This window comes from Budorcas taxicolor, chromosome 13 (genome assembly GCF_023091745.1).
Source record: "Budorcas taxicolor isolate Tak-1 chromosome 13, Takin1.1, whole genome shotgun sequence".
Classification (NCBI taxonomy): domain Eukaryota; kingdom Metazoa; phylum Chordata; class Mammalia; order Artiodactyla; family Bovidae; genus Budorcas; species Budorcas taxicolor.
This window is the reverse complement of record NC_068922.1, coordinates 62,469,311-62,541,227: the sequence shown is the minus strand read 5'-3', so window position 1 is coordinate 62,541,227 and position 71,917 is coordinate 62,469,311. Positions and strand designations below refer to the sequence as shown.

Genomic DNA, 71,917 nt, shown 5'->3' with positions numbered 1-71,917 from the left:
TGTTTTTTTTTGGTGGATTTATTGCCTCTTGTTTCTTATCCTGCTGTCTTTTTGTGTGTGTGGGTTTTGGTAACTTTTTGTTTCAGTATGCTTTCAATTCTTTTTGTGTTCTTCTATGTAATAGCTACAGAGCTTTGTCTTGTGGTTGTTGTTCAATGGCTCAGTTGTGTCTGACTCTTTGCCCAGAAGGACAGGGAAGCCTGGTGTGCTGCAGAATTCTATAACTGGTGAAGTACAAGCTGTCCCTCAGAAACAAAGAAGGGATGAAGACTTTTCTGAACAAGAAAAAGCTGAGAGAGTTCATTCTTTGTTTGACAGTTCATAGATCTCCATTTCTTGAGGGTCATTTATTGGGCTTCCTTAGTTTCCTCTGGTGGTACCATAGTTCACTTATGTTGTGTGATCCTTCATTCCTTACACTGGAATCTGTACATTTGAATAATCAGGCTCCTCTTCCAGATTTACAGGTCTGCTCTGGCAGAGACAGTTTTTCAACAGTCAGCTCAGCTTTGTTTTCTGAGTGTGTCTGCTGGTGATGTACTTGGCCAGAAGGAACCTGCTATTTCAGTCTATTTGGGGATGAGGCAATGGTTTGAGTTCTGAGAATGAGGATAGGGGTGTGCCTCTGCCTGAAGACATTTGGATCCAACTGCTGGCTTGAGTTCCTACTTAGGTGAGGCTGTAGAAGGAGCTCTGCAGTGGCCTGGATTCTCTGGCCAGACTTACTAGACGTTCAGGGACGTGATGTTATATGCAGTACAATATGCTGCAGGACCGGACCCACAACCTTTAGAATTTATTCTTTGAAAGCTTGAGTATGCTGAATTCCATGCCATGAAGCCATCAGTTTTCCTCTGCAAACAAGCAAAGTTGCTGACTGTGCTGTCTTCAAGGGCTACAGTACTTAGGACTGTTGAATGGGCTACACAGCTTCCCACGTGCTCTGGTTAAGTTCTGTAGTTGAACAGGCTACAGGCTGCACTCAGCAATTAGCTTTCCTGTCCCAGCACAGTGGGGGAAGTTGCTCTAATGCTGATAAAGCTTTCTTTTTATTGTTTTAATTGAAACCAACTCACACCCCACGTTTCCTGGGTGAGCAGTCACTAGCTTTGCTTTGCGAACTATGGGCTCTGCCTGCCTTTTTCTTCTTTTGTGCTTGGTAAACACAGTTTCCAATGGTTGCCACCAGCCCTTCTGGTCAGATGGAACCACAAGACATTCTTCTCAGGGGATGGAGCTGGGACTCCTCTCCCTGACTGTGCATGGACCAGCTGAGCCCAAAGGCCAGCAAAACTTCTTGTTTGAAGATGTGAACAGGCAGACTTGCTTCCCACCAAGTTCCCTGCTCAGTGTGTACCCCAAGTTTGGTTCTGCAAATGGGCGAAGCCACTGGTTGTGATTAACTTGATGGCTGCAGGTATGAACTTGGTCTGCCAAGATCCACATGTTGGTTGTTGCAAGCCCCTCCTTCCTGCTCTGCCATTGTCAGTATCCCAGTGGTGAGCCCTCATAGGTTCCCTGGCAGTCCCCATGTTGTGTGATCATAATCGGGGCATCCCACAAATTGATCACAATGCCAAAGGTGCTCTGATTGTCCCCAGTGTTCTCTTTTCTCCCTGGAGGCTCAGAGGAAGCCTCTCTATATGGTGCTGTGCTGGCCTAGAGGAGGGACATGTGGAGCTGCTTCTTACCTTTTTAAGATGGTGTCCTGGTTTTCTGTGTTGCGAGGGATGCTTCAGTTTCACCGTTGTATTCTAGGATCTTCTCTGTGGTGTTTTGTTCTTAAATAATTATTAGCTGTTCTTACAAGGGGAGCAAAGTCAGGAAGGATCTTAGTCTCCATCTTGGTCACAGCAGTCCCTTACTTTTTCTATCATCTCTGCCCCACCAGCTTGTGAGGTCCTTGAGGGCTGGCACCTCCTTCTTCTAAGAAGCCCCATTACCAAGCAAAGGACGAGATGCAATACAGTCACTAACTGGTGTTGAATGGGTGAATGCACTTCTTTTTGACTGTACACAGTGAGACAGTATTCTCAGGACAGTTGAGTGGGTGGTGAACAGCAAAATGCTGGCAAGAAGATTCCTTGTACCCTGAAAATGAAGGAAGAGTTGGGATGCCCAAGGAGGAGGGATGAGGGGCTGGGAAGCTGTGATTGCTTCTATTTCTGGGATGATATGCACAGACCAGCCTGAAACTCAGTTAGCCACAGAGTGTACTAACTGCCCCACACAATGCAAGCACCCTCTGTGTGCCTCTTGTACCCAGGCCCTGCAGGGTTTGAAGAGCTGGATCACTCAGCAATGTGCTGGGCCCTGGCCAGCTTCTTCTTACCCAATGTTACAGCATAACAGAGGAGCCTGAGACTGGCATTAGCACCCAGAGTGGCTGTGTAGGGGCTGTGAGTGTGGCCTTGGCAGGTTGAGGGCTTTTCTCCTCAGCTGTGGGCCACTCTGAGCCAGTTGCTTCTCTGCTCTGGATGCTAATGCCTTGCTCAGTGCACATGGGGTGCATCAATACCCCTGCTTGCCCGAACCCTCTCCAAATCCTGCAGAATCTGGGTTTGAGGGACATACAAAGGGCAAGGAAGTTGGCACCCTCGGAAGTTATCTGAGGTCCAGGTAAGTTTGTCAAGGTCACCCCATAGTTTAGTGAACTACAAGAAAACACAGACAAGTAAAATAAAATTAGGAAAAAAAATGCATGAATAAAAAAATTAGGAAAACAATGCATGAATAAAAAAATTAGGAAAACAATGCATGAACAATGCACGAATGCCAAGAAATAGCATTCATAAAAAAAGCAAACAGAAATCTTACATTGAAACTACAATGATTGAAATGAAGAACTAAATGGAATATTTCGAAAGTATTAATAGACTTGACCACAGAAGAAAGAATTAGCACCCTGGAGGATAGGACATTAGAAATTAGCTAGTCAGAAGAGCAGAAACAAAAAGACTAAAGAAAGCCTATAGGAATTATGGGACAGGATGAAAAGAAATAATATTCATTATGAGAATTCCAGAATGAGAAAAGGATAGAAAGTGTAATTAAATCAATGATGGCTAAACACATCCCAAACCTGGGGAAAAATGTACATCCAGATCCATGAGGTCCAAAAACCCCCAAATAGATTGAATCTGAATAAGTCTGCACCAAGGCACATTATTAGTATCTTCTAAACAGTCAAAGAAAAAGAAAGAATTTTAAGAGCAGCAAAAGAAAAAAGGGGAGTTGCATACAAGGGGACCCTGTATGATGATTGGTGGATTTCTCAATGGAAACTGCTCTGATCAGCAGAGAATGGGATGAGATATTCAAAATACTGAAAGAAAATAACTATCAACCAAGAATTCTATAGCTGGTGAAGCACAAGCAGTCCCTCAGAAACAAAGAAGAGATAAAGATTTTTCTGCAGAATCAGAAAAGAGTTCATCACCATGAGACCTCCCTTATAAGAAATGCTAAAGGAAGTTCCTGATGAACTATGGATGGCAGTTCGTGACATTGTACAGGAGACAGGAATCAAGACCATCCCCAAGAAAAAGAAATGCAAAAAAGCAAAATGGCTGTCTGAGGAGGTCTTACAAATAGCTGTGAAAAGAAGAGAAGCAAAAAGCAAAGGAGAAAAGAAAGATATATCTATTTGAATGCAGAATTCCAAAGAATAGCAAGGAGAGATAAGAAAGCCTTCCTCAGCAATCAATGCAAAGAAATAGAGGAAAACAACAGAATGGGAAAGACTAGAGATCTCTTCAAGAAAATTAGAGATACCAAGGGAACATTTCATGCAAAGGTGGGCTCGATAAAGGACAGAAATGGTATGGACATAACAGTGAAAGTGAAGTCGCTCAGTCGTGTCCGACTCTTTGCGACCCCATGGACTGTAGCCTGCCAGGCTCCTCTGTCCATGGGATTCTCCAGGCAAGAGTACTGGAGTGGGTTGCCATTTCCTTCTCCAGGACCTAACAGAAGCAGAAGATATTAAGAAGAGGTGGCAAGAATACACAGAAGAACTGTACATAAAAGATCTTCACAACCCAGATAATCATGATGGTGTGATCACTCATACTCACCTAGAGCCAGACATCCTGGAATGTGAAGTCAAGTGGGCCTTAGGAAGCATCACTATGAACAAAGCTAGTGGAGGTGATGGAATTCCAGTTGAGCTATTTCAAATCCTCAAAGATGATGCTATGAAAGGGCTGCACTCAACATGCCAGCAAATTTGGAAAACTCAGCAGTGGCCACAGGACTGGAAAAGATCAGTTTTCATTCCAATCCCAAAGAAAGGCAATGCCAAAGAATGCTCAAATTACTGCACAGTTGCACTCATCTCATACACTAGTAAAGTAATGCTCAAAATTCTCCAAGCCAGGCTTCAGCAATACTTGAACCATGAACTTCCAGATGTTCAAGCTGGTTTTAGAAAAGGCAGAGGAACCAGAAATCAAATTGCCAACATCTGCTGGATCATGGAAAAAGCAAGAGAGTTCCAGAAAAACATCTATTTCTGCTTTATTGACTATACCAAAGCTTTTGACTGTGTGGATCACAATAAACTGTGTGAAATTCTGGAAGAGATGGGAATAACAGACCACCTGACCTGCCTCTTGAGAAGCCTGTATGTAGGTCAGGAAGCAACAGATAGAACTGGACATGGACAACAGACTGGTTCCAAATAGGAAAAGGAGTATGTGAAGACTGTATATTGTCACCCTGCTTATTTAACTTATATGCAGAGTACATCATGAGAAACGCTGGGCTGAGGAAGCACAAGCTGGAATCAAGACTGCCAGGAGAAATATCAATAACCTCAGATATGCATATGACACCACCCTTATAGCAGAAAGCAAAGAGGAACTAAAGAGCCTCTTGATGAAAGTGAAAGAGGAGAGTGAAAAAGTTGGCTTAAAGCTCAACATTCAGAAAATGAAGATCATGGCATCTGGTCCCATCACTTCATGGGAAATAGATGGAGAAACAGTGGAAACAGTGGCTGACTATTTTTGGGGCTCCAAAATCACTGCTGATGGTAATTGCAGCCATGAAATTAAAAGATGCTTACTCCTTGGAAGAAAAGTTATGACTAAGCTAGACAGCATATTAAAAAGAAGAGACATTACTTTGCCAACAAAGGTCCATCTAGTCAAGGCTATGGTTTTTCTAGTAGTCATGTATGGATGTGAGAGTTGGACTATAAAGAAAGCTGAGCGCAGAAGAATTGATGCTTTTGAACTGTGGTGCGGGTGAAGACTCTTGAGAGTCCCTTGGACTGCAAGGAGATTCAACCATTCCATCCTAAAGGAGATCAGTCCTGGGTGTTCTTTGGAAGGACTGATTTTGAAGCTGAAACTCCAATACTTTGGCCACCTGATGTGAAGAGCTGACTCATTTGAAAAGACCCTGGTTCTGGAAAAGATTGAGGGCAGGAGGAGAAGGGGATGACAGAGGATGAGATGGTTGGATGGCATCACCAACTCAATGGACAGGAGTTTGGGTAGACTCCGGCAGTTGGTGATGGACAGGGAGGCCTGGTGTGTTGCGGTTCATGGGATCACAAAGAGTTGGACACGACTGAGCAACTGAACTGAGCTGAAAGGAAGTTTTTTGAGTGGAAGTAAAGTTAGGCTAATTAATAGCATAAGAACATTAAAAATAGCATATATGTCAGTGATAGTGGTATTTTATAGTCATAGTTAGATTCTAAAAAGGCAATATTGGTGCATAACTCACACAACTGTAATTAAAAGTTAAAAAAGAAGGCAGAAAGATAAGCATAACTGTAATAATTTGTTACTAGTTTTACAATATGAAAACATGTAAGTTATAAAAATAGTAACCTAAAATGTGAGGAAAGGAGAAGAAAAGCATAAAATTTATTAATCCTACTGACGCTGAGTTGTGATCAGTGTAAAATAGGACGTTTCAAGCATAAAATATTTTATGTTATCCTTATGGTAACTACAAGAGGAAGCACTGTAGTTATTCCATGAAAGAACACGGGAAGAATTCAAAACATACTGCAACCAAAAGACACCAAAACACACGCAGAAAAGATAGCAGGATAAGAAATAAGGAAAATTGGATCTATGGAGGAGCAGAAAACAATTCACATGATGGGGATAGTAAGTTCTTTCCAATCAGTAATTGCTTTCAATGTAAATGGCTCAAATTCTCCAATTAAAATACTTAGAATGGCTAAATAAATAAATAAACAAATCCAACAATACATTTCCCAGGGAATGGATCAAGATGGTGGAAGATATGGACAAATTCTTACCTTTTCCCACAAATTCATCAAAATACATCTACATGTGGAACAGTTCTTGCAGAAAATCTACTGATCTCTGGGGGAAGACCTCAGAGTTCAAAAAGGAGAAGAAAATCTCTATATATCTGGGTAGGACAAAGCAAAAAAGAAAAAGAAAGAGAGAGAAAGTAGTGGGGATGCAACATGTGCCCACTGGAGGGAGCTGTGAAAGAGGAGAGGTTTCCACACATTGGGAAGTCCCATCATTGGCAGGGAGATCAGCCAGGACAGCGTGGGAGCCTTAAAGCCTCAGAGCAGAACACAGCCACTGGTTTCTGGAGGGCCAGTTGGAGAGAGACCTGCACAGGTGGTTGGCGTTGCTGCCAGACTGTTGGGGTCCTTTGATGGAACGGAACCTGGTGGTCCGGAGTCGATGATAAGAAAGTGAAAGAGAGAGCTGGAGGGAGGGAGAGAGAGAGAGAGAGAAAGAAGGAAAGACATGGAGACCCAAGCTCTGATGGAGCAAAGGTATTTTATTAGCAGAAATGCAGGCTTATATATCGTTAGTAAGATGATTACTCAGCTATTACACAGGATGAAATTTTATCAATAGCCACAATATGGATAGTCTAATACATACAAAGTCGCTGATGCTGAAAAGAGTCACTGAAGGGAGTTACTGAAAGGAATCCAAGCAGATACCTTTTCTCATGATCTCAGTCCTGAGAGCTGCGTGCCGCTCTACTCATACTCGGAATAGGAACTGATAAGGAACAGAGAATTTATGAGAAATAACATGTAGGAATCTTCCTGTTAAACATTCCCTGACATCAGATTCCCCAGCCTGAGATACTCATCTGTCAGAGTGAGCGAGGGCTAGCTGCTGAGATTTGGGCTTCAGAAGTCAGCTTGGAGAATGGGCATAGGTTAGTTACATGGAGACAGGCTGAGGGGACAAGGGGGAGGGGTGGTTCTTCACAACCGAGGGAGTACAGGAAGAAGCCTGGGCCTGAATGAGGCGAGGCACCATTGTTGGGAGGCCCATGAGGAGGGCGGTGGGGTTGCCTTAGGAGCTTCTTTCTCCATGAGTGCGTGCTCTCAGGCAGCAGGGCACCAGGCACATGAATTCCAGGGGTAGGTGCAAGCCACTGCTTCCATCTCAGTCTCCAGAGGTGGGTGTGGACTGCTGATGCCATGAGGGTCGCACGATTGGGCACCAGCTACGGCCCCCACCTCCCCAGGCACTCACCCTGTCAAGGGAATAATGGCCAACATGCACTGAGGAAAGAGACAGCAAGCATCCAGCACCCGAACAGGCCTCGGACCAAGGGAAATAAGGCTACCCAAGCTACACAGGGACACTCCCATATATAAACAGCATGGGAGTGTATAGAAACATATTCAAAGTCTTGCAACCTAGAATACTCTACCCAATAAGATTACCATTTAGAATAAGAGAGAAATAAATTTCTCAGAAAAGCAAAAACTAAAAGAACACAGCAATACTAAACCTATCCTAAAAGAAATATTGAAAGATCTTCTCAAATTAGAAAAGAAGCAAGAAGGTACAGGAGGTAGGAAATCAAAATTGGAAGTTAAAATACTTTAAAGAGCCTGTATACAGATCTCCCCACAGCCCTCCCTGCCCCCCCCCCCCCCCACCAAAAGAAACTATTTGTGAATGTGAAGAATAAACTAAGCCCAAAGGTAAGAGAAGAAAGAATCTAATAAAGATCAACTGGAGTAAAGGAAATAGTGAAGAGAAAAATTATAGAAAATATTAACCAAACTGGTAGTTGGTTCTTTGAAAAGGTAAATGAAATTGATAAACTCTTAACTAGACTAATCAGGAAAAAAGAGAAATGAAACAAATGAACAAAATTATGAATGAAAAAGGAGACATTCCAAGAGATTCTATAGAAATTCAAAGAATCCTATGAAGCTACTATGAACAACTATAATGTTAACAAACCAGAAAACTAAAAGAAATGGAAAAATTCTTAGAAACATACAATTTGCCATGATTGAATCAGGGAAGGATAGAAAATGTGAGTAAACTGATTACTAGTAAGGAGATTGAATCAGCAATGAAAACTCTCCCAACTAAGAGCCCAGAGCCATATGATCCAGCAATTCTGTCAATACTTCTGCAAATACTTCCAAAAGAAATGAAATCACTGACTCAGAAAGATCTCTGCACCCCTATGTTTATAGCAGGGTCCTTGGAAACACTTAATATTTTAATAATGGATGAATGGTTAAAGAAATTATGATATATATAAATATGTATTATATATACACACACAGAGTATTATTCAGCCATTAAAAATGATGAAGTCCTACTATTTGTGACTACATGGCTGGGTCTTAAAGGCATTATCCTAAATGAAATAAGTTAGAAAAAGACCTATACTATGTGATATCATTTATAACTGGAAACTAAAAACAAAATACCAAACTGATAGAAAGAGAAATCAGATGTGTGATTACCAGAGGTGGAGAGTAGGAGGAGAGGGAATTGGAAGAAGATGGTCAAAAATACAAACTTGCAATTCTGAACATATGAATACTGGGGATGTAATGTACAACATGATGACTAAAGCTAACAGTGATGCATGATACACAGGAATGTTGTTGAGAGCAAATCCTAGGAGTTCTCATCACAATGAAAAAATGTCTTTCTTTTTTTCTGAATTTTTTATTGTACCTATATGAGAAGATGAATGTTAGCTGAACCTATTGTCATAATCATTTCATAATACACAGAAATCAAACTGTTGCCTTCAACTTATACAGTGAAGTGAAGTCGCTCAGTCATGTCTGACTCTGCAACCCCGTGGACTGTAGCCTACCAGGCTCCTCAGTCCATAGGATTTTCCAGGCAAGGGTACTGGAGTGGGTTGCCATTTCCTTCTCCAGGGGATCTTCCTGACCCAGGGATCGAACCTGGGTCTTCCATGTTGCAGACAGACGCTTTACCATCTGAGCCACCAGAATGTATACAGTGATGAATGTCAATTATTTCTCACAAAAAATGGGAAAAAAGATTATTAACATGTGTCAACCATTATTATGAGCGCTTACACTTCCTGAACCCTCTGTCTGTATGGGACAATGATGCCAAGGTAGCTTGGGTAGAATTAGCAGCTGGAAAACATGCTTTTAGTTGGGGAAACATCGAGGAGTGGTCCCCACTTACCAGGAGACAGCTCCTGAGCAGAGTGGTAGGGCTGAGGATTGAAACAGATGGAGGGAGAGAAGGAATGATGTTCCAGGTGGTGGAACAGCCTGGACAAAGGCTCAGCGCTGACCCAAGTGGGCTACTGCTCAAGAGAAGCCCTGAACTGTGAGACCTCCTTGTGCACTTTTGTGGGAATTGGGATGTCACAAAATACAGACTGAGAGAAAAACTCTCATCCCTTTGCTATGGCCAGCAGGGAAGGAACCAGCTCCGGAGAAGGTCGACTTCCAATAGAACCCAGCTTTACTTGCGACCAGCTGTGTGGTCCGGGGTAAGTCACTTCACCTCTCTGAGAGTTGCCACACCTCCTCCAAGAACCATTCACTGCATCACTCAGTAGAATTCAGAATTGAGTGAGATACAGTGTATAAAGATTGAATATGGGATTTCTCAAAACAGTCTGACAGTAATTCCAGTGTGTCGAGGCTGATATTCATCTTGTGCTCACTAGGTCTCAGACTATGTTTAAGCATTTTCCACACATTGACTCATTCAATCGTGCAACAGGGAGGTTTTACTGTTAAGCCCACTGGGGAGGTGAGAGATGTGTGGTTCTAGTAAGTTGCCTGAGATCACATAGCTAGCAATGGGCAGAGGCCAGGTGAAGCTCAGCTCTGTCCTACCTCTCACCTCACACTGTGTCAGGAGCCCCAGCACAGACTGAACTGAAGTCCTTAGCTCAGGAGAGCTGGTCCAAGGCCCCCTAGCTGTCCCAGGGGCTCAAGGGCCCCCTGGGGTGACTTGACCTCGTGAGGCAGCCTTCAGACAGAAGGCCCTGGAGTGAAGCAGCCACTGTGTGACCCTGGCCTCCATTAACCCAAGTCTCCCGTGAGGACAACAGTGGTTCTTCCCCACAGAATTGCACACAGTGCTGAGATGGCTCCTTGGCAAAATGGGCAAATGTTTCCTGGGCCTCTTGGCAGGAAGTTAGATGGCCTCCTGGAAAGGAGAAGCCCGGGGTCCCTGAGGTGATAACCTGGGTCAGTCCTCTGCAGAGGTGATGCAGCAGTAAGTAAGGGGCACTGTATTCCCCGCTTCAGGGCAAAGGGGAAACTGAGGGCATGCATGTTGGGGAGGAAGAAGGGCCAAAACAGGACCTCAGCAGTTCTGGGTGGAAGAGACCAAGGCCAGGACAGCAGGACCTGCAGGGGGTGGGGAGAGGTGGCTGAGTACTGGGAGATGGGACATCACCGCTCTGAGCAAGTGATCCCATAGCCACGGCTTTAAATACTAGTCAGGCCGCTTGCTACCCTATAACCTCGATATGTCTCTTGTCTTCTATGAGCCTCAGTTTCCTCATCTGTACAATGGGGACAAGAACAGAAGGGTGTTGTGAGGAGGTCATGAGGTCAGGTGTGCTGGGGAAGGCAGCCCTCCATCCTGGTGGTGCTGTAGGGAAGCAGAGTGAGGCTGTCTCTATGACACCTCAGGTCACTTTCTTGCCTATCCTGGGCCTCAGTGTTCCTGCTTGTAAGACAAGGAGCTGAGGCTGGATAATCCCCAAACTCCTTTCCTGCTTCAGATCCAGGTCTCTGCTTACCTGGTTGCACATATCCCACATTCCCCAAAATCCCAATGGAAGGAATGCAACAGGGCACACAGGAGGTGCTGAAAAGGCTTTTTATTGCTGGGGGTGGAGAGTGATAAGCATAGGATGTCCTGACTGTGAGCACGAGGGTCTGAGAGGTGTCCTTTGACTGGGCTCAGTTGTCACTCCTGGGGGATGGTGGCAGCACCGACTGTCCCAGAGGGAGACGGTACAGAGATTCACTTAAGTCCTGGAGTCTGGAAGGAGACCACGGTGTGAGGCATGGATGCTCCAGGGCCCTTACCAGCTCCTGCATTCAGCAGGCACAGCTCCCGGAGTACTTGCTCACAAACCCTGCGAGCTCTGAGGCTTGGGGAGGGACTGGCACCTGTGGTTTGGGGTCTTTCTCTGGCACCTGGCACTCACCCCCCCTCATCCCCTCACCCTCCCACCCCCCTCACCTTAGCAAAATAGCCAATGTGAAAAGACTGATCAGGGCCCAGAGGAGCCAGGGCTCAGGGCTCAGCGTATGATCAGGATCAGGGATCAGACTGAGATGCGATCTGGTCTCTATCTGTGACCAGTGTCAGGGCTGAGTCAACTACTGGAGTCAAAGCTCAGGCTGACTGTCCCGGGCTCAGTCAGGGGCAGAATCGAGCACAATCCGCGTGTCTGATTTAGGGTCAGGAGGTGGTCTGTGACCGAGATCAGGGCTGAGTCTGCCACTAGAGAAAGAGGAGAAGCCAAGCTTGTTTCTGCTTCTCCACGGGACCCTGTGGGGGGTCTCATCCTCTCTCAGCCTGGGGCCCTGGACCCAGTCCTCACCAGCAGGCGGGCATCCCAGTGGTTTCCTCAACTGCCCTCTCCAGTTTCATCTTGGGTGTCCTGAGGTTCACCTGAAGGAATACAATGAGTAGCAGTTCTCAGGCTCCAGCACTGGAAAGCCAAACACAAATCAGACAGTGACTGCCACCCTGCAGCAGGTCAGACTTGACAGCCACGGGACCGCTTGTGTGTCACTCCATCTATCTGAGCCTCAGCTAGTCCATCTGTAAAATAAGTATCATGACACTACCCATCCCCACAGGGTCGTTGCAAGGATCCAGTGAGATAGTATATAAGAAGCACAGATCGATGGCCCAACGTACTGTGTCTGTGGCTATTTTCTAGAACTGCCTCCAGGACCCTGATGCTTCTCTCATCCCATTTCTGTTGCCCACAGCCCCAGCAACCCCAGCCATACCAGAGACCCAGGTCAAGGAAAGCTCCCGCGGGCTGGGGGTGAAACCACACCTCCTCATAAGAAGGGAAAGGGAAGGGGCGGTTTTTATCATCAATGCCTCCTGGATATTAGGCTTTTTTTGCTTTTTCTTTAAATCCATTTGTCAGCTAAGCCATGTTTACAGTCTCCTTTCACCTGGGAGGAACCTGAGGCTCAGAGAAGCAGAGCCAGTTGACCAGGACTGCACAGTTGCTAAGTAGCAGATCCAGGGTTTGAATCCAGATCTGGCCCGTCCTCTTTCTGACATCATTCTGGGCATGAGGTTCTGCCAGTGGGACAAAGGAGGGCAGTAGAAGCTCTCAAACGCTGACAGAGACCCTCAGTCTGCAGGGACCCCTCCAACCACACTCTCCTGACTTGCTCAGGGTGAAGGGTCCTCAGCTTCTCCAGGATCCCCTGACCAGACCTGCTGGTGCTGTAGGCATAGAGCGGCATACCAGCCCCGGTGAGGCTGCAGAGGGAGCCCCCTCCTCGCTTCCCCAGGCTGTGACTTACCGATGAGTTTCTTAACACACTCTGCATCCAGGCTTTCAAGGAGCTCGCGGAATCGTGGGCACAGCTGAGGGTCACACAGAGCCAGGGAAAGAGAGACAGACACATGCAGAGAGAATTGAAAAGAGGGAAGGAAAGAAAGAGGTCAGGAGGTGAGGAGGGAGAGGAGAGATGTGAGAAGGAAGAGGACTGGTTATTACCTGCTACGAGCACCCTGCCCGCCACCCACAGAGATGCTCACTACCTGGGGCCTCAGAACTTCTGACCCTTAGGATTCTAGCACAGTGGAAACCTAGAAGGCCCATATCTGAGATCCAGAGGACACTAGAACCCTAAAAACCTCAGAACATTATAATCCCAGTACCTTAAGTATCTAGACTATAAGTATCCCATATCCCTGTGCTCTTAGAAACCTTGTCCTTTGGACTCTGAAACCTCAAGGGTCAAATGGGGCCCTGGGAATCATAGAGAAGTGTTTCTCACAATTTTGTGTGCATACAACTCCTTGAGGATCTCATTAAAAAGCAACTTAATGAGCAGCAGGTCTGGCGTGGCACCTAAGGGTCTGCATTCTAAAAAATGCCCAGGGAAGGTCAGTGCTGCTGGTCTGACAACCATAGTTTTAGCAGTGACCCTCCAGTTCAGTAAATCTCAGGGCCTCCTGGAGGATTAAAAAAAAAAAACAACAACCCCAGATTGCAAGCCCCGTTCCAGAGTGACTAATTTAGAATCTTTGGAATTTAGGGTGCATGGTACATATGGTTTTGCATATGATACATAGGAATCTGACCTATGGTACGTACAGATTTTGTATTTAAATAAATTAAATAAAGTAGTATTGAAATAAGAAAAATATTAGTTAAAAGGCCAATTGACAGTCTGTGGGTATGGCAAATGGTTCAAGTGTGGGACCCAGTGATGTCAGCTCATGTTGGGCCCCTCTTCTCCTCCCTAGGCCAGGCTGAGTGAAGTGGGGTGGGGCGGGGGGAGTAGCAACTGACAACTCAAAGGGAAGTTGGCCCTTCAGAAAGGAAGGTGCCCAGAGAGTACAGCCCACCCATGGAATGACACACCTGCCCCCACCATGTGTGGCTTTACACCCCCAGGAATGGGTGACTCACCTCATCCTGCACTACAGAGGACACCACATTTCTCGCAAGGCTGACTCCAAAGTCCACAACATTGTTGAGCAATCCAAAGCGGCTGGAGAAGAGAGGAAATTGATAAAGGTCAGTGAAGTTGGCAGAGCGGCCAAGGAGGAGCAGTGGGAAAGAGGGTGGAATATGGTGGAGCTCCCTGAAGTCAGGTGACTTGAGCCTCTACCCAGGGGGATCATCACTTAGAACCCTGTGGTTGATCAGCAGCCCACCCCAGTAGCTCATGAGCATCTCATCACAATCCTGAGACCTCATCCATTCATCCATCCATTCTTTACCCATCCATCCATCTAGCCATCCATTCATTTATTTGTCAGTACATATTTATAGAACACCAACTATATGCTGGGAACCAAGCCTGACTTAGGACACAGTGAGGAACAAAGCACAAGCAGCTCCTAATATGTTACCTAAATATTAGATTGGTTAAAATGTTCATTTAGTGCTTTCTGTAACATCTTATGGAAAAACCCAAATAAATTTTTTGGCTAACCCTGCATTAAACAAGTTTTCCTAAGGCTTGCTCCTTCCCACTATTGGCTCTCAGCATAACTCTCACCACCTCAGGGCAGCCCTCCCTGACTGCTTGCCTAAGGTAGGACTTTGTATCAGTTTGTATCACAGCACTCTGTTAAGTGTGCTGCACTGCTCAGGGATCTTTGCCATCTGACATTTCCCAAGTGAGTTCTTTATTACTGGATTGAATGCTCTCCTGTCTGCCTTCCCCTCAAGAGCATAAGCTCCATGAGAGCACGGTCCTTGCTTGCAGTCACCATAAATTCTCCAGAGCTCAGAAAGGCAGCTGCTTGGCATAGAACAGATGCTCAACATGTTTTTGGCTGAAGGAGGACATGAAATAAACATACAACTAAATACATAATGACAACTCATGACAAGTATTGAGAAAGGTATGAGTAGATTTTCCAAGAGAGAAGAGGAGGAACCTTGTTTTAGACTCCGAAGGATGAGATGTACAATAAGAGGGAATGTGGGAAAGGTGTTCGAGACTAGATTCCAGAGCAGTCTGTGCACAGGCCTTGAGAGGAAGGAGTTTTTCTGAGACTCAGAGCAAATGCTAGTACGTCTAGAGCAGAGTGAGCAAGGGAGAGATCACAGTGATATGAGGGTGGATCCAGATCAGGCAGAGCCTCAGTGGCCTTGGGGAGAGCTTGAGATTCCACCCATGGCGGAGAGAAAAGCCCCAAAAGGATCTGGAGCAGCAGAGTGGAGTGCCGTTTCGCAGATATGGACACAGAGACCCAGAAGGCTGGATGACTTCCCTGGGGCTATAGGCCAGGCAGTGTCTAGCAGGGCTCAGGCACTTGGGCTTATATTAGTCTTTCCAAGTGATGATAGGCTGCAGGGCCTATCTTTGGTTTTGGGGGGTCCCTATGAAACCTGTGATCAGATCCTTTGTTGGAGCAGGATGGACTGACCTCTACTCATGGCTCAGCCTTGATACCTGCCAAAGCCACCCTGGCCTGTCTTCAGCTTCCAGACCACTCCTCCTCTCCCAGCCAGGACCAGGGTCAGCCTTTTTCTCTCTACCATCTTCCCTGGGCAAAACCTGCTTTTTCAACAACACAGTTTAAGATCTAGATTTTGTGGGTTACTGGAGATCAGTGACTTAAATGGAGAGAGCATTTCAAGGTCTCATTTTGGGAATCCTCATTGAGTGGAAGATGATTAGGGCACAATCTGAATTTTCCCTGCTAGAACCTGTAGCAGGGAAAATTCTTAAAGATATGAGAATACCAGACCACCTGACCTGCCTCTTGAGAAACCTATATGCAGGTCAGGAAGCAACAGTTAGAACTGAACATGGAACAACAGACTGGTTTCAGATAGGAAAAGGAGTACGTCAAGGCTGTATATTGTCACCCTGCTTATTTAACTTATATGCAGAGTACATCATGAGAAACGCTGGGCTGGAAGAAGCACAAGCTGGAATCAAGATTGCCAGGAGAAATATCAATAACCTCAGCTATGCAGATGACACCACCCTTATGGCAGAAAGCAAAGAGGAACTAAAAAGCCTCTTGATGAAAGTGAAAGAGGAGAGTGAAAAAGTTGGCTTAAAGCTCAACATTCAGAAAATGAAGATCATGGCATCTGGTCCCATCACTTCATGGGAAATAGATGGAGAAACAGTGGAAACAGTGTCAGACTTTATTTTGGGGGGCTCCAAAATCATTGCAGATGGTGATTGCAGCCATGAAATTTAAAGACACTTACTCTTTGGAAGGAAAGTTATGACCAACCTAGATAGCATATTGAAAAGCAGAGACATTACTTTGCCAACAAAGGTCCATCTAGTCAAGGCTATGGTTTTTCCAGTGGTCATGTATGGATGTGAGAGTTGGACTATAAAGAAAGCTGAGTGCTAAAGAATTGATGCTTTTGAACTTTGGTGTTGGAGAAGACTCTTGAGAGTCCCTTGGACTGCAAAGAGATCCAACCAGTCCATCCTAAAGGAGATCAGTCCTGGGTGTTCATCGGAAGGACTGATGCTGAAGCTGAAAATCCTATACTTTGGCCTCCTCATGTGAAGAGTTGACTCATTGGAAAAGACCCTGATGCTGGGAAAGATTGAAGGCAGGAGGAGGAGGGGATGACAGAGGATGAGATGGCTGGATGGCATCACCGACTCGATGGACATGAGTTTGGGTAAACTCTGGGAGTTGGTGATGGACAGGGAGGCCTGATGTGCTGCGATTCATGGGGTCGCAAGAGTCGGACATGACTGAGCGACTGAACTGAACTGAACTGAGCAGGGTTTACTCTTCTTGCCTGTTCCTAACTAGAGGCAAGAAGGTAAACACAATATATTATTATTGTTATTATCATTATTTGAGGGACATTATATAATAAGAGAAGGGTCAGTTCTTCAAGTAGATGTAACAATGCTAAATGTGCATGTAACAGAGCTTCAAAAACCATGAAGCAAAAACAAATAAAGATTAAAGGTGAAATACACAAATTCACAGTTATCGTTTGAGAGGTCAACACTCAGGTCTTAGTAATGCGAAGACTTGAGAGACAGAAAATAAGGATAGATATTACTATTACTGAAAGCTTAGTATGTGCTTGGCCAAATATTCTCTGAGTATGCTATGCATTTTCTCATTTGGTCAACATAGTAGCCTATGAGTTAGGTAATGTTACCAACCTTAGTATACAGATATGATAGCTAAAGCTTCTATAGGCTAAATTGATTACAAGACCCAAGTGAGTGGCAAAGCTAACTTGACTCCAGAGTCTGAACTTTTTTTTTTTAACCATACTCTGCTCCCTCCCAGGTAAGGAATAGGGCTGAAATTATGGGTCCCAGCTCCTCTGGAATTCCTTGCTCTGCTGAGATGTGTTGGCCTGACCTGTGCAGCACCGTGAGTGAGATGCTTTCTGGGCTGTTGGTGCATTCTCCCACGACCACCTTGGAGTCACCAGTCTCGGTATCAGTGTCATTTTCAATGCTGACAGTAGTTTGGGGGTCCACCTTGAGGTCCAGGTTGACAATCTCACCCAACAGAGGCCTACAGGGAATAAGATTCACAGTGAACAGAGGTGAAGTCTCTTCATGTTGCTTACATGAGTCTCTCTTTCTAGATGGCCATTGCATGGGATATCTATGGATAAAGTCAATAGTGTGTACATTTTTTATAAAATCTACATTCTTACATTAGGTATTACTTTTCTGGCCCCATGGGTTTGGCTCGTATGAAATTTTTATACAGTATCACACTGATAAATAAAATAAAAATAATGGTTAACATTTCTTGAGCACAAACTGTGTTAAGTATTTCACAGAAGTCTTTTACTTGAATTAAGTGATTTAATCTTGACAGCAGTACCGTGAGGGAAAAATACTATCATTACTCTATTTTCAGAGTGAGGAAATGTTTGGTATAGAGAGGTTAAGTAACTATCCTAAGATCTCATATCCAGTGAATGATGAAATCGCAGTACACTTAATTTATAAAGACTCTTCTACACATCTGCATTTTCCTTTCCCTTCGTAGTTAAAAAGTAATTAAAATACTTAGAAATTATTGTTTCTAATATAACTTATATAATTATCAAATTAATAAACTTCCTAATATAGTTTCCATATAATTTCACATGCCTTTCATTACACACTGTACACTACTATATGGCCATACTGGCGACTGCTATTTAAAGGGAATCTTGAGAGACAAAATGATGCTGGAGGAAACTTTGCCTAAGAGTTATAAATGTTCATGTCTTCTCAATTTTCAGCTATTATGATTAGATAAGTTTTATGATTTTGGAAATATATTTCATGGAGGATTTAAAAAAAAAGAGATTTGGTTCTGGGCAGTGTTTCTTAGAACATGTTAAAGGTTAGGATTTAGGAGTTACAATGGCCTCTTTGTTTTACTGATTGGGAGACCAAGGCAGCAGGGTGGAAAAGTGCCTGATTCCAGACTGGAGACCTATTGGCCATACCTCACTGCCTCTCCCAACCCTCAGATTCCAAGGCTACTCACAGGTTCACGGTGACGTCAGCAGTGATGGGGATCTTCACATCAGCGCTGTGGTCAGAAGTCGCTTCGAATGTGATATTTGCGACTTGGACATTCCAGATTCTCACCCTGTGTAAAAACCACAATTTACCCTATCACTCCTGACAGCCATTGCTTGGCTCTTCTCTATGCCAGCTTCGTGCTGAGTTTTGAGCCTCATGGACTTTGCCTGCTTTGGTCTTCATGAGAGCCCTGCTCAGAGGCTGAATTCTCTCCATTGGATGGTATGGCAGACTGAGGATCAGACAGCTGTGATTTCCTCAAGACGCCAAGGGTGAATATGTGCCAGAGCCAGTATTTGTTTTTCTTTTTTTTTTTTAGCTGAAGTGTAGCTGCTTTACAATGTTGTGTTAGTTTCAGGTGGACAGCAGAGTGATTCAGGTAGAGATACGTATATTTAAAGAAGTGTCTTTATTTCAGATTCTTCTACCTTACAGGCTATTACAGAATATTGAGTATAGTTCCCTGTGCTATATAGTAGGTCCTTGTTGGTTGTTTACTGTATATATAGTAGTGTGTATATGTTAATGCCTGGAGTAGGAAATGGCAGCCCATTTCAGTATTCTTGCCTGCACAGTCCCATGGACAGAGGAGCCTGTTGGGCTATGGTTCATAGGGTTGTAAGGAGTTGGACATGACTGAAGCAACTTAGCATATGTTAGTGCCAAACTCCTAATTTCTCCCCCACATTGCTTTCCCTTCTGGTAACCATGAGTTTGTTTCTATGTCCACAAGTCTCTTTGTATAAGATCTTTTGTATCATATTTTAGATTCCATATATAAATGGTATCATATGGTATATGTTTTTCTTCTGTCTGACACTTCATTTAGTATGATAATCTCTATGTCCATCCTTCTGTTGCTGCAGACAGCATTATTTCATTCTTTTTTTGCAGAGACAGATTTTGAACCCAGAACTGCTGACTCCCAGATGTTATGTGTGGAGCCACCTATGTGGTGTGAATTCTAGTTTTCTCTCTCCTGAGGCCATTCAGACTTTTATACTCAGCTATATTCAGAGAAGAAAAGTCTTATTCCTTAGAAAAGGGACTTTAGGCATCAGCAAACAGATAGAGGTGAGGGAGAAGAGAATCTTCATCGTGACCCTGAAATCACAGAATGGGAGGGTCCAGACCCATGAGATGCTCACAGGCCCTGCAGCCCTGACTAATTTCCCCAGGCTCTGGCAGAGCTGGCCTCAGACAGCTTCTGCTCTGCAAAAACACACAAGGTTTGTTCATCTTTCTTTCTTTTATATTAAACTTACCTCCCCAAAGATATGTATTCTCTTTTCTGGGGACAAAGATCTCCAACATGAAGCATCAACTCACCCTGTAAGGCTGTACACTACTTGAAAAATTCTAGAAATGAGTTGTTCCAACAAATTCTCTGTTTCCTGGGTCTCCACCACCTCATCTGAACACCTGGATTCCAATTCAGTCTTCAAATTCTGAAAGATAGCTGCAAAAACAATCTCCGTTCAGTGCAGTACACAACTTAAGAAGCAGTTCCTAGGCACCAGGTACTAATGAGACTATTTTCCAGGGTTATTTTATTTCATTTCAGAACACCTTCATAAAGTAGATATTACTATTATCTGTGATTTCAGATGAGGAAATAAAGGATCAAAAGATTAAGAAATGGGCCAAAGTTGCACAGCTAGGAGACCTTGTTCCTATTATGCTGCCTTCATGCTAATGTATGCTCATCATTTCAACAAAGTGATCAATCCGCTATTGAGCAGGGAATAGATATTGATTGCACGTCAGCTTCTAGTAGTGAAGATTAAGGAGTTGCTCATACAAACTGAGCATAAAGTAAGAAATGGAAAATGTAGAATCAAAGAAAAAACATGGCTCCAAATTATTAAAGTGGCAAGTAGGAGCCCTGGATAGCAGGCCTAGAAAGCAGTGATTCATTCAGGAGCAGGAGGACAGAGAGTCCTAACAGAGGGTCTTTCAGAGAAAAGAGGGATTTGATAGAGGAAGTGGCATGGCAGATGTAGAATGGCACAGTTGAAAAGAGTTCAGAATATACATGTAGAAAAGAATTCAAATGAGAAACAGGAAGGCAACAACGAGCTCAGAAAAAACCACACAAAAGGCTACAGGAAAAGATATGTAATCAGAGTACTTCAATTTGGCTCTGTAATAGACAATATCTACCTAATTATAACAGGCGGAAACTCCGTCTGGTCCTATAGATAATCCAGACACTTCTGCCTCTGAGCTCAGTTTTATCAGCACTGAAACTGGAAAGTGGGTCCCTTTGCAGTTTGCCCAAGCCCTGGCAAGGTTTGAAAGGCCGTCATGTACAGAAATTAGTTTCTCCTATAAAGAATGTTTCTCAGGGTGCTGGTAATATTTCCAGAAATTGAAAAGAAGGCCAAGTTCTTTCAAGAAATCAGAATTACAAGGACGTATGATTAACTAGAAAGGTAGGTAATTTTAAAGCTACCTAGGCTAGGTAGGAGTTCTTTTCTAGTTAGTTAATACAAAGTACTAAGGAACCTGAATGGCCCAGCAAAAGAATATGCCACAGATATAAATAAAATATATGTTAAACATGTAAATGACTAAAAAAATATGAAAAAATATGAGTGAATTCTTTCATAATTAGAAAAAAGAAAAGTGACATGAATTATAACCTTTCATCTGTGAGATTGGCAAGAAATTCAGTTGTCCAAAACAGTGCTGTCAGGGAAGTGGGATAAAAGGTAATCTCATAGACTCTTGGAGAAAATATTAGCATAGGGTATTATTTGTCAATATCTACTGTAATTTCAAATATGCATACTTTTGAACTTTTGAAATGTCACTTTGAGGAATTTATCCTACAAATATATTAGCAAAGTTTACCACGATATAAGATGTAAAGTGATATTCAGTTAAGTATTGTTTGTTTCTAGAAAAATAGTAAACAATTAGTCACCTCTCTTAGTAAACAACCCATAAAGAGAGCCCCTGCTATATAGCCTCTGGTAATACAGGCACAGTATTTAGCAGGAAGCTCCCAGGTGCCACTGACCATCACGATTTTTGACTCACTTTCAAGTGTACTGTCGAAGGTGTCAAGTCCTCTCTCAAGGCCAGATTCCAGCTTCCTCAGAACATCATTTCCACGAATGTCAAGGAGAGATGCTGAGGTCCCAGCAAGCAGGCCGCACAAGAGAACAAGTTTCCAAAGCTGAAACATCTTGTCCTGACACCTGGACAGTCATGGGAGGATCAGGAGTGAGAATTAGCCACGGGGAAATAGTATCATTGATGAGCACCTATCACTCTGACACTCAGCAGTCCTTGACGATAGACGTGGTTATCTCCTCTCTTTCAGATGGGCAGCCCAGGTCAGGAAGTTAGAGCAACTTGCCCAGAGATAAACAACTAGTGAAAGAAGGAGATACTATTTGAAAAGTCATGCCTGACTCCAGGTCAGAGCTCTTTACCACATGCCGGCTTCTCTGCCTGGAACATTTTTCTCTTCTTTTCATTTTTACCTGAGTCACTTCCTACTGACTCCAAATTCAGTAAGATATCATGTCCTCTAGGAAGATCACTCTAGACGCTCCCCAGAGTCTAGGTTAGGGGGCCCCACTCCACCATCTTGCTGCATTCATTGTATGACCACAGTCCTGGGTACCAGTTAGGGAAGACTTGGCTGCCTTTCCCATCATGCTGTGCACCCCTTAGAGGAGGGGTTGTGACGTATCTCACTATTGAATTCATTACACATAGTAAAAAACCCTGATCCTTGCTCAGTACAACAAAATAAAGTTTGCTGAATAAAAGTATGAGCAAATAAATGGGCACCACATCATGAGCCTGCTTTGCTTGTCAGTTTGGCACTTGTCCTAATTGAATCTATTTCTTAATTTGCTCTAATCAAGATAGAAACGAACTGAATTAGACCGATCCCTCTGCCTCAAGCCCCACAGCCTTCTGAAGGCCTTAGGTGGGGTGACATTAGGTGGAAAGCCCGCCAGTCATGGGTTTGGAGGAAAATACTTACGGAGTCCTTGCTCGCCTGCACAGCCTCCTGAATTCCGCTGGGTGTTGAGGCCCTTATATCTTCCAGATGGCGATGGGCAGGGAGGCTGCCCCCGGAAACAAGCCCTGTGTCCAGAGCCATCCAAGGAGACTCCAATGAAAATAACCCCTGTCCAGAGTGAATGCAGAGAGACTTCCGAAGCAAAGGTCACCCAGGATGATTGAATTGGAATGGGTGGATATGGAGAGGACCTTGTGCCAAGACTAAAAGCAGGTTCTCGTGCTGCCAAGACAGTGGCCATTGCAAGTTGGGGCTGGGATAAAGACCGAGAATGGATGAAGTGGAGAATGTTCTGGTAGAAGGACTCATGGTGATCATCCAGCTTAATTCCATCAGGATTTGGAAACGCAGGCTCAGAGGGAAATTATGATACTATTCGATCAGTATTTGGAACTCAGCTAGAGGTCTTCCAGAAAGACAGGGACAGATATGGGGCTAGAATTTGTGGCCCACAAAGTCAGGGTCAGTGAGCAGTGAGGTCATTCTTTCCAAACCTTCTCTTATGTCTGAGTGCTCGCCATAAAATCCCTCACAGTAGAGCCGGCCTTAGGGCAAATGTTTTCAATTGTTCAGGACCACCCTCTTCCCTGTCTACCTATGTCATTTAGCCAGTAGAGTTACTTCTGTGAGTGAACAAAATCTGCCTCTATAGGTACCCTCATGTATGCAAATTCCTATGCACACATGCCACTAACCCCTCTACTATCAATGCAGCAGCCAGAGGTTGAAGCATTCAGCTTCAAAACAGCAGCCCCATCAAGGCCTTGTGGTACTGTTCACTGCCACCCCAAACTCATCTACCTCTTCTTCCATAGCCCTACTAAATTCCTTCTGTTTCAGAAAGATGTCAGCCCTTTTGCTGCCTTTGACCTCCACACAGACTGCTCCCTTTTCCCAGAATTCACCTTCCAAGTTGTCCCTGGATCTTGATATCACCTTGCAACCTCTGTGATGGCTCACCTGAGGTGGTCCCTCCCCATCTTCCCCGAGCTCAGCTTCTTGCTGGCCTCTGTCACAGCAGATCATTATCATTTGACTTTTTCCCTTCTTCTCTGCCCTCAGGAAGCTGCTACCACCCTTTCCTCTAGGGCTTTCCTCTCATGTGGGTCCCAAGACACTGACCTGGTTCTAGAATGCTCCAAGCATCTCTGTGGCATTTGATAAGGCTGTCCACTCCCTGATAAGGTGGTGAGGGTCCCATCCTTAGAGATGCTTGGTAATTTAACCAGATGACTGCTAATGTCCTGTGTGACTTGTGACTGTGAGCCACGATTCGAGATTTTCTTGGTCTCTCATTTGAAGATTATTGTGGCACATTTGTATGACTCTTGCTCCCAGGTTTTTTCCTCCCTGAGTCTGGCTGCCCTATGGGGATATGGTTCCCTCAGGCTTCCTGCCTCTTTCCTTTCTCACCGGCCTGTCCTCCCAAGACCCACACCCACCTGGCCATGGCCTCCTGGAGTCACACTGGTTGGTGCTGGCTAGTGTCTCATCACGGACCACACCCAGGACAAAGCCAGCTTCTTTTTTGTCCTCTGGGGGCAGCAGTGAGTGGCATTCATCAGCCATGATGATCAGCTCCCAGTAGGGGCAGGTGAGTGCCAGGGCCTGGGCTTGGCACTGCAGGTCCACTTTCCCAACTGGTGCTCAGGACAGCTCTGTGAGGAGGTTCAGAAAGCCCCACTTTCTGGTTGAGGAAACAGAGGTTTAGGGGAAAGATGTGACTGGCCCAGTTCTCACAAGGACAAGGCCCAATGTTTGGGTCTCCAGGGAAGGACATTTCACTCAGATCACCTTGAGGCCAGCTGGTGGGGCAAGAGAGTCCTTGGACTTGAATACCCTGTTTATTCCTTGACCTCTGCTGTTTGAGTTGGTTGTAATGCCTGGTGCACTGGGCCCCTGTCAACCCGGAACACCCGGTCCGGAAAGTGCAAATGCATGCCCAATTGGCATTAGGTTGGGAGCACCCACTAGTCACCCAGGGTCGTCTCCTCCATTTACCCACCTGCATCTCACTAGGAACCTGGAACCCTGTCCTGGACATGATAGCAGCCAGGAAATGTAGGGGTATGTCCAGAGGTTTCGGGAGTTAGCTTTCCTCACCCTGACTCTATTCCCACCATCATGCACAGGGCTGGTGCCCCAGCCTAAGCCTGGGTCATGGAGAACCCAGTCCACCAGAGCCTTGGGCCTGTCAGCAGACGACCCACCCAGACTGTCTGTGCCCAGTTCTGCAAATATCTGAGGCCCCTCTTCCCCTGGTTGTGGCCACAGAGCTGAGGGCTGTGCAGAAACCCTGCGCAGAGTTGTCCCTACTCAGGACACAGCCCAGGGGACTGAGTGTGATATAGTGAGCTCAGACCTGGTGTTGGCCCCAGGCTTCAGCTGGTAAAATAGGTAGTCAAGCTGTGTTTGGATCCTGGTGGCAAATGGAAATTAAAAGGGTATTGAGGTGCTGGTGATCATACCCCGGCTCTAGTGCTGGGCCAGCTGAGTTTGAATCCCCTCCTCCTGTTACTGGCTGTGCAGCCTGGACAAGCAGCTTCATCTCCTGGAGCCTCAGGTCCCCTGTGTGTGAAATGGGACTAAAGATGGGATTCTGCTCCAGGTGTGTGGTGAGGATGTGGTGGGATAATGTGTATGAAGGGCTGAGCATGAAGTAGGTCCCTGATATGCAGTGACACCAATGATGAAATGATGATGTCAGTTGTTTCTATCATCAGGCCATTTCACTCCCCTCTACCTCAGGTCTCCCATCTATATGTGGTCCCACCCCAGAAGGCTATGGAGAAGACTGAGAAGATAAAGCACTCAACATGCTTAATGCTTAAGCCATGGCTACTGCATTTTTTACTTTTGTGTGCAGTAAAGACTGAGTGAGATAAAATGGCCTAGGCACCCAGTATACCAGTGTCCACAAATTCTGGCTCCCTTGGGTGATGGTCTAGACGGCCCGTGACAGGTGTGTTTCCTTGTGTGTTTCCTCATAAGCCTGTTTCCCTTCTAGGGCTGAGTTAGTGAAGACAGTACCATGGTCTCAAATATGATCTGATTGAATGTAGGGATTCAATAGAGCTTTCTGGTAAGAAGCTCTCTCAGGGTTCAGGAGCTGATTAGTGATGTCTGCCACAAGTTCAGGAGGGGAGAGTGGAGGCACTGCGTGTGTGCCACTGTGGGACCAGGTCATATCCAAGAGCCCTTTAGCCAGTGATGGGCACACCAACACCACACATTCATGGACAGTGGGACTCTGGGACCTGCCTGGTGCTGGGAGAAGGTAATAGAGACCCTTATCTAGATTCCAGTTTTGGCCAGTAAATAACCTGCTTTGTGACTCTGAATAACATGTTCATTTTCTCCCAAGGTCTCTGTTGCCTCTAACTGCAAAATGAACAGACGTTCCCTGCTAGATGGTTGACTCCTCAGGGCTCTGAGAGGTGGTCAGCAACATCTAAGGGATACTTGCTACATTCCCATCTGCTGGGCCACCCCACACTCTTGCTTTGAGCATGAATCCCATCAGCTCCTTAGGCACAGTGATAACCGCCCCCTCTCTGAAGCCATAAGGGTCAAAACCACAGGCTTCGTGCCCAGTCCCTGACACAGAGCGGATTTTCAATAAATATGTTTTAGAGCTTGCATAAGCATTTTTAATGCTGATTAATTAAAATGTACTCATCCAGTAATCCATGTGTTTTATTTGTAACAGTACAATAAGCTTGCTCTTAGGTCATCCTTGGGTGTACATCCCAGAAGTTTTCCTTGTTGGTGGTGTGACAGCAGGTAAATGTCATAACCTCTCTGAGCCCTGTTTTTTTCCTTTCAACCATGAAAACGAGCACTAGAATATCCTCTACCTTAGAAGAGCTGCTGGGGGCACTAAACGAGGAAGTGTCAGTAGAGAGCCCAACCCAGCCCTGGCTGAGGAAGGTGCTCCATGAATAATAGAGGTCATCATAATTACTATTACTGAAATACATAGTAGTGAGTGGTGACCTAAGGCAGCATTCAGGAGCCCTGGAAAATAGGGAGGGAGACAAGGGGCCGTGTGTGCAGTTCTTGAAAGTATGAGGAGGCTGTAAGCAAATCAGAGTGCTGCCACTTACTAGCCTCATGATCTTTCCCTCTTAGAGACTCAGTTTACTCACCTGTAAATAGGGCAAATGGGTGTACCTACATCACTGAACTGGTCTGAAGGGTACACAGTTAGCATGTATAAATCTGGACACGTGGTCCGTAAAGATTAGCTTTCTTCCTCGTCCACTGGACAGGGAGCCCCACTAGGCAGGGATCTCGTCTGTTTTGTTCCCTGACGTGTCTCCTGTGTCATAACAATGCCTTGTGATCATAGCTGATGAACACATGCTCCCTGACGTGTTGTCACTGTTACTGTAACACATAGATCGGGGACCCTGCCCCTGGGTGACCCTGAGGGAGAGCACATTGCTCTGTTTCCAAGTACTTTCTGTGCACGTCTGCCTCTCCCCAGACATGGGGCGCTTCTGCTGCATTAGAACCCCCCTCCCTTCTCTCTGGCCACAGGTATGTGTAGTGGCTAAGGGTGTGGGCGGGGCTGGCTGGAGGTTTCTCCCCGAAGTAGGTTGCTCCAGCTGGTGGGAATGTAGCAAGTAGCCCCCAGACATTCCTGACCACCTCTCAGAACACCAAGGGGTCAACTGTGTAGCAGGAAGCCTCTATTCATTTTGTAGTTAGAGGAAGTGGAGACCCTGGAGAAAATGAACGTCTTCCTCAGAGTCACAAAACAGGTTATAAACTGAGCCAAGCTTAGAACCCAAATCAGGGTCTCTCCTCCACCCCACAGCACTAGGCAGGTCCCAGAGTCCCAACCTCTGTGAATATGTGGTGTTCATGCCCCCATCACTGGCTGGAGGGGCCACTAGAGATGACCTGGTCCTGATCTGGTGAACATGCAATCGTTCCACTCTCCCCTCCTGAACTTGGGGCAGACATCACTAATCAATCCAGTCCTCCAAGCCCAGGAGTGCCTGGGAGGGCTTCTCTGCAGAAAGCTCCATCCAGTCCCTACAATTGGTGAGGTGTACTTGTACTTGACATCATATTTCTTGGAATCTGTAACATGGTCCTGACAGGAAGCTGAGGCTTAGTGAGGAACTGCACCTCCCAAAGCTTATACACTAGTCACCAGGGAGCCAGAATTGATAGACACAGGTGTACCGGAAGTCTGAGCCCATCTAGGTCATGTGGTCTTTATAGTGCACAAAATAAGAAATCTGGTTTTCATTGATTAAGCATAAAGCATAGTGGATGCTTAATCTCCTCCCTTCGTCCTCTCCATAACCCTGTGCAGTGAGGTCATGTACAGATGGGACACCTGAGGTGGAGGGGAGTGAAGTGACCAGACACCAGCAATAATTATAATATCTTCATCACTGTTGTATTAGGAGCCTACACACATTATCCCTCCACATCCTCACAGCACACCTGGGAGGAGACTCCCATACTTAGTGTCATTCTGCACACTAGGGACCTGAGGTTCAGGAAGATGAAGTCCCTTGTCCAGGCCACAAGCCAGCAACAGGGAAAGAGAGGATTAGAAAGCAGTCTGCCCGAATCCAGAACTGAGGTCTGACCACAATCCCCTTGGTACACTTTTAATTTCTATTTTGCCACGGGGATCCAGGTACCAGGTCGTTTACCCCGCTTTGCAATGAGGCAGCACAAGCCTGGGGCCAACTCCAGGTCTGACTTCATTACATCACTCTCCACCCCTGGGTTGCAGTCTTGAGGTGAGAACAAGTCTCTCCACAAGATTTTCCTCACATCCCTCAGCTCTGTGCCCGTAACCAGGGGAAGAGGGACTGCAGATGTGTATAAACCAGGCTCAGACAGTGTGGAGGGTGGTCTGCTGATGGATCCAAGGCTCTGCTGGATGGGGTCCTCCATGTCCCAGCACCAGGCTTGGGCACCTGGGCTGCTACCTTCTCCCTACTCTGTGCTCTGCTGGCGGGACCACAGTTCCCGTGAGGAAGGCTAGCTCCTCAAGCCTCTAGCCCTACTTGTACTTTGTCAGAGCTGAGTTCATCAGGTTCCTACTGAGATGCAGGTGCGGGACCGGAAAAGATGGACACAGGTGACCCAGAGGTCTCTGCTGGTGCTATAAGCCTGTTGCCAAGTGGGCAGCCATCTGGGGTTCCTGGACCAAGTGTTCCGGGTTGACATGGGCCCAATGCACCAGGCGTAACAACCAACTCAAACAGCAGATGTTGAGGAATAACATATTCAAGTCCAAGGACTCTCCTGCCCCACTAGCTGGCCTCAGTGTGACCTGACCTTTCCTGCAGATGCAAATGCTGGTTTTCTGTGCTTGTGAGACCTAGGCCAGTCACCTCCCTTCCCTGAACCTCAGTATCCAACTGGAAAATGAGGTTTGCCGCGCCTACTATGTGGGTTGTCGTGAGCACCAATGGTGAAGTGCACCTGCAGTGCCAAGCCATTTGCCCGGGCCACCGTCTCCCTAGACTTTCCAGCAAAGAGGTGGAAATGATGACCTCTAAGCTCTCCTGTGGCTTTGATATTTGTTGATTTCAGTGTGGTTGTGTGACACTCGAGTAGGCATCAGATTGGAGGAGGAAGACACGGTCTACAAATGTGTTGCTAGCTTTGGATCCAGGTGTCCACTGCCCTGATTGCCCATACCTCCCCTTCTCTGAAATCTCAATGTAAGGAATGCAACGGACCACACTAGATGTACAGAAATGGTTTTTTTATTGCTGGGGTGAGGGTGACGAGCATAGGGTGTCCTGACTGCAAGGAGGAGTATCTGAGGGTGTCCTTTGACTGGGCTCAGTTGTCACTCCTGGGGGATGGTGGCAGCACTGACTGTCCCAAAGGGAGATGGTACAGAGATTCAGTCAAGTCCCTGGGAACCAGTCTGGAAGACAACCCCGGTGTGATGCATGGACACCCCGGGGCCCTTACTGGCTCCTGCATTCACGAGGCATGGCAGCAGGAGTGTTTCCCCCCAAACCCTGCGAGCTCTGAGGCTCAGGGAGGGACTGGCACCTGTGGTTTGGGGTCTTTCTCTGGCACCTGGCACTGACCCCTTCTCATGCCTTCACCTTAGCAACAATGGCTAATGTGAAAAGAATGATCAAGGACCATGATGAGTCATGGTTTGGGGCTCAGCGTTTGATCAGGTTCATGGATCAGACTGAGACACAGGTCAGGTCACTATCCATGACCAGTGTCAGAGCTCAGTGAACAGTGGAGCCAAAGCTCAGTCCGACTATTCTGGGCTTAGGCAGGGGCAGAACCAAGTGCCATCTGGGGGTGTGATTAAGGGTTAGGACCCAGTCTGCCACTAGAGATACAAGAGGAGCCAAGCTAGACTGCTTATCCACAGACCCCTGTGTGTGTTTCTGGAGGGTCTCATCCTCCATCAGCCCAGGGCTCAGAGCCTACCTTCACCAGTAGGTAGGTATCACAGAGGTTTTCCTCATCTGTTCTATGGAGTTCCCAGTTAGAGTTTATAAACTTCTTCTGAAGGGACAAACAAGTAGCAGTTCTCAGGCTCCAGCACTGAAAGCTGAATAGAAATCAGACACCAGTGGCTGAAACTCTCCAGTGGGTCAGACTTGACAGCCAGGGGACCTCTTGCATATCACTTGATCTCTCTGAGCCTCAGTTAGTTCATCTGTAAAATGGGTGTGATAACACTACCTATCCCCACAGGGTCATTGCAAGGAGCCAATGAGAGAGTATATGAGAACAGAGCGATCGCCCAAGGAACTGGGTCTGTGGATATTTTCTAGAACTGCCTCCAGGACCCTGACACTGTTACTCACCCCATTCTGTTGGCCCCAGCCTCATCAACCCCAGTCTTTCCAGGGACCCAGGTCAAGGAGAGTCTCCGGGGATTGGAGGTCAAACCACAGCTCCTCATAAGAAGGGGCCGTGTTTATTAACAATGCCTACTGGGTATTAAGCTCTTTCTGCTCTTTCTTTAAATCCACTCATCAGATCTGCAGCATTTATGATTTCCTTTCACTTGGGAGGAAACCAAGGCTCAGAGAGGTAGAGCCAGTTGACCCCGAACTCACAGTTGCTAGGAGAACATCCAAGATTTGAGCCCAGATCAGGCCTGTCCTCTTTGTCACATCATTCTGGGCAGCAGGTTCTGCCAGTGTGACAAAGGAGGGCAGGAGAAGCTCTCAGAGGCCCACAGAGGCCGTCAGTCTGCAGGGGCCCCTCCGGCCACAGTTTTCTGACCTGCTCACAAGGAAGGGTCTGCAGCTTCTCCAGGATCCCCTGACCAGACCTGCCTGTGCTGCAGGCTAGAGTGGGGTGCCCTCTCCTGTAAGGCTGCAGAGGGAGCCCCCTCACTACTTTTCCAGTCTGTGACTTAGCCTTGTGGTTCTTAACATAATCCACATCCAGGCTTTCAAGGTAACTGCAGACTCATGGGCACAGCTGAGGGTCACAAGGAGCCAGGGAAAGAGAGCGACACATAGAGAGAAATGCACAGAGGGAAGGAAGGAAACAGTTCAGCAGCTGAGGAGAGAGAGGAGAGATGGGAGAAGGAAGAGGACTGATGAGCACCTGCTGTGAGCATCCTGTTTGCCACCCACAGAGATGCTCAGTACTGGGGCCCTCAGAACTTCTGACCCTTAGGATTCCAGAACAGTGGAAGCCTAGAGTCCAAATCTGAGAGCCAGAGGTCACTAGGATCCTAAAACCTCAGACTATTAGAATCCTAGAACCTTAAAGAATCTGGACTTTTAACATTCCAGAGCTCTATTCCCTTAGAAACCTTGACCTCTTGAACCTGAAACTTTATAGAGTGAAATGGGGCCCTGGGAACCATAGAGAAGTGTTATTGTGTTTTTTACAGTTTTGTGCATCTACAGTTCCCTGAAGGTGCTGTTAAAATACAAATTATTGAGCAGGTCTGAGGTAGGACCTAAGAGTCTGCATTTCTAATGAGTGTCCATGGGAGGTCAGTGCTGCTGGTCTGAGGAACACGCTTTGAGCAGTGACTCAAGTTCAGTAAATCACAGAACAACATGGAGGATTTTTAAAAATATAAATCCATATTCCCAGCCTCCTTCCTGAATGACTAATATAGAATATTTGGAATTTGGGGCACATGGCACATATGGTTTTTTTTTATATGATACATGTGAATCTGAACTATGATGTGTATAGTTTTTGTATTTAAATGAATTAAAATTGTGTTGAATGAAGGAATAACTGGCAATCCATGGTTATGGTAAATGTTTCAAATGTGGGACCATTGATTTCAGCTAATGTCAGTCCCCTGCTCATCTCCCAGGCCATGCTGAGTGAAGGGGGGCAGGGAGCAACTGACCGTCCCAAGGAAGATGGTCCCTCAGAAAGGAAGGTCCCCGAGAGTACAGCCCAGCCAGGAAAAGTCACACCTTCCTTCACCATGCCTGGCTCTGCACCCACAGGAGTGGACAATTCACCTTGTAGTGCATTACCAGGGACAACAGCTCATTCATGAGGTTGATTGCAAAGTCCACAACCCCAATGAGCAGTCCAATGCACCTGGAGAAGAAAGGAAACTGATAAAGGTCAGTGATTTCATTGGTACTATAGGCTAGGCAGGGTCCAGCGGGGCTCAGGCATTTGGACTCACATGTCAGTCTTTCCAAGTGCTGGTAGGCTGCAGAGCCAATCTTTTGCTTTGCAGTTCTGTAGGCAAACCTATGGTCAGATCCCTTGTTGAGGCAGGATGCTCTGACCTCTGCTCACGGCTCAGCCTTGTTCCTTGCCAAGGCCAACCTGCTCCAGCCTTCAGCTTCCAGACCATTTCTCCTCTCCCAGCCAGGAGCAGGATCAGCCTTTCTCCATCCATCCTCTTCCCTGGGCTAAACATGTTCATTCAAGCACACAGTTTAAGATGTAGATTTGGTGGGTTACTGAAGATCAGCAGTTTAAATGGAGAGGATTCAGTTTTCAAGATCTCATTTTTCGAATTTCCCAGTGGGTGGATGATGATTTGGGGACAATCTGCAGGACCTGATCTACCCAGCAGAGTGAAAGAGATGCTGTGTTGATCATTCCCTCATTCTTCCAAGACCACCTTGGCGATATCAGGCTCTTTATCAGGTTCAATGCTGACACTAGACTGGAGGACCAATTTGAGGGCCAAGACGACATTCTCACCCAAAACAGGCCTGCAGGGAAATAGGTTCACAGTGAACAGAGGTGGAGAAGTCTCTTCACATTTCCCACTTTAGCCTCTCTCTTGTGTGGACTTTATATGGAATGTGTATGGACAAGGACAGGCCTGGTGTGCTGCGGGGCATGGGGTCACAAAGAGTTGGGTAAGACTTAGTGGCTGAACAACAAATGGACAATGTCAATGCTATCTGTTTTCTTTATGGAATTTACATTCTTACATTAGGAATTTCTTCTCCTGGCCTCAAGGTTTTGGCTCATGTGACATTTCTATAGATTATCACAGTGTTGATTAAAAAAATAATAAGAACATTTAAGGTATATTTCCTGGATTAACCCATTTAATCTCTACAGGAAGACCATTTGAATAAAGTACTATCATTATCTCTGTTTTCAGAATGAAGAAACATGTGGTACAGAGAAGTTAATTAGCTATCTCAAAATCTCATAACTAAAGTGATAAAGTCATAGTGCACTTTAATTAATAAATACTCTTCTATACATCCTCATTTTTCTATCTTTGTGTATTTCCTTTTTTTAAGATGTAAATTTATTTATTTTAATTGGAGGCCAATTACTTTACAATATTGTATTGTTTTTTGCCGTACATTGACATGAGTCAGCCACGGGTGTACATGTGTTCCCCATCCTGAACCCCCCTCCCACCTCCCTCCCCTACCATCCCTCTGGGTCATCCCAGTGCACCAGCCCCAAGCATCCTGTATCATGCATCGAACCTGGACTGGCAATTCATTTCACATATGATAATACACATGTTTCAATGCCATCCTCCCTAATCATCCCACCCTTGCCCTCTCCCACAGAGTCCAAAAGACTGTTCTATACATCTGTGTCTCTTTTGCTATCTCGCATACAGGGTTATCATTACCATCTTTCTAAATTCCATATATATGCTGTATATACTGTACTGGTGTATATACTGTATTGGTGTTTTTCTTTCTGGCTTACTTCACTCTGTATTATCGGCTCCAGTTTCATATACCTTATTAGAACTGATTCAAATGTATTCTTTTTAATGGCTGAGTAATACTCCATTGTGTATATGTACCACAGCTTTCTTATCCATTCATCTGCTGATGGACATTTAGATTGCTTCCGTGTCCTGGCTATTATAAACAGTGCGGCGATGAACATTGGGGTACACGTGTCTCCTTCAATTCTGGTTTCCTGAGTGTGTATGCCCAGTAGTGGGATTGCTGGGTTGTATGACAATTCTATTTCCAGTGTTTTAAGGAATCTCCACACTGTTTTCCATAGTGGCTGTACTAGTTTGCATTTCCACCAACAGTGTAAGAGGGTTCCCTTTTCTCCACACCCTCTCCAGCATTTATTGCTTGTAGATATTTGGATAGCAGCCATTTTGACTGGTGTGAAGTGGTACCTCATTGTGGTTTTGATTTGCATTTCTCTGATAGTGAGTGATGTTGAGCATCTTTTCATGTGTTTGTTAGCCACCTGTATGTCTTCTTTGGAGAAATGTCTGTTTAGCTCTTTGGCCCATTTTTAGATTGGGTCATTTATTTTTCTGGAATTGAGCTGCAGGAGTTGCTTGTATATTATTGCGATCAATTCATTGTCAGTTGCTTCATATGCTATTATTTCCTCCCATTCTGAAGGCTGTCTTTTCACCTTGCTTATAGTTTCCTTTGTTGTGCAGAAGCTTTAATTTTAATAAAGTCCCATTAGTTTATTTTTGCTTTTATTTCCATTACTCTGGGAGGTGGGTCATAGAGGATCCTGCTGGGATTTATGTCGGAGAGTGTTTTGCCTGTGTTCTTCTCTAGGAGTTTTATAGTTCCTGGTCTTACATTTAGATCTTTAATCCATTTTGAGTTTATCTTTGTGTATGGTGTTAGAAAGTGTTCTAGTTTCATCCTTTTACAAGTGGTTGACCAGTTTTCCCAGCACCACTTGTTAAAGAGATTGTCTTTTCTCCATTGTATATTCTTGCCTCCTTTGTCAAAGATAAGGTGTCCATAGGTGTGTGGGTTTATCTCTGGGCTTTCTATTTTGTTCCATTGATCTATATTTCTGTCTTTGTGCCAGTACCATACTGTCTTGATGACTGTGGCTTTGTAGTAGAGCCTGAAGTGAGGCAGGTTGATTCCTCCAGTTCCATTCTTCTTTCTCAAGATTGCTTTGGCTATTCGAGATTTTTTGTATTTCCATACAAATTGTGAAATTATTTGTTCTAGCTCTGTGAAAAATATCATTGGTAGCTTGATAGGGATTGCATTGAATCTATAGATTGCTTTGTGTAGTATACTCCTTTGCACTATATGGATTCTTCCAATCCATGAACATGGTATATTTCTCCATCTATTAATGTCCTCTTTGATTTTTTTCACCAGTGTTTTATAGTTTTCTATATATAGGTCTTTAGTTTCTTTAGGTAAATATATTCCTAAGTATTTTATTCTTTTCATTGCAATGGTGAATGGAATTGTTTCCTTAATTTCTCTTTCTATTTTCTCATTATAGTACATAGGAAGGCAAGGGATTTCTGTGTGTTGATTTTATATCCTGCAACTTTACTATATTCATTGACTAGCTCTAGTAATTTTCTGGTGGAGTCTTTAGGGTTTTCTGCGTAGAGGATCATGTCATCTGCAAACAGTGAAAGTTTTACTTCTTCTTTTCCAATTTGGATTCCTTTTATTTCTTTTTCTGCTCTGATTGCTGTGACCAAAACTTCCAAAACTCTGTTGAATAGTACTGGTGAGAGTGGGCACCCTTGTCTTGTTCCTGACCTTAGGGGAAATGCTTTCAATTTTTCACCATTGAGGATAATGTTTGCTGTGGGTTTGTCATATATAGCTTTTATTATGTTGAGGTATGTTCCTTCTATTCCTGCTTTCTGGAGGGTTTTTTTTTTTAATCATAAATGGATGTTGAATTTTGTCAAAGGCCTTCTCTGCATCTACTGAGATAATCATATGGCTTTTATTTTTCAATTTGTTAATGTGGTGTATTACATTGATTGATTTGTGGATATTGAGGAATCCTTGCATCCCTGGGATAAATCCCACTTGGTGATGATGTATGATCTTTTTAATGTGTTGTTGGATTCTGATTGCTAGAATTTTGTTAAGGATTTTTGCATCTATGTTCATCAGTGATATTGGCCTGTAGTTTTCTTTTTTTGTGGCATCTTTGTCAGGTTTTGGTATTAGGGTGATGGTGGCCTCATAGAATGAATTTGGAAGTTTACCTTCCTCCGCAATTTTCTGAGAGAGTTTGAGTAGGATAGGTGTTAGCTCTTCTCTAAACTTTTGGTAGAATTCAGCTGTGAAGCCATCTGGACCTGGGCTTTTGCTTGCTGGAAGATTTCTGATTACAGTTTCAATTTCCGTGCTTGTGATGGGTCTGTTAAGATTTTCTATTTCTTCCTGGTTCAGGTTTGGAAAGTTGCACTTTTCTAAGAATTTGTCCATTTCTTCCAAGTTGCCCACTTTATTGGCATATAATCGCTGATAGTAGTCTCTTATGTATTTCTGTGTTGTCTGTTGTGATCTCTCCATTTTCATTTCTAATTTTATTGATTTGCTTTTTCTCCCTTTGTTTCTTGATGAGTCTGGCTAATGGTTTGTCAATTTTATTTATCCTCTCAAACAACCAGCTTTTGGCTTTGTTGATTTTTGCTATGGTCTTATGGTTTTGTTTCTTTTGCATTTATTTCTGCTCTAATTTTTAAGATTTCTTTCCTTCTACTAAGCCTAGGGTTCTTCATTTCTTCCTTTTCTAGTTGTTTTAGGTGTAGGGTTCGGTTATTTACTTGACTTTTTTTCTTGTTTCTTGAGGTATGCCTGTATTGCTATGAACCTTCCCCTAGCACTGCTTTTACAGTGTCCCACAGGTTTTGGGTTGTTGTGTTTTCATTCTCATTCGTTTCTATGCATATTTTGATTTCTTTTTTGATTTCTTCTGTGATTTGTTGGTTATTCAGCAGCGTGTTGTTCAGCCTCTGTATGTTGGAATTTTTAATAGTTTTTCTCCTGTAATTGAGATCTAATCTTAATGCATTGCGGTCAGAAAAGATGCTTGGAGTGATTTCAATTTTTTTAAAATTTACTGAGACTAGATTTATGGCCCAGAATGTGATCTATCCTGGAGAAGGTTCTGTGTGTGCTTGAGGAAAAATGTGAAATTCATTGTTTTGGGGTAAAATGTCCTATAGATAACAATTAGGTCTAACTGGTCTATTGTATCGTTTAAAGTTTGTGTTTCCTTGTTAATTTTCTGTTTAGTTGATCTATCCATAGGTGTGAGTCAGGTATTAAAGTCTCCACTATTATTGTGTTATTGTTAATTTCCCCTTCATACTTGTTAGCATTTGTCTTACATATTGTGGTGCTCCTATGTTGGGTGCATATATATTTATAATAGTATATCTTCTTCTTGGATTTATCCTTTGATCATTATGTAATGTCCTTCTTTGTCTCTTTTCACAGCCTTTGTTTTAAAGTCTGTTTTATTTGGTATGAGTATTGCTACTCCTGCTTTCTTTTGGTCTCTATTTGCATGGAATATCTTTTTCCAGCCCTTCACTTTCAGGCTGTATGTGTCCCTTGTTTCGAGGTGGGTCTCTTGTAGACAATATACATAGGGATCTTGTTTTTGTATCCATTCAGCCAGTCTCTGTCTTTTGGTTGGGGCATTCAACCCATTTACATTTAAGGTAGTTATTGATAAGTATGATCCCATTGCCATTTACTTTATTGTTTTGGGTTTGAGTTTATCCTGTGTTTCCTGTCTAGAGATGATCCTTTAGCTTTTGTTGGAGAGCTGGTTTGGTGGTGCTGAATTCTCTCAGCTTTTGCTTGTCTGTAAAGCTTTTGATTTCTCCTTCATATTTGAATGAGATCCTTGCTGGGTACAGTAATCTGGGCTGTAGGTTATTTTCTTTCATCACTTTAAGTATGTCCTGCCATTCCTTCCTGACTTGAAGAGTTTCTGTTGAAAGATCAGCTGTTATCCTTATGGGAGTCCTCTTGTGTGTTATTTGTTGTTTTTCCCTTGCTGCTTGTAACATTTGTTCTTTGTGTTTGATCTTAACAAAGATTAAGATTAACAAAGATCTTAACAAATTAACAAATTTGATTAATATGTGTCTTGGGGTGTTTCGCCTTGGGTTTATCCTGTTTGGGACTCTCTGGGTTTTTTGGGCTTGCGTGATTATTTCCTTCCACATTTTAGTGAAGTTTTCAACTATTATTTCCTCAAGTATTTTCTCATGGTCTTTCTTTTTGTCTTCTTCTTCTGGGGCTCCTATGATTCGAATGTTGGGGCGTTTAACATTGTCCCAGAGGTCTCTGAGATTGTCCTCATTTCTTTTAATTCGTCTTTCTTTTTTCCTCTCTGTTTCATTTATTTCTACCATTCTATCTTCTACCTCACTTATCCTATCTTCTGCCTCCATTATTCTACTGTTGGTTCCCTCCAGAGTGTTTTTTTAATCTCATTTATTGCATTATTCATTATATGTTGACTCTTTTTTATTTCTTCTGAAGTGATGTGAAGTCGCCCAGTTGTGTCCGACTCTTTGCGACCCCATTGACTGTAGCCTACCCGGCTCCATCCATGAGATTTTCCAGGCAAGAATACTGGAGTGGGTTGCCATTTCCTTCTCCAGGGGATCTTTCTGATCCCTTGTTAAACCTTTCTTGCATCTTCTCAATCCTTGTCTCCAGGCTATTTATCTGTAACTCCATTTTGTTTTCAAGATTTTGGATCATTTTCACTATCATTTGGAATTCTTTATCAGGTAGATTCCCTGTCTCTTGTTTGGTTTGGTGGGCATTTATTCTGTTCCTTTACCTGCTGGGTATTTCTCTGCCTCTTCATCTTGTTTATATTGCAGTGTTCAGGGTGGCCGTTCCGTATTCTGGCAGTTTGTGGAGTTCTCTTTATTGTGGAGTTTCCTTGCTGTGGGTGGGGTTGGACGGGTGGCTTGTCAAGGTATCCTGGTTAGGGAAGCTTGTGTTGGTGTTCTGGTGGATGGAACTGGATTTCTTCTCTCTGGAGTGCAATGAAGTGTCCAGTAATGAGTTATGAGATGTCAGTGGGTTTGGAGTGGATTTGGGCAGCCAGTATATTGAAGCTCAGGGCTATGTTCCTTTGTTGTTGGAGAATTTGCAAGGTATGTCTTGCTCTGGAATTTGTTGACCCTTGGGTGTTGCTTGGTTTCAGTGTAGGTATGGAGGCATTTGATGAGCTCCTAATAATCAATGTTCCCTGGACCCAGGATTTGATTTAGGTCATACCTGAATGGTCTAGCGGTTTTCCCTACTTTCTTCAATTTGAGTCTGAATTTGGTAATAAGGAGTTCATGATCTGAGCCACAGTCAGCTCCTGGTCTTGTTTTTGTTGACAGTATAGAGCTTCTCCATTTTTGGCTGCAAAGAATATAATCAATCTGATTTTGGTGTTGACCATCTTGTGATGTCCATGTGTAGAGTCTTCTCTTGTGTTGTTGGAAGAGGGTGTTTGCTATGACCAGTGCGTTTTCTTGGCAAAACTCTATTAGTCTTTGCCCTGCTTCATTCTGCATTCCAAGGCCAAATTTGCCTGTTACTCCAGGTGTTTCTTGACTTCCTACTTTTGCATTCCAGTCCCCTATAATGAAAAGGACATCTTTTTTGGGTGTTAGTTCTAAAAGGTCTTGTAGGTCTTCATAAAACCGTTCAACTTCAGCTTCTTCAGCATTACTGATTGGGGCATAGACTTGGATAACTGTGATACTGAATGGTTTGCCTTGGAGACGAACAGAGATCATTCTGTCTTTTTTGAGATTGCATCCAAGTACTGCATTTCAGACTCTTTTGTTGACCATGATGGCTACTCCGTTTCTTCTGAGGGATTCCTGCCCACAGTAGTAGATATAATGGTCATTTGAGTTAAATTCACCCATTCCAGTCCATTTTAGTTTGCCAATTCCTAGAATGTTGACATTTACCCTTGCCATCTCTTGTCTGACCACTTCCAATTTACCTTGATTCATGGACCTGACATTCCAGGTTCCTATGCAATATTGCTCTTTACAGCATCAGATCTTGCTTCTATCACCAGTCACATGCACAACTGGGTATTGTTTTTGTTTTGGCTCCATCCCTTCATTCTTTCTGGAGTTACTTCTCCACTGATCTCCAGTAGAATATTGGGCACCTAATGACCTGGGGAGTTCCTCTTTTGGTATACTATCATTTTGCCTTTTCCTACTGTTCATGAGGTTCTCAAGGCAAGAATAGTGAAGTGGCTTGCCATTCCCTTCTCCAGTGGACCATGTTCTGTCAGATTTAAGGGCCTAGATCTGATAGATAGAGTGCCTGATGAACTATGGAATGAGGTTCATGACATTGTACAGGAGACAGGGATCAAGACCATCCCCATGGAAAAGAAATGCAAAAAAGCAAAATGGCTGTCTGGGGAGGCCTTACTAATAGCTGTGAAAAGAAGAGAGGTGAAAAGCAAAGGAGAAAAGCAGAGATATAAGCATCTGAATGCAGAGTTCCAAAGAATAGCAAGAAGAGATAAGAAAGCCTTCTTCAGAGATCAATGCAAAGAAATAGAGGAAAACAACAGAATGGGAAAGACTAGAGATCTCTTCAAGAAAATTAGAGATACCAAGGGAACATTTCATGCAAAGAAGGGCTCGATAAAGGACAGAAATGGTCTGGACTTAACAGAAGCAGAAGATGTTAAGAAGAGGTGGCAAGAATACATGGAAGAACTGTACAAAAAAGATCTTCACGACCCAGATAATCATGATGATGTGATCACTAATCTAGAGCCAGACATCCTGGAATGTGAAGTCAAGTGGGCCTTAGAAAGTATCACTATGAACAAAGCTAGTGGAGGTGATGGAATTCCAGTTGAGCTGTTTCAAATCCTCAAAGATGATGCTGTGAAAGTGCTGCATTCAATATGCCAGGAAATTTGGTAAACTCAGCAGTGGCCACAGGACTGGAAAAGGTCCGTTTTCATTCCAATCCCAAAGAAAGGCAATGCCAAAGAATGCTCAAACTACCGCACAATTGCACTCATCTCACATGCTAATAAAGTAATGCTCAAAATTCTCTAAGCCAGGCTTCAGCAATACGTGAACTGTGAACTCCCTGATGTTCAAGCTGGATTTAGAAAAGGCAGAGGAACCAGAGATCAAATTGCCAACATCCACTGGATCATGGAAAAAGCAAGAGAGTTCCAGAAAAACATCTATTTCTGCTTTATTGACTATGCCAAAGCCTTTGACTGTGTGGATCACAATAAACTGTGGAAAATTCTGAAAGAGATGGGAATACCAGACCACCTGACCTGCCTCTTGAGAAATCTGTATGCAGATCAGGAAGCAACAGTTAGAACTGGACATGGTACAACAGACTGGTTCCAAATAGGAAAAAGAGTATGTCACAGGTGTATATTGTCACCCTGCTTATTTAACTTATATGCAGAGTACATCATGAGAAACGCTGGACTGAAACTGGAAGAAACACAAGCTGGAATCAAGATTGCTGGGAGAAATATCAATAACCTCAGATATGCAGATGACACCACCCTTATGGCAGAAAGTGAAGAGGAACTAAAAAGCCTCTTGATGACAGTGAAAGTGGAGAGTGAAAAAGTTGGCTTAAAGCTCAATATTCAGAAAATGAAGATCATGGCATCTGGTCCCATCACTTCATGGGAAATAGACGGGGAAACAGTGGAAACAGTGTCAGACTTTATTTTTGGGGGCTCCAAAATCACTACAGATGGTGACTGCAGCCATGAAATTAAAAGACGCTTACTCCTTGGAAGAAAAGTTATGACCAACCTAGACAGCATATTCAAAAGCAGAGACATTACTTTGCCGACTAAAGTCCGTCTAGCCAAGGCTATGGTTTTTCCTGTGGTCATGTATGGATGTGAGAGTTGGACTGTGAAGAAGGCTGAGTGCCAAAGAATTGATGCTTTTGAACTTTGGTGTTGGAGAAGACTTTTGAGAGTCCCTTGGACTGCAAGGAAATCCAACCAGTCCATTCTAAAGGAGATCAACCCTGGGATTTCTTTGGAAGGAATGATGCTGAAACTGAAACTAGAGTGTTTTGGCCACCTCATGAGAAGAGTTGAGTCATTGGAAAAGACTCTGATGCTGGGAGGGATTGGGGGCTGGAGGAGAAAGGGACGACCGAAGATGAGATGGCTGGATGGCATCACGGACTCGATGGACGTGAGTCTGAGTGAACTCCAGGAGATGGTGATGAACAGGGAGGCCTGGCGTGCTGTGATTCATGGGGTCACAAAGAGTCGGGCACAACTGAGCGACTGAACTGAACTGAACTGGAGCCAGGAGTTCTCTGGTGTTCTCAGGATTTGGACTTAAGCCTCTTGGCTCTGGTTTTCAGTCTTATTCTTACAGTAGCCTCAAGACTTCTTCATCTATACAGCACTGATGATAAAACATCTAATTTAATGATGAAAAGTTTCTCCACAGTGAGGAACACCCCCAAGAGGTTCACAGAGTTACATGGAGAAGAGAAAAGGAATGAGGGAGTTAGAGGTGACCCGAATGAGATGAGGGGGAATCAAAAGGTGAGAGAGCAAGCTAGCCAGTAATCACTTCCTTATGTGCACTCCATAGTCTGGACTGCTCAGAGATGTTCATGGAGTTACACAGAGAAGAGAAGAGGGAGGAAGGAGACAGAGGTGTCCAGGAGGATAAAGGGAGGAATTGAAAGGAGAGAGACAGATCCAGCCAGTAATCAGTTCCCTAAGTGTTCTCCACAGTCTGGAACACACAAAGAGATTCACAGAGTTGGGTAGAGAAGAAAAGGGGGAGGGGGAGATAGAGGCGACCTGGTGGAGAGAAAAGAGAGTCCAAACGGGGAGACGGCAGTCAAGCCGGTAATCTCGCTCCCAAGTCAAAATGGGTACTGAAGATTGGGTTCTTAAAGGTACAAAATTGATAACAAATACCAAAAAGCAAAGCTTAAAAGTCTAGAGTAGAGGTTGGATCCTCAAAAATACAATATTAAAGAAAAACAAAAAAAGTCACAAAAGTTATATATAAAAAATATATATACATGAAGTTTGCTTTAAAAATAGGGTCTTTTTTTGGTGAACTAATAGTATGTTATAAAAATGAAAATTAAAACAGTAATAGAGGACTTAAAAATAAAAAAAATTTAATTTAAAGAATGACAATAGTAAAAACATATCTAGGACTTTCTCTGGTGTTGTTGTGGACAGTGTGGGGTCAGTTCGTTTTCGGATAGTTCCTTGATCTGGCTTATACTTCTCAAGATCTATAGGCCCTGTCCTATGTAGTCAGTGCTAACTACAGGGTTTTAATCTATTGCACCCGTCACTTTAAGGAGCTTCCCTGTTTTACCTTCTTCTGTTTGCTGGTCTCTTCAGTGTCTAATTTCTGCCCTGACACAAGGGGGCGGTGGTGGACACTTTTTTAGGCTCACTTGTTCAGTCATGCTGTGGGGAGGGAGGGATGCTGCAAATAAATAACACTGGCGTGTGTGGGGAGTACTCACAGTGTCTCAGCCACACTGGGTTGGCTCCCACTCACCGCATGTGTGCTTTCCCCATCTACACTGCTTAGGCTTTAGGTTGCTCTGCTGGGAACTGTCTGAAGCCGGCCCTGGGTTGTATGCACTCCCCAGGTCTAAGCTGCTCAGGTTCAGGTACTCGGGTACTCCTCAGAGGCACAGACTCAGTTGGGCCTGTGTTTTGTGCCCTTCCCAGGTCTGAGCAGCTCAGGTGACCAGGTGTTTGGCGAATGCGGTTACTACGACTTATCACCTCCCCCGTCTGTGCCACTCGGTTTTCTGGGTGTACAACCGGCGCACCTTCTCGGGCAGATGTTGACTGTCCAGAATCCCAAGAAGTCTTGGTTAGCAATGAAGCCTGCTTGCAGTTTGGTAGATGATGCCTCTCTGGGGCCACGATTGCCCCCTTCCGGCTCTGGCTGCCCTCGCCTTCCTGTTTCTGGCGGGCGACAGGCCGGTCTGCAGCCGGCTAGCTCTGCTCAGTCCTTTGTTCTGTGAGCTGGCCTGGTGGTGTCTTAGGTTAGGGCTTTACAAATGGTAGCTATCCCACTGTCTGGTTTGCTATCTCAAGTTAATTTCCTCAGATTGCCCTCGGGGCATTCAGGCCGGGGCCATACAATGCAGCCCAGCCCTCCCTGCCCAGCCCCCGCTTGCTAGTGGTGGATGCAGGCGTCTGCGTTGCTTCTCTGCTGGGAGTTACCATTGGGCATGTAATCTGTGGGTTTTAATTAATTATTTTTCCTCCTGGTTATGTTGCCCTCTGAGGTTCCAAGGCTCACCACAGACTTGCCAGTGAGAGTGTTTCCTGGTGTTTGGAAATTTCTCTCTTTTAAGACTCCCTTCCCAGGATGGATCTCCATCCCTACCTCTTTTGTCTCTCTTTTTATCTTTTATATTTTTTTCCTACTTCCTTTTGAAGACAATGGGATGCTTTTCTATGTGCCTGATGTCCTCTGCCGGCATTCAGAATTTGTTTTGTGGAATTTACTCAGCGTTCAAATGTTCTTTTGATGAATTTGTGGGGGAGGAAGTGATCTCCCCATCCTTTTCCTCCGCCATCTTAGGACCACCTCTGAGACTAATACTTTCAACGCTGCTCTTTGATTCAACTTGGGGTGAGCATACGTGCTTCCAGATTTTCATTATACAATATCATTAGCCCCTTATGCCACCTGCCCCCAGGGGATGTTCCTGAAGGAAGACTAGAGAGACTGGAATTTAAAAAGTGCAGCCAATCCTCTGAGCCTGACCAGCCTGCAGAGTAACTCACCACAGAGAAAGGATCTTTTTTTGTATTTTCAATTTAATTAAAATACCTCAGATTGTATTTTCCATATAATTTTCACATGTTTTTCATTAAATACTGTACACTGCTATATGGCCCATTCTGGTCACTGCTATTTTAAGGAATCTTGAGAGAAAAAATGATACTGGAATAAGTGTTCATGTCTTCTCACTTCTGAAGTTTTATAATTACATGTGTTATTATTTTAAATATGGAGGGTTTTTTAAATGAGAGACTTGGTTATGGGGAATGTTTCTTAGAACGTTTTAAAGGTGAGGATTCTAGGGTTGCAAAGTCCTCCTTATTTTACAGATTGGGAGTCTAAGGTAGCAGGGTAGAAAAGTGCCTGATTTCAGGTTGGAGACCTATTGGCCATACCACACTGTGCCTCCCAAACCTGATTCTAAGGCTACTCACAGGTTCATGATGCCTTCAGAAGTGATGGGGAACCTCACATTAGCCCTGTTTTCAGAATTTGCTTTGAATGTGATACCCAGAATGTGGAGGTTACTGATATTCACCTTGTACAAAAGCCACAATTCACCCTTGTCATTCCTCTTGACAGCCATTGCTGGGCTTTTCTCTATGCCAGCCTCGTGCTGAGCATTTGAGCCTCATGGACCTTGACTGTTTTGGTCTCATGAGAGTGATGTTCAGGGATTGGATTCTTTCCATTGCATGGCATGGCAGACTGAGGATCGTATAGCTGTGATTTCCCTCAAGACTCCAAGGGTGAATATGTGCCAGAACCAGAATTTTTTTAAAATTGATTTATAGTTGCTTGACAATGTTATGTAGGTTCAGGTGTGGGGCTACCATGGTGGCTCAGAGGGTAAAGAGTCTGCTTGCAATGCAGGAGACTGGGTTTGATCCCTGGTTTGGGAAGATCCTTGGAGAAAGAAATGGCAACCCACTGCAGTATTCTTGCCTAGAGAATTCATGGACAGAGGAGCCTGGTGGACTACAGTCTGTGGGGTCGTAAAGAGTCAGGTCAATGAGTGACTAACACTTACACTTTTTATTAGGTTCAGGTGTATAGCAAAGTGATTCAGATACGTACATATACATACATACATATATATATGTGTGTGTGTGTAAAAATATATATATATATATATATATGGAGAGAGAGAAAGAGAGAGAGAGGTATTTTTATTTCAGATTCTTTTCCTTATGAGTTATTACAAAATATTGAGTATAGTTCCCTGTGCTATATAGTAGGTCCTTGTTGGTTGTCTATTGTATATATAGTTGAGTGTGTATATTTATGTCAAACTCCTAATTTATCCTCCACACTGCTTTCCCTTTTGGTAACCATGATTTTTTTTTTTTATGTCTATGAGTCTTTTGGTATAAGTTCTTTAATACCATATTTTAGATTCTATAAATTAGTGCTATCTATGATATTTGTCTTTCTCTGTCTGACCTACTTCATTTAGTATGATTATCTCTACATGCATCCACTTGTTGCTGCAAATGTTATCATTTCATTCTTTTTCATGCAGAGCCAGAACTAGAACCCAGAAGTGCTTGATTCCCAGACTTTACATGTGGGCCACCTACATGGTGTGAATTCTAGTTTCCTCTCTCCTGAGGCCATTCAGAGTTTTATACTCAGTTATATTTAGAGAAGAAAATTCTTACGCTTTGGGAAAGGGATTTTAGGCCCCAGCAAACAGGTAGAAGTGGAGGTGAAGAGAACCTTCTTCCTGATCCTGATGTCACAGAAGAGAAAGCCTAAACCCATGTGATACCTGGACAGCCCCCGTAGCCCTCTAATTTTCCCAAGCTCTGGTGGAGTTGGCCTCAGACCACTTCAGTTCTGCAAGAACACACAAGATTTATTAATCTTTCCTGGGGGCTCAGTCAGTAAAGACCCTGCCTGCAATGGGGGGACCTGGGCTCCATCCCTGGGTTGGGAAGATCTCCTGGAAGAGGGCATGACAGCCCCCTCCAGTACTCTTGCCTGGAGAAACCCCATGGACAGAGGAGGCTGGCAGGCTACAGGCCATGGGTGTGAAAAAGTCGGACATAATGAGCAACTCAGCACAGCAGAGCACAGCACTTTAAGATGAATCCTTTGTCTACATGAGTGACTCAGTCAACTAGGGCTTTCCTGGTGGCTCGTCTGGTAAAGAATCTGCCTGCAATGTGGGAGACCTGGGTACAATCCCCATGTTAGGAAGATCCTGTGGGGAAGGGAACGGCTACGCACTGCAGTATTCTGGCCTGGAGAATTCCATGATCTGTATGGTCTGTGGGGTTGCAGAGTCAGACTCAACTGAGTGATTTTCATTTTCACTTTTTTGTCTTTGATATTAAACTTATGTCCCCAAAGAGATGTATTCTCTTTTTTTGGGAACAAATATCTCCAAATGAAGCATCAACTCACCCTATAAGCCTGTTTCACTATTTTAAAAATTCCAGAAATGAGATGCAGTTGGGGGACCAGAGGAGATGGATATAGGTGAATCAGAGGTCTCTGCTGGTGCCAAGTGGGCACCCATTTGGGCTTCCTGGACCAGGTGTTCCGGGTTGACAAGGGCTCAATGCACCAGGCGTAACAACCAACTCAAACAGCAGTAGTTGAGGAATAAACATACTCAAGTCCAAGGAATATCTTACCCCATCAGCTGGCCTCAATGTCATCTGACCTTCTCTGCGGATGCAAAGGCTGGGTTCCTGTCCTTGTGAGACCTAGGCCAGTCACTGTCCTTCCCTGAACCTCAATATCCTCAACTGGAAAATGAGGTTTTCTATACCTATTAAGTATGTTGTTGTGAGCACCAATGGTGAAGTGCACCTGCAGTGCCAAGACATTTGCCTGGGCCAGTCTTCCTAGACTTTCCAGCAAAGAGGTGAAGATGACGACCTCTAAGCTCTCCTGTGGCTTTGATAGCTGTTGTGTTTCCAATGTGGTTATGTGACCCTCGAGTAGGCATTAGAATGGAGGAGGAAAAATGAGTCTACCAATGTGTTATCAGGACTTCCTGTGGATTTGAATGGCATGAGCTGACTCCCACTGGCTACAATAAAGATAAAAAATAAGAAGGGAGACATGTACTTCAACTGGAATTTTTGTGGCAAGGAGGACTTCAGGTACACTTGGATCAAGGCACTATAACAATACATTGTCTCATCTCCTTTGTACAGCTTCTTTTCTAGTGAGTTTTGCCAAAATATTTGTATATAAATACTATCTTGAGACAAATCAGATCCAGGCAACATGTGAAGACCTAAAGCCCCCTTGTGAGTCATGAGATCTAGCCAACGGTTTTTTGTTTCTTTTACATTTTCAAAGGACCAATATTAGTTTGTTTAATATTTTGAATTATTTTTCTCTTTGTATTTAATTTACTCCTGCTGTAATATTTATTGTACTCTTTCAGTGGTAACTTAGGGCTTAGTTATTCTTCTTTTCTAATCCCTTAATGTATAGAGAAAGGTTGTTTATTTGGATTTTTCTTGCTTCTTTATGTAGGCATTTATTGCTACTCTTCCTCACATTTTAATACTAGGGATATAATGTACAACATGATGACTATAGCTAATGGTGATGTATGATATATAGAAACTTTGTTAAGAGAGAGAATTCTAAGAGTTCTCATCACAAGGAAAAACTGTTGTTCTTTTTTCTTTCTTTTTATTGTATCTATATGAGAACTTGCATGTTAGCTGAACCTATTGTCATAATCACCTCATGGTACACAGAAATCAAGCCATTGGATTCAACTTATACAGGAATGAATGTCAATTTTTTCTTCCCCCGAAATGGGGAAAAGATGACTGAAAAAGTGTAAACTTTTTTAATGAGAGCTGACACTTCCTGCACCCTCTGTCTGTATGGGACAATGGTGACAAGGTAGCTTGGGTAGACTTACCAGCTGGAAAACATGGTCTCTTAGTTCGGGAAACATTGAGGAGTGGCCCCTGCCTACCAGGAGACAGGTCCTGAGCAGAGTCATAGGGCTGAGGAGGATTGAGAAGCTGGAGGGAGAGAAGGAATGATGACCAGGTGGATGGAACAGCCTGGACAAAGGCTCAGCTCTGACCCAAGTGGGCTACTGCTCAGCAAAAGTCCTGAATTGTGAGACCTCCTTGTGTACTGTTGTGGGGGTTGGGATTGTCACAAAATAAGATGCAGAAGAAAGCTCTCATCTCTTTGCTATGGCCAACAGAGGAAGTACCAGCTGTGACTTCAGATGCAATCCAGCTTTGCTTCTGATCAGCTGTGTGGTCCTGGAGAAGTCACTTCACCTCTCTGAGACTCAGTTGCCACACCTACTCCAAACCATTCACTGCATCACTCAGTGGAGATCAGAATTGAGTGAGATATAGTATATAAAGATTTAATATAGAATTTCTCAACACCGTTTAATAGTAATTCCAGGGTGTAGAAGCTGACATTCATCTTGTGCTCACCAGTGTCAGACTCTGGTAAAGCATTTTCCACTCATTGACTCATTTAAGTCTCAATTCAACACAATGAGGGAGGTTTTACTGTTAACTCCATTGGGCAGGTGAGAGGGCTGATTCTGAGAGGTTAAGTGAGTTGGCTGAGATCACACAGCTCGTAATAGCAGAGGCCAGGTCATGCTCTTCTCTGTTCAACCTTTCACCTCACGTGTGTCAGGAGCCCCAGCATGGCATGAACTGAGATCTCTTAGGAGAGTTGGTCCAAGGCCTTCCAGTTGCCCCAGGGGCTCAAGGGCCCCCTGTGGTGACTTGACCTTGTGGGGCATCCTTCAGACAGAAGGCCCTTGAGTGAAGCAGTGCTGGTTCAGGCCTGTGTGTGACCCTGGCCTCTCTTAACCTGAGTCTCCCATGAGGACAACAGTGGTCTTCCCTCACAGAAATGCACAAGAACTGAGATGGCTCATGTTCCCTGGCCCTCTTTGCAGGAAAGTCAGATGGCCTCCTGGATAGGAGAGGCTTGAGGACCCTAAGGTGATAGCCTGGGTCTGTCCTCTGCAGAGATGACATGGCTGTGGGTAAAGGGCTCTGTGCTCCAGACTCCAGGGCAAAGGGGAAACTGAGGACTTGCATGTTGAGAAGGGCCATGAGAGAATCCTTATCAGTCCTGTGTGGGAGAGTTCAAGGCCAGGACAGTGGGACCTGCTGGGGGCTAGGGAGAGGTGGCTGAGTACTGGGAGATGGGACATCTCCTCTCTGAGCAACGGATCCCAAACTCATGGGTTTAAAACCTGGTCCTGCCAGTGGTTACCCTGTAACCTCAATATGTCACTTGTCCTTATGAGCCTCAGTTTCCTCATCAATGGGGACAAGATTGGTGTCTCCTGCAGAAGGGTCCTATGAATAGGTCATGAGGTCAAGTGTGCTGGTGAAGACAGCCCTCCAACATGGCGGTGGTGTTAGCAGAAGAGAAGTGAGGCTGTCTCCACGTGACCTCAGGTCACCTTCTTGCCCATCCTGGGCCTCAGTGTTCCTATTTCTAAGACACGGAAGTGGGGCTGCATAATCCCCAAATTTCCTTCCAGCTACGCATCCAGGTTCCTGCTGCCCTGATTGCCTATATCTTATCTTCCCTAAAATCCCAGTGGAAGAAATCCAACGGGCCACACAGGAGGTGCAGAAATGGCGTTTTATTGCTGGGGTTAGAGGGTGACGAGCACAGGAAGTTCTGACTTTGAGCACAAGTATTGGAGAGGTGTCCTTGGACTGGGCTCAGTTGTCACTCCTGGGGGATGGTGGCAGCATCGACCATCCAGAGGGAGATGGTACAGAGGTTCAGTCACGTCCTGGGAACCAATCTGGAAGGAGACCCCAGTGTGAGGCGTGGGCACCCCAGGGCCCTTATCCGCTCCTGCATTCAGCAGAAATGGCTGCAGGGGTACTTTCCCCCAAACCCTGCAAGCTCTGAGGCTTGGGGAGGGACTGGCACCTGTGGTTTGGGGTCTTTCTCTGGCACCTGGCACTGAGCCCTCCTCATCCCCTCACCCTCCCACCCCCTCACCTTAGCAAAATGGCTGATGTGAAAAGACTGAGCAAGGCTCAGAGGAGCCTGGGTTCAGAGCTCAGCGTATGATCAGGATCAGGGATCAGACAGACACAGGCCAATGCTCTATCCATGGCCAGTGGATAGAGGCTCAGTCAGGGCTCAGTCAACAACTGGAGTGAAAGCTATGTTTGACTGGTGCTGGGAGCCAGCACAGGAGATCCCACCCATGGCTAGGTCATGCAAAGGAGACCTGATAAGCAAGGCTTCAGGACTCTAGAGACCCTGTAGATCTGCTCGAGCATCTACCCCAAAACCAGAATCTGTCTTACTGTTTTGTGCCTTTTACCAACTCTTCTGACATTAACGGGGGCTATCCCTGACCACCTTTCTCTGGAGAAAATCAACCTAGGGCTCTAGCTAATAAGTCTCTTGGGCATGAAAGGAATATTTAAATTTAAACCCCCCTATTAGCATTCTAGCTTTCTTGGCAGGTTTATCCAGACTCTTGCAGCTATGCTTGTGATTGTTCACAGGCTCCCAACTGTGAGAGGCATGGAAAGCCTAAAATATTCTGAAAATATAGAGCCTTTTGAAGAGTTAAAAACTATTAGAGTAGTGCTAATGTAGGATTTCACTGTTGAGCCAGTGCTTGCTGCCAAGTTCCCATATCCCTTATCCGTTGTGCACCTGGGAGTGCATTAGTTAACATAGTTGGAATTTAAGAAAAACAAGCAGTAACCTTGGAATTAACCACATCAGACCTTTGAGCTAATTGGTTCTTTCTTTGTTGTAACTCACTGCACCTTTGCTCCGTGAGAAATGTAACGCTGTTTAATACTTTCTGAGGCTGACGTAGATTAGAAATATAAAGAAAAAACATTTCAAGGGAAAATAAGTTTTCTGGTTGAGCAGCCTTTATCAAAAGAGGGTCACAAAATGTTCACAGGCCTCCAAGGCCAGAAGATAATATACACAACATTGTTTATGGGAAACGTATGCAGGAAAAAATCCTGGTTTCGATAAGGGCAAAACTGCTGGAGTGTTTGGGCTGATTCTGCATGACCTTGCATCTTTCATTTCCCTCTATGTACAAGTCAAAGTTAAAAGTCCCTTTTGAAAATAAAGTTACGGGCCTCGTTCACCGAAGAAGCTTGGTCTCCCCGTGTCTTTCTTTCTTTCTTTCTCTCTCTTACTCTCTTTTTCAGGCTGATCCCTTGGAGGATAGAGGCTCTCCGCGTTCACTTTCCTGCCTGGGCTTCTAAGACCTGAACAGGAAGGCGCTCTGCGTCTTCACTCCCTCTGGAGACCAGGAGGGCACCTGCAGCCTACGTGAACAGAGCAAGTCCCTTGTTTTGGGACTTTTTTGGCTTTCTGTGTAAACCAAGGAATATCAGCCTCTTTCTCTCCTCTATTTTCTTATCTGCAACATTCTTTCTTTATCTCTCTCTAAATCATTCGTGGACAAAATTTCTCCTGAAGGTTCCCCTGGATCCTGTGGGGGCTGGACCCTGGCAGACTGGGTTCTGGGCTCAGTCAGGGGGAAGAATGAAGTCCAGTCTGAGTGTGGGATTAAGGGTCAGAACTCGATCTGTAACTGAGATCAGGGCTCAGCCTGCTACTAGAGAAAGAAGAGAAGTCTAACTTAGCTTCTGCTTCTCCACAGATCCCTGTGTGTATGTCTATGTGTGTGGTGGGTGGAGAGGGGTGGGATGTTTATCCTCCCTTAGCCTGGGGCCCAGAGCCCAGCTCTCACCAGCAGGCAGGCATCACAGAGGTTTTCCTCATCTGTGCTCTTTACTTTATCTCTGGGATTTCATACAGTTCACCTGAAAGAACAAATCAGTAGCAGTTCTCAGGTTGTAGCACTGGAAGCTGAATAGAAATCGGACACTAAAGGCAGAAACCATCCAGTGGGTCAGACTTGACAGCCATGGGACCTCTTGCATGTCACTCCATCTCTCTGAGCCTCAGTTACTTCATCTGTAAAATGGGTATGAGGACATTACTCATCCCCACAGGGTCATTGCAAGGATCCAGTGAGATATTATATAAGAAGGACAGAGTGATGGCCCAATGAACTGGGTCTGTGGCTATTTTCTAGAAGACCTGCCTCCATGACCCTGACACAGTTACCTCATTTCTGTTGCCCCCCAGCAACCCCAGCCTTGCCAGAGACCCAGGTCAAGAAGAGCTTCTGGGGTGTGGAGGTAAAGCCACACTCCTCATAAAAAATGACAGATAAGGGGCGGTGTTGATGAACAATGCCTACTGGATATTAAGCTCTTTCTGCTTTTCTTTAAATCCACTCATCAGCTTGGCAGCATTTATGATCTCCTTTCACTTGGGAGAAACCTGAAGCTCAGAGAGGTGGACCATTTGACCCTCACCCAACAGTTGCTAAGAGAACATCCAGGATTCGAACCCATATCTGGCCTGTCCTGTTTGTCACATCATTCTGGGCAACAGGTTCTGCCAGTGTGACAAAGGGGGACAGTAGAAGCTCTCAGAGGCCCTCAGAAGCCCACAGAGGCCACCAGTCCATGGGATGCCTCCAGCCACACTTTCCTGACTTGCTCACAATGAAGGGTCTGCAGCTTCTCCGGGGTCCCCTGACCAGACCTGCCAGTGAGTCAGGCATAGAGCAGCGTGCCTTCCCCTATAAGGATGCATAGGATGCCCCCTCACCATTTCCCCAAGCTGTGACTTACAGATGCAGTTTTAAACATAATCCACATCCAGACTTTCAAGGCAACTGCAGACTAGTGGGCACAGTGAAGGTCACAATGAGCCAGGGAAAGAGAGAGAGAGAGAGAGGGAGACAGAGAAAAATGCAGGAGGGATGGAAAGAAAGAGGTTTGGAGGTGAGGAGAGAGAGGAGAGATGGGAGAAGAAAGAGAACTGGTTATTATCTGCTGTGAGCACCCTGCCCACTGCCCACAGAGATGCTCAGTACAGGGGCCCTCAGAACTTCTGACCCTTAAGGTTCTGGAATACTGGAAACCAAGAAGGTCCAAATCTGAGCACCAGAGAACACTAGCATCCTAAAACTTTGAACATTAGAATCCTAGAACCTTGAAGAACCTAGACTTCTAACATTCAGAACACTATGCCCTTAGACATCTTAATCTCTGTACTCTGAAAATTTATAGAGTTAAATGAGGTTCTGGGAATGATAGAGAAATGGTTTTGTGTTTTTCACACTTTTGTGTGCCTACAATTCCCTGAGGAAGTTGTTAAAATGCAAATTACTGAACAGCAGTTCTGGGGTATGATCTGAGTCTCCATTTCTAAAGAATGTCCATGGGAGGTCAGTGCTGCTGGTCTGAGGACCACATGATGAGCATGACTCAAGTTCAGTAAAACATAGAACAACATGGAGGACTTTTTTAAAAATAAAGCCAGAGTCCCAGCCCCCTACCAGAGTTGACTAATATAGAATCTTTGGAATTTCAGGCACATGGTATATATGTTTTTTTCATATGATGCACATGAATCTGAACTATGGTATGTAGATTTTTTTTAATGAATTAAAATTATGTTGAATGAAGAAAAGTATTATCCAAAAGGCCTACTGGCAGTCCATGTGTATGGCAAATGGTTCAAGTGTGGGACCAGGTGATTTCAGCTCATGTCAGGCCCCTGGTCACCTCCTCCCCAGGCCAGGCTGAGTGAAGGGGGGCAGGTAGCAACTGATTGCCCCAAGGAAATTGGCCCCTCAGAAAGGAAGGTGCCCAGAGGGTACAGTCCAGCCAGGGAAGTCATAAGTGCCCCTTCCAGGCCTGGCTCTGCACCCCAGGGGTGGGGGACTCACCTCGTAGTGTGTTACCAGGGACAACACCTCATTCACGAGATTGACTGCAAAGTCCACAACCTTGCTGAGCAGTCCAGTGCTCCTGGAGAAGAGACAAAACTGATAAATGTCAGTGAAGTTGGCAGAGCACCCAAGGGAAAGCAGTGGGAAGAGGGCAGGAGATGGTGGAGCACCTTGAAGCCAGGTGACTTGGGCCTCTCTCCCCAGGGGGCTCATCACTTAGAATGCTATGGTTGGCCAGCAGCACACCCAAATAGGTCATGATAGTCTCATCACAACCCTGAAACCTCATTGATCCATCCATCCATTCTTCTATGCATCCTCTATTCTTCCATCCAACCATCCATCCATCCATCCATCCATTCTTCTCCCCACCCATCTATCCATTCTTTCATCCATCCCTGCATCTAGTCATCCGTTCATTCATTAATACATATTTAGAGAGCACCAACTATGTGCTCAAAAGCAAGACTGACTGGTGACATATAGATGAACAAAGCACAAGCAACTCCTAATGTGGTACCTGAACACTGGGTTGGATAAAAGTTTCATTTGGAGTTTTCTGCAAGAGCTTATGGAAAAACCCAAAAGACTTTTTGGCCAACCCAGTATTATCACGTATTCCTAAGGCTGACTCCTTCCCACCTTCAGTTCTCGGCGTAACAGTCACCTCCTCAGGGCAGCTCCTGTGACTGCTTGCCTAAGGGAGGGCTGTCTGTCATAGCACCCTGTTTGGTGTGCTGTTCTGCCCAGGAATGATGGCAATCGAACATATTCTATGTGGGTTCTTTACTGCTGGATTGAATGCTCCCCTGTCTGTCGCTCCCTCCAGAGACTAAGCTCCATGAGAACAAGCACCTTGCCGGCAGTCACCAGTACTTTCTCTTGAGCTCAGGATGGTGCCTGCCTGCTCCACACATTTTTGGCTGAAGGAACACATGAAGTAAACATACGATTGAATATTTAATGACAACTTGTGAGAAGTATTGAGAAGGGCAAGAGTAGAGTCTTATGAGAGAGAAGAAGAGGAAGCTTGTTTTAGACCCTAAATGAAGAGACAAACATGGAAATGCGATGCAGGAAAGGTGTCCTAGGTGCCTGAGCAGCCTGTATACAGATCTTGAGTGGAAGGAGCTTGTCTGAGGCTCAGAGCAAAAACTAGTGGGTCTTGGGCAGAGTGGGCAGGGTGTGGATCCAGACCAGGTAGAGCCTAGATGACGCCGGGAGGGCCTGAGATTGCACCCAAGTGGAGAGAAAAGTCCCCAGAGGGTTTGGAACAGCAGAGTGGAATGCCATTTTATAGATACGGACACTGAGACCTGGAAGGCAGGATGGTTTCCCTGGCGCTACAGGCTATGCAGTGTCCAGTAGGGCTCAGGCATTTGGACTTACATCTCAGCCTTTCCATGTGCCAGTAGGCTGCAGACCTATCCTATCTTTTGTTTTGGGGGTCTTTAGACAAAGCTGTGACCAGATATCCTGTTGGGGAGGATGAACTGACCTCTGCATGACTCAACCTTGTTCCTTTCCAAGGCCACCCTGCCCCAGCCTTCAGCTTCCAGACTAATTCTCTCCCAGCCAGCACCAGGATCAGCCCTTCTCCTTCCACCCTCTTCCTGGGACTGAACATCTTTTTTCAAGCACACAGTTTAAGATGTAGATTTGGTGGGCTACTGGAGATCAGTGATTTAAATGGTGAGGACTCGGTTTTCAAGATGTCATTTTTTGGGAATTTTCCAGGGGGAGGAGGATGATTTAGGGACAATCTGAAATTAGAGCCCATAGTAGGCATTTACTATTCCTCTTGCCCTCTGCTAACAAGAGGCAGGAAGGTAAACACAGTGGATTATTATTATTATTATTATTGAGGGACACTATGTAATATGAGACTGGTCAGTTCCTCAAGTAGACATAACAATGCTAAATGTGCATGCCTCTAACAATAGAACTTCAAAAACCATGAAGCTAAAACAGATAAAGCTGAAAGGTGAAATACAGCAATTCACAGTCATGGTTGGAGAGATCAACACTCCTGTCTCAGTAAGGGGAAGAACAAAGAGACGAAATTCAGCATAGATATCATTATTACTGAGAGCTTAGTACCTGCCAGGTATATGGTAAACACTTCCATTTTCTCATTTGGCTAACACAGCAGCCTATGAGTTAGGTGTTCTTGCCATCTTTTTTTTACAGATGTGGAAACTGAAGCATCTAGAGGCTAAATTGATTACAAAACCACAAGTTAGTGGCAAAGCTAACTTGATTCCAAAATCTAACCTCTTTTTTTCATACTCTGCTCCTCCCAGGTAAGGCATAGGGCTGAAATTATGAGTCCCAACCCCTCTGTCATCCCCACTCTGTGGAGATGTGTGCGCCTGGCCTGCCCAGCACTCTGAGAGTGGTGCTCTGTTGGTCGTTCCCGCATTCTTCCACGACCACCTTGCAGTCACCGGTGTCATCAGTTTCAACGCTGACACTAAACTGGAGGACCAAGCTGAGGGCCAATTCGACAATCTCCCGCAACACAGGCTTGCAGGGAAATAGGTTCACAGTGAACAGAGGTGGAGAAGTCTCTTCACATTGCCCACGTTAGTCTCTCTCTTGTGTGGACATTATATGGGGTGTCTATTGACAAGGACAGGCCTAGTGTGCTGCGGTCCATGGGGGTCACAAAGAGTTGGATAGGACTTAGTGGCTGAACAACAAATGGACAATATCAATACTATCTGTTTTCTTTATGGAATTTACATTCTTACATTAGGAATTTCTTCTCCTGGCCTCAAGGATCTGGCATTTGTGACATTTCTATAGAGTGTCACTCCAATGATTAAAACAAAAGTAAGAGTTAACATTTCCTAAGAGAATACTATGTTATGTATTTCCAGAATGGTATTTTACCTGGATTAATCCAGTTAATCTCTATGTCAATACCATTTGAAAAAAGTACTATCATTATCTCTGTTTTCAGAATGAGGAAACATGTGGTATAGAGAAGGTAAGTAACTATCTCAGGATCGCATAACTAACAAATGATGAAGTCATAGTGCACTTTAGTTTCTAAAGACTCCTACACGTCTTCATTTCCTATCTCTCTGTATCTTCAAAGTAATTAAAAGACCCAGAAATTATATTTTCCATATAATTTTTACACACTCTTCATTACATACTGTACACTGCTATATGGCCCATACTGGTCACTGCCATTAAAAAAGAATCTTGAGAGACAAAATGATGCTGGGGTAAACTTGGCCAAAGAGTTACAAGTGATCATGTCTTCTCAATTCTCAAGTTTTAGAATTAGAGAAGTGTTAAGATTTTGGAAATATATTTCATGGGGGGATTTTTAAAAAAAGACATTTGGTTATAGGGAAAGTTTCTCAGAACATTTTAAAGGTTTGGAGTCTAGACTTGCAAGGACCTCCTTATTTTACTGATTGAGAGACTAAGGTAGCAGGGTGAAAAACTGTCTGATTTCAGTTGGATATCTATCGGCCATACTGCACTGCATCTCCCAAACATCAAATTCCAAGACATACTCACAGGTTCACATTGACTTTAGCAGTGATGGGGATTTTCACTATTGCACCTTTGCCATCAGAAGTCTCTTCAAATGTGGTATCCAGGATGTGCAGGTTACTGATATTCACCCTGTGCAAAAACCACAATTCACCCTTGTCATTCCTCTTGACAGCCACTGCTGGGCTTTTGTCTATGGCAGCATCGTGCTGAGCATTTGAGCCTCATAGACCTTGCCTTTGGTCTCATGCAAGTCCTGCTCAGGGATTGGATTCTCTCCCCTGGATGCCACAGCAAACTGAGGATCAGACAGCTGTGATTTCCCTCAAGATGCCAAGGGTGAACATGTGTCAGAGTCAGAATTTGTTCTTTTCTATTAAACTGATACACAGGTGCTTTACAGTGTTATGCTGTGTTCACGTGTGGGGCTTCCACGGTGGCTCAGGGGATAAAGAATCTGCCTGCCATGTGGGAGACCTGGGCTTGATCCCTGGTTTGGGAAGATCCCTGGAGAAGGAAATGGCAACCCACTCCAGTATTCTTGCCTAGAGATTTCATGGACGGAGGAGCCTGGTGGTCTACAGTCTGTGGGGTCACAAAGAGTCCGACACAACTGAGTGACTAACATTTTCACTTTTCATTAGGTTCAGGTGTACAGCAAAGTGATTCAGATATAGATAGATATAGATATAGATGTATTTTTATTTCAGATTTTTTTCCCTTGTAAGGTATTACAAAATATTGAGTATAGCTTCCTGTGCTATATAGTAGGTCCTTGTTGGTTGTCTATTGTATATATAGTACTGTGTATATATTAACGCAAACTCCTAATTTAGCCTCTGCAGTGTTTCCCTTTTGGTAACTGTGAGTTTTTTTTTTTTTTTTAAGTTTTATGTACATGAGTCTTTTTGTATAAGTTCTTTCATATCATATTTTAGATTCTATGTATTAGTGGTATCTATGATATTTGTGTCTCTCTCTCTGACCTACCTCATGTAGTATGATTATCTCTATATCCATTTGGTTATTTCTGCCAACAGCATTATTTCATTTCTTTTTATGCAGGCCTAGAATTAGAACCCGGGACTGCTTGATTCCCAGACTTCATGTGTGGGCAACCTACATGGTGTGAATTCTAGTTTCCCCTCTCCTGAAACCACTCAGACTTTTATACTCAGTTATATTCAGAGAAGAAAAGTCTTATTCTTGGGGAAGGGGAATTTAGGCACCAGCAAACAGGTAGAGGTAAGGGTAAAGAGAACCTTCATCCTGACCCTGATATCACAGAAGAGAAAGTCTAAACCCATGAGATACCTGGACAGCCCCTACAGCCCTCTAATTTTTTAACCTCTAGTGGAGTTGGCCTCAGATCACTACTGCTCTGTAAGAACACACAAGGTTTATTTATCTTCCCTGATGGCTCACTTGGTAGAGAATCTGCCTGGAATGTGGGAGACCTGGGTTCAACCCCTGGGTTGGGAAGATCCCCTGGAGGAGGGCATGGCAACCCTTCCAGTACTCTTGCCTGGAGAATCCCCATAGACAGAAGGCTGGCAGGCTACAGGCTATGGGGTTGCAAAAAGTTGACAGGACGAGCGACTAAGCACAGAACAGCACGGCACTCTAAAAGAGCAACCCTTTGTCTACATGAGTGACTCAACCAACTATGGGCTTCCCTGGTGGCTGAGCTCGTAAAGAATCCGCCTGCAATGTGGGAGATCTGGGTTCAGTCCCTGTGTTAGGAAGATCCTCTGGAGAACAGAATGGCAATACACTCCAGTATTCTGGCCTGGAGAGTTCCATGATCTGCGAAGTCAGTGGGGTTACAAAGAGTTGGACATGACTGAGCAAGTTTGACTGTGTAGATCACAACAAACTGTGGGAAATTCTTCAAGAGATGGGAATACTGGACCACCTTACCTGCCTCCTGAAAAATCTGTATGAAGGTCGAAAAGAAACAGATAGAATCAGACATGGAAAAACAGCCTGGTTCCAAATTGGGAAAGGAGTATGTCAAGGCTGTATATTGTCACCCTGCATATTTAACTCATATGCAGAGTACATCATGAGAAACACTGGGCTGGAAGAAGCACAAGCTGGAATCAAGATTTCTGGGAGAAATACCAATACCTACAGATAGGCAGATAAGAGTGCCCTTATGGCAGAAAGCGAAGAAGAACTAAAGACGTTCTTGATGAAAATGAAAGAAGAGAGTGAAAAAACTGGCTTAAAACTCAACATTCAAAAAACAAAGTTCATGGTAACTGGTCCCATCACTTCATGATAAATAGAAGGGGAAACCACGGAAACAGTGACAGACTTCACTTTTTGGCTCCAAAATCACTGCAGATGGTGACTGCAGCCATGAAATTAAAAGACACTTGCACCTTGGAAGAGAAACTATGACCAACCTAGACAGCATATTAAAAAGCAGAGACATTACTTTGCTGACAAAGGTCCATTTAGTCAAAGCTGTGGCTTTTCCAGTAGTCATGTATGGGTGTGAGAGTTTGACTATAAAGAAAGCTGAGCACTGAAGAATTGATGGTTTTGTACTGTGGTGTTGGAGAAGACTCTTAAGAGTTCCTTGGACTGCAAGAAGATTAAACCATTCCAACCTAAAGGAGATCAGTCCCAAATATTCATTGGAAGGACTGATGCTGAAGCTGAAACTCCAATACTTTGGCCACATGAGGCAAAGAACTGACTCCGTGGAAAAGACCCGAAGGCTGGTAGATTGAAGGCAGGAGGAAAAGGTGATGACAGGGAATGAAAACGTTGGATGGCATCACTGACTCGATGGACATGAGTTTGAGCAAGTTTCTGGAGTTGGTGAAGGACAGGGAAGCTCTGGTGTGCTGCAGTCCATGGGATTGCAAAGAGTCGGATATGACTGAGCGACTAAACTGAACTGAGCGACTTCCACTTTCACTTTTTGTCTTTGATATTAAACTTATGTCCCCAAAGAGATGTATTCTCTTTTCTGGGAACAAAAATCTCCAAATGAAGCATCAACTCACGCTGTAAGCCTGTACACTACTTCAAAAATTCCAGAAATGAGTTGTTCCAACAAGTTCTTAGCTTCCTCAGTCTTCTCCGGGTCCTCCGCAGCAGTCTTCAATTGCTCCAAGATAGCTGCGAAAACAATCTCCACTTAACGTGGTACACGACTTATGAAGCGGCTCCTATGCACCAGGTACTAAATGAGAATATTTGCCTATGTTATTTCATTTAATCTTTGTAACAACTGCATAAAGTAGGTATTACTAATATCTGCACTTTCAAATAGGGAAATAAAAGAGCAAAAGTTTTAGAAATTGATCAAAGTCACACAGCTAGGAGATCTTGCTCTTTTCATGCCACCTTCATGCTAATACATACTCATTATTCATCAACAAAGCAATCAACCCACTGAGCAGGCAATAGGTATTGATTACACATCAGCTTCTAGTAGTGAAGCACTAATGAGCTGCTCATACAAACAAAACAAATGTAGGATAAAATAAGAAATGGAAAATCTAGAATCAAAGGAAATATACAGATTGCCAAATAGGAGTCTAGGAATGACAGCTTTGCATAAGGGCTAGAAAAGGGTTGACTAAAGAAGAGAACAAGAACAGAGAATCCTAGTGGACAGAGGAAAGAGGGCTTTGATAGAGGAAGTGACATGGCAGATGTGGAATGGCACATTTGAAAAGTATTAAGGAACTATGTGTAGAAAATAATTCAAATGAGAAACAACAAAGCAAGCACTAGCTCAAAGAATAAGAAAAGGCTGCAAGAAAAAGTATGTATCAAAGGAGTGCAACGTGGCTTTGCAGTGGACAGTACCTAGTTATAATGATGCAGCCATGGAAACTACATCTGGTCTTTTAACTCACTACGTGATTTTGATGCAGACACCTCTGCTTCTGTGTTCAGAAGCATTGCTGTTTTATCAGCAATGAACGTTGCCTAAGCGCTGGCAAGGTTTGAAGGGCAGTCCTTTACAGAAGTTAGCTTCTCCTACCAAGAATATTTAGCAATGTCCCAGTAATGTTTTCAAAAAGTGAAAAGAAGACCAAGGTGTTTCTAGAAATTAGTATGACAAGGAAACATGATTGACTAGTTCAGTTCAGTTCAATTGCTCAGTCGTGTCCGACTCTTTGCGACCCCATGCACTGCAGCACGCCAGGCTTCCCTGTCCATCACCAGCTCCGGAGTTCACCCAAACTCATGTCCATCTGCCGGGTTCTAGCCCCCGCAGGATCCAGGGGAACCTGAAGGAAAAACGGCATCGGCGGATGATTTAGAGAGAGATAAGGAAAGAATATTGCAGATAAGAAAATGGAGGAGAGAAAGAGGCTGATATTTTTTGGTTTACATAGAAAGCCAATAAAACTTTGAGACAAGAAGTTTGCCCTGTTTGCGGAGGCCACAGGTGTCTTTTCGGTCTCCCGAGGGAGTGAAGGTGCAGAACGTCTTCCCGTTCAGGTCTTAGAAACCCGGGCAGATAAGTGAACGCAGGGAGCCTCTATGCTCCAAGGGATCAGCCTGAAAAAGAAAGTAAGAGAGAAAAAAAGAGAAAAAAGGAAAACACGGGGTGACCAAGCTTTTTTAAGCGAGGCCCCATAGCTTTATTTTTAAAAGGTACTTTCATACCTTGTCTTATACATAGAGGGAAATAAAAGATGCAAAGTCATACAGAGTCACCCCAAACATTATATCTGTTTTGTCTTTATCAAAACCAGGATTTTTTTGCAAACCTTTTTTATAAACAATATTGTGTACATTATCTTTTGGCCTTGGAGGCCTGTGAACATTTTATGACCCTCTTTTGATAAAAGCTTTTTAACCAGAAAACTTATTTTTCCTTGAAATGTTTTTTATTATATTTTTAATCTATGTCAGCCTCAAAATGTATTAAACAGAGTTACATTTTCACAAAGCAAAGGTGCAGTGAGTTACAAGAAAGAACCAATTAGCTCAAAAGTCTGATGTGGTTAATTTTAAGGCTACACTTGTTTTTTTTTTTTCACTTTTCAACTATATTAACTAATGCACTCTCAGGTGCACAGTGGATAAGAGATATGGGAACTTAGCAACAAGCGTAGGCCCAATAATGAAATCTTACATTAGCACTACTCTAATAACTTTTAACTCTTTGAAAGGCTCTATGTCTTAGGCTTTTTGTGTTTTTCACAGTTGGGAGGCTGTAAATAATCACATGTGTAGCTGTAAGAGTCTGGATATATCTGCCAAGCAAGCTAAAATGCTAACAGAGGGGTTTTGATTGGAAATATTTTTTTCATGTAGCCCTAAGTTAATTTTTTACAGAGAAAGGTGGTCAGGGTTAGCCCCCTGTTAATGTCAGAGGAGTTGGTGAAAGTCATGAAATAGTAAAACAGAGAGATTTTGGTTTTGGTGTAGATGCTCGAGAAAGCCTAGGGAGCCCGTTGAGTTCTGAAGCCTTGCTTAACAGTTCTCTTCCACATGACCTTGTCATGGGTGAGATCTCCCGTGGTGGCTCCTGGCATCCATCGAGTCGGTGATGCCATCCAGCCATCTCATCCTCTGTCGTCCCCTTCTCCTCCTGCCCCTAATCCCTCCCAGCATCTGAGTCTTTTCCAATAAGTCAACTCATCGCATGAGGTGGCCAAATTATTGGAATTTCAGCTTTAGCATCATTCCTTCCAAAGAGCACCCAGGGCTGATCTTTAGAATGGACTGGTTGGGTCTCCTTGCAGTCCAAGGGACTCTCAAGAGTCTTCTCCAACACCACAGTTCAAAAGCATCAATTCTTCGGCGCTCAGCCTTCTTCACAGTCCATCTCTCACATCCATACATGATCACTGGAAAAACCATAGCCAGGACTAGATGGACCTTTGTTGGCAAAGTAATGTCTCTGCTTTTCAATACGCTATCTAGTTTGGTCATAATTTTCCTTCCAAGGAGTAAGCGTCTTTTAATTTCATGGCTGCAGTCACCATCTGCAATGACTTTGGAGTCCAAAAAAATAAAGTCTGACACTGTTTCCACTGTTTCCCCATCTATTTCCCATGAAGTGATGGGACCAGATGCCATGATCTTTGTTTTCTGAATGTTGAGCTTAAAACCAACTTTTTCACTCTCCTCTTTCACTTTCTTCCAGAGGCTTTTAATCTATTTTTAATTTTTTTAATATAAATTTATTTATTTTAATTGGAGGTAAATTACTTTACAGTGTTGTACTGGTTTTGCCATACATCAACATGAATACACAATGGAGTATTACTCAGCCATTAAATAGAATATATTTGAATCAGTTCTAATGAGGTGGATGAAACTGGAGCCTATTATACAGAGTGAAGTAAGCCAGAAAGAAAAACACCAATACAGTATACTAACGCATATATATGGAATTTAGAAAGATGGTAATGATAACCCTGTATGTGAGACAGCAAAAGAGGCTTTTTAGTTCCTCTTCACATTCTGCCATAAGGGTGGTGTCAGCTGCATATCTGAGGTTATTGATATTTCTCCCAGCAATCTTGATTCCAACTTGTGCTTCCTCCAGCCCAGAGTTTCTCATGATGTACTCTGCATAGAAGTTGAATAAGCAGGGTGACAATACACAGCCTTGACGTACTCCTGTTCCTATTTGGAACCAGTCTGTTGTTCCATGTCCAGTTCTAAATGTTGCTTCCTGAGCTGCATATAGATTTCTCAGGAGGCAGGTCAGGTGGTCTGGTATTCCCATCTCTTTCAGAATTTTCCACAGTTTATTGTGATCAAGGTAGGTAACTTTAAAGCTACCTAGGTTAGGTAGAAATTCTTTTCCAGTTGGTTAATACAAGTTGCTAAGTAAATTGGATGACCCAACAGAAGAATATGCTACCAATATAAATTAAATATTTAACTTACATACATAAATGCCTAATAAATATGAAAAAAATGAGTGAATGCTTTCATAATTATGGAAATGCTGTGATGAATTATAACCTTTCATCTGTGAGACTGGAAAAAATTTCAGTTGTCCAAACAAGTGCTGTCAAGAGAGTAGAAAAAAGATACTCTCACAAATGATTGGAGAAACTATTAATATACAGGATTATTTGTCCATATGTGCGGTAAATTAAAATATGCAAGCCTTTTGACCTTTTGAAATGTCACTTTGAGGATTTTACCCTGTGAATATATTAGCAAAGTTTACCGTGATAGAAGATATAAAGTGATATTCACCTTAGTATTCCCTGTTTCTAGAAAAATAATAAACAAATAAACCAGGAACCCGTTGGTCACCTCTCTCAGTAAGCCACCCATAAGGAGCTGCCCCTGCTGGCGGCCTTTGGTAATACAGGCTTAGTATTTAGGAATAAGCTCCTAGGTGCCACTGATCATCCCTGTTGTGGACTCACTTACAAGTGTACTGTCAAGGTTGTCAAGTCCTTTCTCAAGACCAGATTTCAGCTTCCTCAGAACATCCTTGCCAAGACTGTCAAGAAGAGACTCTGAGGTCCCAGCGAGCAGGCCTCACAAGAGAACAAGAATCCAAAGCTGAAACATCTTGTCCTGACACCTGGACAGTCATGGGAAGAATAGGAGTGAGAATTACCCGCAGGGAAATGGCATCGTGGAAGAGCACCTAGGACTCTGACACTCAGCAGTCCTTGAAGATAATGAGGTTTACTCCTGTCTTACAGATGGGCAACCCAGGTCAAAAAGCTAGAGAAACGTGCCCAGAGATAAACAACCAGTGAATAAAGGAGCTACTATTTGAAAAGTCACTGTTGACTCCAGGTCAGCTCTCTTTTCTAGAGGTCCTTTGCACATGCTGGCTTCTCTGCATGGAACATTTCCCTCTTCTTTTCAATTTTAGCTGTATCACTTCTTACTGACTTTCCAGCTTCAGTAGGACATCGTGTCCTCTTGAACTCTCCCCAGAGACTAGGTTAGGTGTCATCACTCCACCATCTTGCTGCCTTTATTCACTGTTAAGAGTCCTGGGTCCCAGTTAGTGACAACTTGGCTGCTTTTCCCACCAGGCTGCGAGTTCCTTAGAGGAGGGATTCTGACTTATTTCACAATGAGTTGAATTCCCAACTCATAGTAAAAAACTGCCGCTAGTAAGTACAACAAAAGAAAGTTTGCCAAACAAAAGTATGAACAAATGAGTGGGCACCACATCATGATGCTGCATTCACCCTCAATTTGACATTTCTCCTAATTGAATCTATTTCTTAGTTTGCTCCATTCAAAGTATTAGCTAACTCAAGTGGCCCCACTCCTCTGCCTCTTGTCCTTAGAGCCTTTGGAAGGGCTTCCCTTGTGCCTCATGGTAAAGATTACAATGGATGAGACCCAGATTTGACCTGTGGGTCAGGAAGATCCAATGGAAAAGGAAATGGCAAACCACGGCAGTATTCTTGCTTGGAGAAATCCATGGACAGAGGAGCCTGATAGGTTACAGTCCATGGGGTCGCAAAGAGTCAAACACGACTGAGGGGCTAATTTAATCTCTATGCCTCTTTTCCCCAATGCCTGCTGTAGGCCTCCATGTGGAGTGACATTAAGGGGGATGCCCACCATTCATGGTTTGAAGAAAAATACAAAGTCCTTGCTCCCCTCTGCAGTCTCCTGGAATTCTGCTGGGTGCTGAGGACCCTTTTATATTGATGGCAATGGGCAGGGAGGCTGTCCCCGGAAACAAGCTCTGCGTCCAGAGCCATCCAAGGAGACTCCAATGAAAATAAGCCCTGTCCAGAGTGAACAGAGACACTTCCAAAGCAAAGGTCAGCGAGGATGCTTGAATTGGATGGCTATGGAGAGGACTTTGTTCCAAGACTAAGAGCATGTTCTCATGGAGCCTCCAGTTACCAACATCGTGGTCATGTGGGTGGGGGGCTGGGGCGAAAATGAATGGATGAAGTGGAGAACATTCTGGTAGAAGATTCCGTAGTGATCATCTAGCTTAATTTTATCACCATTTGCAAACTCAGGCTCAGAGAGGGAAAGCAGTCAGCCTGTAAGAGAGGGACAGAGATGGGGCTAGGCTTGTGGCCCATAGTAGCATCATGGTCAGTGAGCAGTGAAGTCATTCTTCCCAAACCTTCTCTTGTGTCCAAGCGCTCTCCATAACATCCTTCACAGTAGAACCAGCCTCAGGAAAAATATTTGCAATGACAGTTTTCTCAGGACCCACCCTCCCCCATCTGCCCACTCCACTGAGTCAGTAGAGTTTCTCCTGAGAGTGAATATGGTCTGCCTCCGTATATATCCCCATATATGCAGTATTCCTCTGCACACTTGTCCCCAACCCCTCTACTCTCAATGCAGCTGCCAGAAGTTAAAGCTCTCACCTTAAACCAAAGTCCCCATCATGGCCCCTGTGTCATCTACTCATCGCCACCCCAAACGCACCTACCTCTCTCTCCATGGCTCTATTGTCTTCCTTCTCTTCCAGAAACATATCAGCATCATTGCTGCCTTGGCCCTCTGCACAGATTATTCCCTCTTTACGGAACTCTCCTCTTGAAGCCAGTGTGAGTTGGGTCCTGCTGTTCAAACTCACAGTACGTCCTGACTTAACACATTTATAGATTCACATCAACTCCTCCCTTTAGGTGACAACTCCAGGGTCAACTTACCTTGTTAGAAACATGACAGACATCACAGGCACAGGAGAGCTTAGCGTTCAACTTAACCTCCTTGCTGGGAAGCCTGGGGAGCCTATGGTCCAGAGAAGAAGAAGGACTCAGCCAAGGCTAGACGTGAATTGAACCTAACTTATTTTCCTCTTCCATTTCACGTGTTTTAGTTCTGTTGAAGTTTTCCACCTGGGCAATATATTTTTAAAAGAAAATGTTAAATAAAATTATCAAATAAGTTTGCTTAAGCTATGGATGCCTGAGCTCCTCTCTAGATACTTAGATTGAGGGGCTGCAGGGTAGATGACCAGAAGTGGAGGTAACTGGACTAGGGTGGTCAAAAGGTACTTTTGACCTTGAGTTCTAAGAGCTGTGATCCCAACACCATCCTCTGGACCCCACCTCTGCCTAGACATGACTGTGCAATGCTAGGTGCTTGTCTTGCTTCACCTGGTTTTTTCATCTCATGAGCAACCAGGCAGGGGTGTTACTGTCGTTATTTCTTTCTTTTAATTTTTTTTAAATTTTTTATTTTATTTTATTATTTTTTTAAATTTTTATTTTTACTGAGGAAAGTGAGGCTCAGAAGGGAAGGATGACTTGCTCAGGGTGGAACAGATGGGAAGGGGCAGATCTAGAGAGGGCACCCAGTTCTGCACCCTCTCCCACTGAGATTGGCTGTTCCCACTCTCAGCCTCTGGGAGCAGCAGCGAGTCTCCCTCTTTGGCCCCAGTAAGTCCAGGGCAGTACCTGGCCATTCGCTTGGCACTGCAGGGCTACTTTCACCATTGGTGCTCAAGACAACTCGCTAAATAGGTTTGGAAGGCTCCATTTTCTAGTTGAGGAAACTGAGGTTCAGGGAAGGAAGGTGACTGGCTGAAGTCTCACAAGGACAGGAATCAGCATTTGCGATCTCAGGGAAGGACCTTTCTCTCAGATCACATTGAGGCCACCTTGTGGGGCAGGAAAGTCCTTGCACTTGAATACCCTGTTTATTCCTTGACCTCTGCTGTTTGAGTTGGTAATGCCTGGTGCATTGAGCACATGGCAACCTGGAACACCCGGTCGAGGGAGCACAGATGAGTGCCCGTATGGCATTAGGCTGGCAGATGAGTGCCCGTATGGCATTAGGCTGGGAGCACCAGTAGAGCTCCAGATCACTCAGGGTCAGTCTCCTCCGATCACCTACTTGCACCTCAGCAGGAACCTGTAACACTTTGACGTGAACACGGCCAGCTCAAAGTAGGGGTAAGGACCAGAGGCGTGGGTAGCTAGTGTTCCTCTTGCTGAATATGGTCCCGTCATCCGAGCACAGGGCAGGTGCCTAAGCCTGGGGCTGGGACACAGAGGACCCCATCCATCTGAGCCTTGGACTGGTCAGTAGACTCACCTCCCAGGCTGTTTGTTCCTAGTTCTGTAAACGTCTAGGCCCTTACTCCCCTGGTTGTAGGCACAGAGCTGAGGGCTGTGCGGGAATCTTGTGAAGAGAGTTTTTCCACCTCAGGAACACAGCCCAAGGGGCCGGTGTGATGTAGTGAGTCCAGACCTGGTATTGGCCCCAGGCTTCAGCTACCTCTTGTAAAATGCGAGACAACTCCATGTCTAGTGGCAAGATGGAAACTACAATACCCCAACTCTGGGGTTGGGCAGACTGGATTCAAATCTTCCTTTTGCCTGTTGCTGGCTGTGTGGCCTGGATAAGGAGTTTCATCTCCCCGAGCCTCAGGTCCCCTAAGTGTGAAATGGGACTAACTATGGGCCTCTCCTCCCAGGGGTGCTGTGAGAAGTGGTGAGATAATGTGTGTAGGCCCCTGACAGACAGTTGCTACAGTGATGGTGATGATTAGAATTGTTGCTGGTCTCTGGTCACCTCACTCCCCTCCGCCTTCGGTTTCTCATCTGTTTATGGAAAATTTTGAAAGAGATGGGAATACCAGACCACCTGACCTGCCCCTTGAGAAATCTGTATGCAGGTCAGGAAGCAACAGTTAGAACTGGACATGGAACAACAGACTGGTTCCAAATAGGAAAAGGAGTACGTCAAGGCTGGATATTGTCAGTACTGACTCTGTTAATAACTTTCTTTGTGACTCTTACCAAGACATTCATTTTCTCCCAGGGTCTCCGTTTCCTCTAACTTCAAAATGAACAGTGGTTCTCTGCTAGACCGCTGACACTTCAGGGTTCTGAGAGGCGTTCAGGAATATCTGGGGCTACCTGCCACATTCCACCAGATGGCGCACCTGGTGCTCTTGCTTTGCAGGCATCCCTCCTGCTCCTTGGGCACTGTGATCACTGCCTACTCTCTGAGGCCGTGAGGGCCAGGACCACAGGGCATCACCCCCAGGACCTGACACGCAGATGCGTAATAATTATTTATTACAGCCTGCAGAGGCATTTTTCATTAACACTGATTAATTAAAGTGTACACATTGAGAAATCCATGCATTTTATTTATAACAGCACAATAAGCTTGCTCTTAGAGTCAGCCTTGGGTTATCGCAGACTTTTGCCTTGTTGATTGTGTGACAGCAGCCAAGTGCCCTAGCTTATCAGAGCTTTTTTTTTTTTTCTTCTTTTAAACATGAAGCCAGAAATGGAATGTCCTAGGATATTCGGTGACCTTAGAAGAGCTGCTCAGGGGACTAATGGAAGGAAATGTCATTAGAGAGCCCTAACCTTGGCTAGATAAGGTGCTCCATGAATAACAGCGACCATTATCATTACTATTACTGCAATAAACAGTAGTGAGTGGTGAGCAAAGACAGCATTTAGGAGCCCAGGAAAAAATAGAGTGTGACAGGAGGCAGTGTGTGCAGTTCTTGAAAGTGTGGTGGGACTGGGTTCAAATCCTAGCTCTGCCTTGACCTGGAAAGTGGGCAGAGTGGGTGTATCTACTTCACTGAATCAGTCTGAAGGGTACACAAGTTAACTTATATAAACCCGGACACAGTCCCTAGAAATGTGCTCTCCTTGCTCATCCACTAGACTGGGAGCTCCATGAGGCAGGGATCGTGTCTGTTTTGTTCCCTGACGTGTCCCCTGTGTCATAACAATGCCTTGTGACCGCAGCTGATGAACACATGCTCCCTGATGTGTTGTTGGTGTTCCTGTAGCACAGAGGTCGAGTGCCGAATGATGACTTCCCTGTGGGAGAGCCACGATGCTCTGTTTTCAAGTACTTTCCATGCATGTCTGCCTCTCCCCACTGGCACTTCTGCTGCATTAGGACCCACCCCTCCCTTCTCTCTGGTCCCTCTCTGTTCAGGTAACCACACGTATGCATAGTGCTTTAGAGGGTGGGCCTGGCTGGCCCAAAGTTTCTCCACTATGGGTATTGCTCCAGCTGATGGGAATGTAGCAAGTAGCTCCCATTTGTTCCTGTTCAGTTCAGTTCAGTCGCCCAGTCATGTCCAGCTCTTTGCGACCCCATTGACTGTAGACGCCAGGCTTCCCTCTATCACCAACTCTTGGAATTTACTCAAATTCAAGTCCATTGAGTTGGTGATGCCGTCCAACCATCTCATCCTATGTCATCCCCTTCTCTCCCGCTTTCAATCTTTCCCAGCATCAGGGTCTTTTCAAATGAGTCAGTTCTTCACATCAGGTGGCCAAAGTATTGGAGTTTCAGCTTCAGCATCAGTCCTTCCAATGAACACCCAGGACTGATCTCCTTTAGGATGGACTGGTTGGATCTCCTTGCAGTCCAAGGGACTCTCAAGAGTCTTCTCTAACACCACATTTCAAAAGCATCAATGTTCAGTGCTCAGCTTTCTTTATAGTCCAACACTCACATGCATACAGGACTACTCTGAAAACCGCAGCTTTGACTAGATGGACCTTTATCGGCAATGTAATGTCTCTGCTTTTTAATATGCTGTCTAGGTTGGTCATAGCTTTCCTTCCAAGGAGCAAGCGTCTTTTAATTTCATGGCTACAGACACCATCTGCAGTAATTTTAGAGCCCTAGAAAATAAAGTCTCTCACTGTTTCCATAGTTTTCCCATCTATTTGCCATGAAGTGCTGGGGCCAGATGCCTTGATCTTAGTTTTCTGAATGTTTAATTTTAACTCAGATTTTCTACTCTCCTCTTTCACTCCTTCTTCACTTTCTGCTGTAGGGTGGTGTCATCTGCATATCTGAAGTGATTGATATTTCTCCCGGCAACCTTGATTCCAGCCTGTGCTTCATCCAGCCCAGCATTTCACATAATGTACTCTGCATATAAGTTAAATAAGCAGGATGACAATATATAGTCTTGACGTACTCTTTTCCCGATTTGGAATCAATCTGTTTTTCTATGTCCCATTCTAACTGTTGCTTCTTGACATGCATACAGATTTCTCAGGAGGCAGGTCTGCTGGTCTGGTATTCCCATCTCTTTGAGAATTTTCTACCGTTTATTGTGATCCACACAGTGAAAGGCTTTGGCGTAGTCAATAAAGCAGAAGT

General features: G+C 44.5%; 1 protein-coding gene and 1 pseudogene across 1 annotated transcript; both read right to left on the bottom strand.

The window, feature by feature from the left end:
• Positions 1–11,874: 11,874 nt before the first annotated feature.
• LOC128058082 (short palate, lung and nasal epithelium carcinoma-associated protein 2B-like) lies at positions 11,875–21,692 on the bottom strand. Its single transcript, XM_052650446.1, has 7 exons — positions 21,545–21,692; positions 19,829–19,958; positions 18,462–18,566; positions 17,328–17,486; positions 13,918–13,999; positions 12,800–12,863; positions 11,875–11,918 (listed from the first exon to the last, which is right to left on the bottom strand). Exons 1-7 carry the CDS (start codon positions 21,690–21,692, stop codon positions 11,875–11,877), a joined length of 732 nt encoding a protein of 243 aa, XP_052506406.1.
• Positions 21,693–32,613: 10,921 nt separating this feature from the next.
• Positions 32,614–65,383, bottom strand: LOC128058081 (short palate, lung and nasal epithelium carcinoma-associated protein 2A-like; annotated as a pseudogene).
• Between the last annotated feature and the right edge of the window lie 6,534 nt (positions 65,384–71,917).

What these genes read in the sequence shown, in the direction of transcription:
- LOC128058082 (XM_052650446.1), bottom strand. Translation starts at nt 21,692, where the DNA reads ATGTTTCAGCTTTGGAAACTTGTTCTCTTGTGCGGCCTGCTTGCTGGG. An exon ending in TCACTCACGGTGCTGCACAG is followed by an intron (nt 14,000 to 17,327) that starts GTCAGGCCAACA and finishes TCTCTTCTCCAG; the next exon opens with CCGCTTTGGATTGCTCAACA. An exon ending in GTGTGTTAAGAAACTCATCG is followed by an intron (nt 11,919 to 12,799) that starts GTAAGTCACAGC and finishes GTATTCCTTCAG; the next exon opens with GTGAACCTCAGGACACCCAA.